Source organism: Eschrichtius robustus, chromosome 10, assembly GCF_028021215.1.
Source record: "Eschrichtius robustus isolate mEscRob2 chromosome 10, mEscRob2.pri, whole genome shotgun sequence".
Classification (NCBI taxonomy): Eukaryota; Metazoa; Chordata; class Mammalia; order Artiodactyla; family Eschrichtiidae; genus Eschrichtius; species Eschrichtius robustus.
Window position 1 is genome coordinate 95922656 of NC_090833.1, and position 72089 is coordinate 95994744.

General features: G+C 38.2%; 1 protein-coding gene across 1 annotated transcript; it reads left to right on the forward strand.

Moving 5' to 3' along the window:
• Positions 1 to 18782: 18782 nt before the first annotated feature.
• Positions 18783 to 48671, forward strand: LPL (lipoprotein lipase). Its single transcript, XM_068552443.1, has 10 exons — positions 18783 to 19074; positions 25729 to 25898; positions 29762 to 29941; positions 31248 to 31359; positions 32131 to 32364; positions 33556 to 33798; positions 35757 to 35877; positions 36611 to 36793; positions 44860 to 44964; positions 47110 to 48671. Coding segments are annotated over exons 1-10 (1437 nt in total). The 5' UTR covers positions 18783 to 18986; the 3' UTR covers positions 47111 to 48671.
• Positions 48672 to 72089: the final 23418 nt, after the last annotated feature.

Below are 72089 nucleotides of genomic sequence, written 5' to 3' on the forward strand. Positions count from 1 at the left end.
AGACTCTGCACTTCCACTGCAGAGGGCGTGGTTCCATCCCTGGTCGGGAAACTAAGATCCCACATGCCGCGTGGCGCAGCCAAAACAAACAAACAAAAAACAGAAAATGGAACACTTCACAATTCATTCTATCGATATAAGAAAAGAGTACCCTGATAGCAAAATCTGAAAAGAACTTTACAAGGAAATAAAATTACAGAACAATACTGGTCATAAATATAACTGCAAAAAACACTTTTAAAAATATTATAGCCCAAATGCAACAACATAAAAGAAATATTACATCATTATTAAGTGAGGTTCATTCCCACAAAGCAAGGTTGCTTCAACATTTGAAAATCAATGTAATTGCTCACATTAAAAGAACAAAGGATAACAGTTTTTTAATTATTTCAGTAAGGTAGAAAAAGCATTTGACAAAATTTAACATCTAGTTTATAAAATATTAACATACTAGGAATAGAAAGGAAGTTTTTCAATGTGATAAAGGCATCTGTGAAAAATCACAGCTAAAATTATACTTAATGGTGAAATATTGAACGCTTTTCTCCAAAGACTGGAAATGCAAAGATGTTAGTTCTGTATTGAACATTTATATTCCACATTTTACTAGACAGCCTAGCCAATGAGATAAGAAAATCAATAGAAATAAAATGTATGCAAATTTAAAAACAAAAAGTACAGTTACCTTTACATAGAAAACCATAGGCAATCTCCAAAAAATTTAGCAAGATTACAAGATACCAGAGTAATATATAAAAGTAAAGAAATAAGTAAATTTATTAGCTTCTACATCGTGAGAAACAATTGGAAAATGAACACTTTAAATACCATTTACAATAGCTTCAGAACATAAAATTCCTAGAAATATATGTTTAAATGTTTAAAATTGCCACATTTATTACACAGACAGAAATTTAAAAAAAATAAAACTAAATGAATACAGATATATCATGTTCATGGATTCAAAGATTTGATATTATTAAGATGTAAGTTTTCCCAAGCTAATGAATATATTCAATGTCATACAAGTAAAAATCCCAATATGTTCTTTTGTAGAAATTGACAAGGTAATTCAAGAATTTATAAGGAAAAGCAAAGGACCTACAGTAACAAAAACAATTTCATAAAAGAAAAACAAAAGGCAACAAAAGCAAAAATAGATAAGTAAGACTACATCAAACTAAAAAGCTTCTGCACAGCAAAGAAATCATCAACAAAATAAAAGGGCAGCCTACCAAATGGGAGAAAATATTTGCAAATTATATATCTGATAAGGGGTTAATATCCAAATATATAAAGAACTCATTCAAATCAATAGCAAAAACAATCTGATTTTAAAAATGGGCAGAGGATATGAATAAACATTTTTTCCAAAGAAGACATACTGATAGCCAACAGGTACATGAAAAGGTGCTCAACATCACTAATCATTCAGGAAATGGAAATCAAAACCACAATGAGAAACCAACTCACACCTGTTAGGATGGCTATTATCAAAAAGACAAGAAATAACAAGTGTTGTTATTTGTGAATGTGGAGTAAAAGAAAGCTTGTACACTGTTGTGAGAGTGTTAATTAGTACAACTATTATGGAAAGCAGTATGAACAAATTAAAAATAGAACTACTGTACATTCCAGCAATTCCACTTCTGGGTGGAAATCAGAACACTAACTCAAAAAGATATATGTACCCATATGTTCATTACAGCATTACTTACAGTAGCTAAGACATGGAAGCAACCTAAATGTCCACCAATGGATGAATATATAAAAAAGATGTGGTATATAAATATACAATGGAATATTACTCAGCCATGAAAAAAATAATGAAATATTGTTATTTGCAGCAACATAGATGGACCTAGAGAATATCATACTAAGTGAGGAGGTAAGTCATACAGAGAAAGACAAATATCATATGATATCACTTATATGTGGACTCTAAAAAGGTGATATAAAGGTACTTATTTACAAAACAAAAATAGACTCATAGACATAGAAAACAAACTTATGGTTACCAAAGTGGAAATTGGGGGAGGGATAAATTGAGTATGGAATTAACAGATACACACCATGATACACACCACGATATACAAAGTAGACAAACAACAGGATTTTCTGTATAGCACAGGGAACTCTATTCAGTATCTTGTACTAATCTATAATGAAAAAGAATCTGAAAAACATATACATATAACTGAATTACTTGGCTGTACACATCAAATTAACACAATATTGTAAATCAACTATACTTTAATAAAAAAAAATTTTTTAAACTCAGTTTATTAGGGAACAAAAGGCAAAAGCTTCTAGTTATAAAATAAATAATCATGGGGATATAATGTACAACATGATGATTATAGTAAATAATAGTTTATAATATTTGAACATTGCTAAGAGAGTAAATCTTAAAAGTTCTTATCACAAGAAAAAAATTTATATGTAGTGATGGATGTTAACTAGAATTATTGTGGTGATCATTTCACAATACATACAAATATTGAATCCTTATACTGTACACCTGAAAGTAAAATAATGGCTTATGTCAATTATATCTCAGTTTAAAAAAATCTTTTAAAAACCAAAAAGTAAAACGAAAAGTGGGGGGGAGTGTGGTTAAAAATGGTCTGACAGAAACAGAATTGAAGAAGGAAAAATACAGATAGAGACAAGATAAAAGGGGATTCTAGGGGAAACATAGAGGTTATGGAGATAAGTTTTAAAATAAGGAGAAAAAAATAAAATAAAACAAAATAAGGAGAAAATAGGAATGAGACATAAGAAAGTGTTGAAGAAGGAAAAAAGACAAAACTGGGTTATAGAAATTGATGAGACAGAGAGAGAGGAACAGAGGGAATACAGATTAAAAGCTTAAATGCAGGGGGGGAAATCAGAAGAATTAAAAGGCTGAAAATACTAAGTATGTTAGGAGATAGAGAAAAATGTTGAAGAAAAAAGATATCTGGAAAAAATGGGGCTTGGAAATAGAAAATTCAGAAATACATTTATTTTTTAAATTAAACATATCATGTCTTGTAAGAAGAGTAAAAAAGACTTTTTGCTGTTATTAAAAAATAATTAGCAAAGCATTGAGGCTTTGAGTCTTAGCTCTGACATGAATAAGTTCTGTGGCTACTGCTTGGTGGCTTGGTTTCCTCATTCATAAAGTGGAAGAGAATATTGGTCTTTTAAGGTCCTTTTAACACCAAAATTCAAAGAAATAAAACAATGAAGCAGAATTTTTAAAAATATGTAAAATTAGTGTTTGGAGTTCATTAAGTTTCTTTTACTGGAATTTAGAGGATGTTTGAAAAACATTTCAAGAATATGCTCACAGATGCCATTTACAGACTACACAGCTAGTGTGGTGATCCATGCAGACACACCCATAGACTTGCACATATAATTAAATTTTCTGGCACTGTTCTCTCATTGTACTGTGTATATTCCAATCTCTAAAGAGTCACATTTTCTCACTGGCTATATGCAGAGGATCAAGAAAAACTTTTGGGTCATTTCTGGGTTTTTTTGTCCATGCCGTGGGGCATGCAAGATCTCAGTTCCCTGACCAGGGATTGAACCCATGTCCCTTGCAGTGGAAGCTCAGAGTCTTAACCACTGGACTGCCAGGGAAGTCCCTTTGCGTCATTTCTAAGTTCAGAGTTGGGAATGGGGAATGTAACATGTAGAAATGCATGGTTTCTTAACTGGAGATAATCGCAAACTGGGGGTAGGTAAAAGATTGATAAAGAGCCAGGAAGAACAAAGAAGAGTCACAAGTTGAAGGAGTCATGGCTGCCCCTGAGTGCATATTTGCAAGTCTTCCAAGAACTTGACCAGCTCCTAAAATAATGGACATCTTTTTCAATTAAAAAAAGTTAGCTTTATCTTTTTCTTTGTTATTATCAATGCCTTTATAGTCAATTGCTCTTGAAATATAGTTTGAGGTAGATTCAGCAGGAAAAGTCAAAAGCATTACCTAAAAACAAAACAAAACAAAAAAACCCAAATCTTAAATGTCATGATTTCAAGGCTTACTGTAAAGTTACAGTAAAGACAATGTAGTCCTGGCTTTTCTAGATAAATACATTTAAGAAATATATGGAGAATCCAGACATATATGGTCAGTTGATTTGCAACAAAGATGCCAAGGTAATCAAATAATGACAGGATACATGATGCTAAACAATGTAATATGCATATGGGAACACTAAAACTTGACCCTTACCTCATAAAATTTAGAGATCATAAACCTTAATAAAAAAGCAAAAACTATAAAACTTCTAGGAGAATACATAGTAGAATATCTTTGTAAACTTCCAACTGGCAAAAGAGTTCCTCAAGAAAAAAATATTACAAAGAAAAAAAAAATAAATTGAACTTCATTGAAATGAAAACATCTGCTCTTCAAAAAAGACCGTTATGAAAATAAAAAGGCACATCACAAAATGAGAAGAAATATTTGTAGTAAGTATATCTGAAAATACATACCCAGAAGTCAACAATAATATCAACAATATGATTTTAAAATAGGCAAAATACGTGAGCAAAAGATATACCTATCATCAATAAGCATGTGAAAAACATGTTCAAAATCATAAATCACCAGAGAATCCTAAAGATGCTACCAGAAAACTACTAGAGCTAATCAATGAATTTGGTAAATTTGCAGGATACAAAATTAATGCACAGAAATCTCTTGCATTCCTATACACTAATGATGAAAAATCTGAAAGAGAAATTAAGGAAACACTCCCATTTACCATTGCAACAAAAAGAATAAAATACCTAGGAATAAACCTACCTAAGGAGACAAAAGACCTGTATGCAGAAAACTACAAGACACTGATGAAAGAAATTAAAGATGATACAAACAGATGGAGAGATATACCATGTTCTTGGATTGGAAGAATCAACATTGTGAAAATGACTATACTACCCAAAGTAATCTACAGGTTCAATGCAATCCCTATCAAACTACCAAAGGCATTTTTCACAGAACTAGAACAAAAAATTTCACAATTTGTATGGAAACACAAAAGACCCCAAATAGCCAAAGCAATCTTGAGAAAGAAAAACGGAGCTGGAGGAATCAGGCTCCCTGACTTCAGACTATACTACAAAGCTACAGTAATCAAGACAGTATGGTACTGGAACAAAAACAGAAATATAGATTAATGGAACAGGATAGAAAGCCCAGAGATAAACCCATGCACATAGGGTCACCTTATCTTTGATAAAGGAGGCAAGAATATACAATGGAGAAAAGACAGCCTCTTCAATAAGTGGTGCTGAGAAAACTGGACAGCTACATGGAAAAGAATGAAATTAGAACACTCCCTAACACCATACACAAAAATAAACTCAAAATGGATTAAACACCTAAATGTAAGGCCAGACACTATAAAACTCTTAGAGGAAAATATAGGCAGAACACTCTATGACATAAATCACAGCAAGATCCTTTTTGACCCACCTCCTAGAGAAATGGAAATAAAAACAAAATTAATTAAATGGGACCTAATGAAACTTCAAAGCTTTTGCACAACAAAGGAAACCATAAACAGGACCAAAAGACAACCCTCAGAATAGGAGAAAATATTTGCAAATGAAGCAACTGACAAAGGATTAATCTCCAAGATTTACAAGCAGCTCATGCAGCTCAATAACAAAAAAACCAACAACCCAATCCAAAAATGGGCAGAAGACCTAAATAGACATTTCTCCAAAGAAGATATACAGATGGCCTACAGACACATGAAAGAATGCTCAACATCATTAATCATTAGAGAAATGCAAATCAAAACTACAATGAGATATCATCTCACACCGGTCAGAATGGCCATCATCAAAAAATCTAGAAACAATAAATGCTGGAGAGGGTGTGGAGGAAAGGGAACACTCTTGCACTGTTGGTGGGAATGTAAATTGATACAGCCACTATGGAGAACAGTATGGAGGTTCCTGAAAAAACTACAAATAGAACTACCATACGACCCAGCAATCCCGCTACTGGGCATATACCCTGAGAAAACCATAGGTCAAAAAGAGTCATGTACCAAAATGTTCATAGCAGCTCTATTTACAATAGCCAGGACATGGAAGCAACCTAAATGTCCATCGACAGATGAATGGATAAAGAAAATGTGGCACATATATACAATGGAATATTACTCAGCCATAAAAAGAAATGAAATGGAGGTATTTGTAATGAGGTGGATGGAGTTAGAGTCTGTCATACAGAGTGAAGTAAGTCAGAAAGAGAAAAACAAATATAGTATGCTAACACATATATACGGAATCTAAGGGAAAAAAAAAAAAAAAGGCCATGAAGAACCTAGTGGCAAGACGGGAATAAAGACACAGACCTATTAGAGAATGGACTTGAGGATATGGGGAGGGGGTGGGGTGAGATGTGACAGGGTAAGAGAGTGTCATGGACATATATACACTACCAAATGTAAAATAGATAACTAGTGGGAAGCAGCCGCATAGCACAGGGAGATCAGCTCGTTGCTTTGTGACCACCTAGAGGGGTGGGATGGGGAGGGTCGGAGGGAGGGAGATGCAAGAGGGAAGAGAAATGGGAACATATTGTATATGTATAACTGATTCACTTTGTTATAAAGCAGAAGCTAACACACTATTGTAAGGCAATTATACTTCAATAAAGATGTTTAAAAAAAAAAAAAAGGCTCTGAAGAACCTAGGGGCAGGACAGGAATAAAGACACAGACGTAGAGAATGGACTTGAGGACACGGGGAGGGGGAAGGGTAAGCTGGGATGAAGTGAGAGAGTGGCATGGACATATATACACTACCAAACGTAAAATAGATAGCTAGTGGGAAGCAGCTGCACAGCACAGGGAGATCAGCTCGGTGCTTTGTGTCCACCTAGAGAGGTGGGATAGGGAGTGTGGGAGGGAGATGCAAGAGGGAGGAGATATGGGGATATATGTACATGTATAGCTGATTCACCTTGTTATATAGCAGAAACTAAGACACCATTGTAAAGCAATTATACTCCAATAAAGATGTTTAAAAAAAAATCATAAATCAGCAAAAAGTACAAAATACTACAACTATGTGGTATCACCATGGACACTTGACCATCTAAAACTGAAAAGACTGACAATATCAAGTGTAGATGAGGATATAGAAGAACTGGAATTCTCATAACTACCTGCTGGGAGTGCAAAATGGTACAACCATATTCAAAACCAGTTTGGCACTTTCTTATAAACATACAACTTCCCTATGATCTAGCTCTTCTACTTCTGGGCATTTACCCAAGAGAAATTAAAATATGCATACACAAAATGACTTATACAAGAATGTTCATAAAAACTTTATGTGTAATAACAAAAAACTGGAAACAATCCAAATGTCTATCAACAGGTGATTAGATAAACAAACTGACTCATATTTATACAATGAAATATTACTCAGCAATAACAAGGAATACATTACTAATATGCAAAACAACATGCATAAATCTCAAAAATATTAGGTTGATTGAAAGAGGCATGAAAGAATGCATACTGTTTGATTTCCTTTATATAAAATTCTACAACAGGCAAAATCGAGCTATAGTGATATAAACGTGAACATTTATTCCCTGGTCTGGGAAGGAGGAATGAGGAAACTTTCTAGTGTGATGGAAATATTCTATGTCTTGATTATGGTGGTCAAAACTCATTGGTGAGGAGTGACATCAGCAAAATGGCAGACTAGGAAGCTCTAAGTCTTTGCTCCCCCATGGAGTCATCAATATATAATTAAAACTTTGCTAAAATAAACTTACAGGGGCCCTGGAAAAAGATAAAAAATCTATAGCAATTAAGGAATATTGCCTCCTGGGGTGGACAGGCCAGATCAAGGAGGTATGAATTTGGATTAGTTGGTCTGCATTATCAAAGGCATGCTCCCAGTGGTGTCCATTGCTGTTTCTAAGAATTGGCTAGCCCAAGGAGGGGCAGTCTTTTCCCAGCCAGAAAGGTTTTTTCAGATGTCAAATAACATAATATATAGAAAATTAAAAATATATATGATACAGACATCTACTGAACATTTCACCCAATGATTATAAGAATATTCATTCTTCTTAAGTGCACATGGACGATACTACAAGGTAGACCATATGCTGGACCATAAAACAAGCCTCAGTAAATTTAAAAGGATTTAAAGTATACAAAATATGTACTCTGACCACAATGGAATGAAATTAGAAATCAATAACATATGGAGATTCAATGGATCCAGAATAACCAATCCAATGTTAAAAGAACTGGAATGTTCCTTTAACTAATGTTAAAAGAACAAAGAGAACCCACATTTCCTGATCTCAAAATTACTACAAAATTATGGTAATCAAGACAATGTGGTACGGGCACAAGGATAGAGATATAATTGGTGGAATAGAGTCAATAATCCAGAAATAAATCTTCACACTTAAGGTCAATTGATTTTTGACAAGGTTGGGGAAAGTCCAGTCTTTTCAACAAATGGTGCTGGGACACTGGATATCCATGGGCAGAAGAATAAACTTGGACCCCTGTGTATCACAGCATACTTAAAAGTAAATTCAAAATGGATTACAGATCTAAATGTAAGCTCTGGGACTTCCCTGGTGGTCCAGTGGTTAAGACTCTGCGCTTCCACTGAGGGGACGTGGTTTTGATCTCTCGTCGAAGAACTAAGATCCTGCATGTCATGCTGCACAGCCAAAATGAAAAAAAAAAAAGAATGTTAAGAAAAAAATTAAAAAAAAAAATGTAAACACAAACTATAAAACTCTTAAAAGGATACAGGGGTAGAACTTCATGACCTTGAAGTAGGCAATGGTGTCTTAGATATGCTACCAAAAGCACACATTATAAAAGAAAATATACATAAATTGGACTTCAACAAAATGTAAAAAAAAAAGCTTTGTGCATCAAAGAACACAATCAAGAATGTGAGGAGACAATCCATAGAACTGGGGGGAAAATGTGTAAAAGAATACAGAAAAAACTTTTACAACTCAATAATAAAAGACAAATAACCCAACTAAAAAATGGACACTAGATCTGAATACACATTTCTCCAAAGAAGATATACAAATGGCCCATACACACACAAAAAAAGATGCTCAATATCATCAGCTATTAGGTGAACGTAAATGGGACGTAAAAGTACAATGGGATATCACTTTGCACCAAATAGGATGCCTATAATCAGAAAGAGAGATAATAAAAAGTGTTTGTGAGTATGTGGAGAAATTGGAATCCTCATACATTATTGATAGGAATATAAAATTGTGCAGCTAGCTTGGAAAACAGCCCGGCAGTTCCTCAAATGATTAGACATAGGGTGACCATAGGACTCAGTTATTCTACTCCTAGGTAAAAACATATATCCACACAAAAATCTGTATCCACGAATGTTCATAGCAGAATTATCCAAAATAGCCCAAAAGTGAGAACAACCCAAATGTCCGTCGACTGATAAATAGATAAATAAAATGTGGCACATCCACACAATGGAATATTATTTGTCATTAAAAGGAATGAAATACTGACATATGATTCAACATGATTACAAAAGGCCACATATTATATAATTCTATTTATATTAAATATTCAGAACAGCAAATCTATACAAACAGAAAGTAAATTAGTGGCTGCCTAGGGCTGGGGAGCTTAGGGGAAATTGGGGTCGACTGGTTACAGGTTTAGGGTTTGTTTGTGAGGTAATGAAAATGTTCTAAAACTGATTGTGGTGATGGTTGCAGAACCCTATGAGTATACTAAAAGCCGATTGCACACTTTAAATGGGCAAATTGTATGACATGTGAATTATATCTCAATAAAGCAGTTTTTTTAAAAGAAGGTAGTTGGATAGGTGGGTAGGGGTTGGTTGAATGTAGCAGAATGTCACTGGAATAGGTAGAAAGAGCAATCATTGGAAGGTGGGTAGTACTCCAATATGAGTAGATAGAGGCAACAACAGTTCAGGTGTCAAGCGCCTGTAACATTAATTTTTAATACATGAGCGTTAGCAATGGTTGTAAGGTGATCATGTGAGCATTTTAATGGGGAAAGAGAGTGCTTATAGGGATATTCTGGTCAGTTCTGCTACTAGAAATCCATTTTAGTCTTAATGAATATTGGCTATCAGGAAGCTTTACTTCCTCAAGGTTTACAACAAGGTTTCTCAACCTCAAAATTATTGACATTTGGGGCTGGATAATTCTCTGTTATGTAGGGTTCTATTAAGATGTTTAGCAGCATCGCCAGCTTCTACCCACTAGATGACAGTAGCAACTCTCCCCTCCTCCCACTTATGACAATCAAAAATGTCTCCAGACATTGCCAAATGTCACCTGTGGGCAAAAATCAATCCCGGGTGAGAACCACTGATTTATATGTAGTTTGTTATAGGGTAGGGATAAATGGTATACTGGTAAATATGTAACAGCCAGCTCTCTTGAGGGAAAAGCCTTAGTTTGTACTGTTTGCCAATTTTCATGCTGTAAATACTCCCTCAGTGGCTTATTTCAAGCTACAAATGTCATCAATCTACCTGCAAGATTCCTAAAGATAATCAGCTTTAGTGAGCTGATATAAGCCAGCTTTAGCACTTTACAGATAAGGATCTATAGTGCTTAAGTGAACAGAGTATTCCATCTCAACATATCTGAAACTGCCGATGTCAATGTGATCCCTGGGGCCAGGGTCCTAGCAACCAGGAATAAGTCCAGAACTCCAACTTTTGTGGTCGCCTCCCCTTTCAGTGTGGATCTTGCCACCTATTCTCAGTCTTTTAATCTTGATTAGGATCAAATTCTAATGAGTTTTACTTTCCTTGGAGAAGCTGCCAGAGATGAAGTTTGAGGTGGAAAAGCCTTCCTTATTCAGGCAAGACTGAACTGATGAGATTGCTTGTTTTTTCCTGGCCAGTCAAGCAGACATTGGTTTCAAGACCTCTAGAGAAAGCTGTTAATAATGTAGACTCAAGGTCTTGGCAGATTTATTACATTACTATTAGGTAATAAGTCAACTGAGTTGAATTTCTATAGCCTGAAATGGTCCAAAGAATGCATCTAGGGTAGGGTATGTGCAGTAGGCTTGAGATGGCTGTGTAGAAATGTACACAAGGCTCAATCAAATTTCTGTGTAGTGATAGGAAATATAGTAATTGATGTGTGAAGTCAGAGAGCAGAGTTTTTAGAAATAGTCCTGAAGATCAGTTTGTGTGCTGGTTTTCCCAGGTGGTTCTTTGAGAATCAGGCTAGATCCAGGCAAATTCTCAATTCTGAGTATAATGCCTTAGCCTTTACAAGTGTGAAGACTGTTCATATGTGACACTTTATACTATTATTAGCCTATTTAAATATCTTGAATGAAAGGTATTGGACAATATACAAATATTTTTTGATAAAATAGTACTCTAACTTTATCATTGATGACAAAATATTCATGAAAATGGCCATTAGTTTTACACTAAAATATCCATTCAAGTAGGAGAAAAAAATCATCTATAAAATTATATGTTTCTATGACATATCTAAGTCATATAATAATAGTAAGAAAGCATGACCATATAATCACAAATGTTTATGACAGTGCAAGCTGAGATCTGGATCCTCTTGATTTGGTTCTGATTTCCTGCATTTACCTTTACTTCATTTGTGAATATCCCACACCACCATATTCAATTCATACATAAACTTCTTTAAGACTTAAGGTTTCAATTGATCCTTTTAGTTCTGGCTCTTTTATTTAACTATTTTGCCAAGGAAAATAGAAAATAAGTTTTGAGATAAATGTAAACACATTGCAGTATATGCCAATTTTCACCTTTTAAACTTTTCCTTTCTTCTCTATTCAATCATTTGTTCACATGAATGTTTGAGTACCTACTCTGGTACCCAGTTCTACCCTTGGTAATAAGGAGATGGAGGGTATGAATAAGATTTCATCCCCAACTATGCAAGACCACAATCTCATGCAATAGACAGACAGTAAATAATATCCTACTATATATATATAAATATATATAATATGTAATAATCAAGAAATGAACACTATTTTGCAACACAAGGAAGTGGCAACAAACCCTCAGAGAGAAATCTGGAAACTCTATGAAGAAAGAGGTACTTAATAGTCTGGCAGTTCCTCAGAGACTTAAACACAGAGTTAGTTACCATATGGCCCAGCAATCCTACACCTCCAGGTATGTCTAAGAGAATTAAAAACATATTGTTCACACAAAAACTTGTACACAAATATTCATAGAAGCAAAAAGTGAGAACAGCCCAAATATACATCAACTGATATATGGATAAATAAACTGGGTTACATTCATACAATGGAATATTATTTGGCAATAAAAAGGAATGAAGTATTGACTCATGCTTCAACATAGCTAAACCTTGAAAACATTATGTTAAGTGAGGAAAGCTGGTCACAAAAACCACATATTATATGATTCCATATACATGAGATGTGTAGAATAGGTAAATCAATGGAGACAGAAAGTAATCTAGGGCTGGCTCTGGGTGAGGGTGGGGAGGGGAGTGACAGTTAATGGGTACAGAGCTTCTTTGAGCATGATTAAAATGTTCTAAAATTGATTATGTTTACACAACTCTGAACATACTAAAACACAATGTAATTGTACAGCTTAAATGGATGTATTGTATGATATGTGACATATCTTAATAAAGCTACCATAATATATTATGTTTGTAATATACAATATTAACTATTACACACAGCAAGTGCTATATGAGAGTTAGCTGATATTATTATTATTTTTTATTTTGGGGCGTGCAGCATGGCTTGTGGGATCTGGGATGGAACCCATGCCCCTTGCAGTGGAAGTGCAATCTTAATCACTGGACTGCCAGGGAATTCCCGATTATTATTTTAAATGACAATTAAAACAAGACACCATTTTCCACTTTGTGGTTGCTAGAGATTAAATAGTTCAATAATACACAGCAATGACCAGAATATCCACAATCACCCAACTCTCCTACACTGTAGGTAGGAATGTAAATTTGTGCAATTTCATTAGAGAACAAATATCTTTACTTATTAAGATAATAAATAGCCATACTTTTTGACTCAATATTTTCAAAGAATTTGTCTTTGTTCATTACAACCTGGTTTATATTACCAAAAGACCTAAATAACTATTAATAGATGTCTGGTTTAATAAATGATGGTACAACTTACACGGCCATAAAAAGAAAGAAAAAAAGGGGGGGCCTTCATCTCTAAGTCACATCATTAGGTGAAAGAATAAATTGTAGAAAAGTGCTTACAGTGTGTTGACATTACTGCAAAAAAGCAAGTTGTGCATGTGTGGATGAATATACACATACATGTACACGCATTTACAAACACATTTATGCAGGCAAATACATAGCCTTTTCTAGAAAGATACACATAAAAGGAAACTAGTTGCTCCTGGAGAGAGAGTAGAGGCTTGGAAGTTTGAGGTCAGAGAAAGACTTTTGTTTGACTGCACACACTTTCGAAGTGCTTGAAATTTTGTCTTTTGTGGTTGTATTTTGATCCAGAGTATATTACATTTTTAACTAAAGAGCTAATTAAAAGGAAGAAGAGCAATATATGAGGCCAGCAAAAAGTTCCAGTCAAATGGAGTTATCCTCCATTTCTCTAACCCAGATAGATTTGGCCTAACTAGATTATAGCAAGGAGGATGTGTGTGGGTGTGCGTGTGTGTGTGTGCACGTGTGCCGTCAAGTTTCCTAATTACTAAATCTAGTGAAAATTTGAAATAAAAAAAATCCTGCTTTCTCCCCTATTTAGCACTAGATAATCTTTTACTCAGTGTTATTAATTCACCCAGCAACTATTGACTAAGAGCTTCCTAACTTCCTTGCACAGTTTGACGCTGTGGGAAGTACCACAGAGGTGAAAAGAGCAATAGTTTCCTGCACCTTACATATAATTTAACAAAAGAAACAAGAAAACCCCAAATAACAATACAAGAGCTTAAAGTTAAGTCAATTCCAAGTCAAACCTCTTAAAATGGCTTTTTTGAAACGTTACAGTATCACCAGGAAGTCAGCAGGGGGCACTTCAAACATGTCTGCGCTAAATCAAGCTCAGCTCATTTCCATCTAGGGATTTGGTGCTTTGTCTGAAGGTCAATGTGAAGCCCTCTGCGTAAAACATTTGTGGTCTTCCATATTCAAATCTCATAGAAAGTCTCCTTTGATTTCCTACATGGACTTAAGTTTTTAAGTTTGGGTTTTTGTTTTTGTTTTTTTTTTCGGAAAAGGGAAAATAAAAACTACTTATAAACAAATATGGATTATAAATCTGTGGGTTATGTATGTGACATTCTTTTTAGTTTTCGTGAGTTGTCTTCTAGGGAAGGCCTATATCCTTCTCTACCCCCGCCCCGACCTGTTGTAGTTCCTCTGTGACAGAATCTGTCTCTCTGGCGTGTTCTGATGTGCCCCCCTCACTGTAAAGCCTTATTCTAGGACATGCCATTGCAATGCATTATCTTTTTCTTTTTCATTTAGTCTCTCTTTTTAAAAAAATTGACGCTGTTGGAAGGACCACAGAGGTGAAAAGAGCAATACCTTCCTTCACCTTACGTACAATCTACGTAATGTTTATTTTCTTTCTTATTTAATCTTTTATTTATCTTATGTATCTTTTATTTCTCTTCTTAACTTTATTTAGACAAAACTTGACAAAACTTATTTTATTTATTTATTTTAAAATAAATTTATATTTATGTATTTATTTTTGGCTGCATTGGGTCTGCATTGCTGCGCATGGGCTTTCTCTAGTTGCAGCGAGCAGGGGCTACTGTTCGTTGTGGTGCGTAGGCTTCTCATTGCAGTGGCTTCTTTTGCTGTGGAGCATGGGCTCTAGGCAATCGGGCTTCAGTAGTTGTAGCACACGGGCTCACTAGTTGTGGCTCATGGGATCTAGAGCACAGGCTCAGTAGTAGTGGCGCACAGGCTTAGTTGCTCTGCAGCATGTGGTATCTTCCTGGACCAGGGCTCGAACCCGTGTCTCCTGCATTGGCAGGCGGATTCTTAACCACTGCGCCACCAGGGAAGTCCCTAGACAAATCTTTTAATGTTGATATTACCACATGATTTTTTTCTTTCTCTTCATTTTTTTGGTTTGTTTTCTTGTGTGTTTGGAAGAGGGGAGGAGATGAATACCTCCAACTCAAGAAAACTAAAATCCTTAAAATGTATCTGGCTTATTTAACACCATACTTTTGTCATCTGAAGCAGTTCTCCCCACACCCCACAATTTCTTTGCCGCCAAAGCAAAGAAAGTAACCTGCTCCCTTTACTTAAACCTGGTGGAGGAAGGAGACAGTAGCAAATTGGCAAAATATAATATTTATTTGTACTTTAACTTTTTTAGAACATAACACCCAACTTTACCAGTGGAGAACTATATTCTGTCTGAGTTTAATCTTCCCTTGAACTGCTACTTGGAATTTCTTCAACATAGCTTTGCTGGGTAATGAGTAAAAGAAGAGGTCTGCAAGACCAACATCTCCACTTATCAACTGCCTCAGTCCCCAGATTCCAGAGCTACAACCTCAACCTCATCCTCACCCTCACTGTCATATCATCTCTGTTCAGATACAGATTGGGCTCCTCCCTCCCTTTTAATGCTGGGATATAGGTGGGTAGCAGCAGAAAAGACTTTTATGGCAATATTTAGTAAACATTTTGGTTTTGCTTTTATTAAGGTCAATAGATTTAAATTTTTTATAATTATGATTTTGTATTTATAAATTTTATTTGTATTAGCCATGCTTTTTTCTACATTAAATATAATTTTTGTGATAGAGACCATATTCACTTCAGTACTGATGCTCTATTAGAGCCCACTTAGACATTTCATCAACTTATTGAGCAAACCAGCCACAAAATAAAATCTGCACTTAACTATGCATGTAGAAAAAATATCTGCTTCCCAGCCTTTTCTGGTTTGCAATTACAGCAACATTAAAATATCACACATCAAATACATTTTTTGTTCTTCCTTTGGATCTCCAAAAAAAACAAACAAACCATACTTCATGATTTGTGGTTACCGTTGTTTAATCTTCCTTGAGTTTCATATTCCCTCATCTGTACAGTGGGAATATCATTAAGTTTTGAAATGATTAAATGCAAAAAGGGATGAAAAGCGCCCAGCATGTGCAAATAGCAGGCCCTCAATTTAAATGACAGAAGATAGACAAGAAAGAAAGGAAGAAAGGAAGGAAGGAAGGAAGGAAGGAAGGAAGAAAGAAAGAAAGAAACTTTCTGACATGTGGAGTTCTGGAGTTTCTGGTCGTTTCTTCAGGTATGCCCATTTAACTTTTTACTTACAGTTTTAAGCTTATAACAGGAGCAAATAAGAGTACTTGTTTGTTAAACGTTTATACAAAGCTTAGTATCTTTTAACCTGAAGCTTTTTAAGTCTGTTACAAGGGAAATGTCAATCATGGAAAAAGTCAAGGCTCACACTATCGGTGATAAATAACCTTGCTGAAGTTTGGGCAAGGAACTTCTCTAACGCACATGCAAGTCTGTACTTGGAGATCATGTGAGCCTCTGCAAAAGAACGCAGGCACCTGATGCTCTGAGAGCAGCCAATCAAGAGAGTGCCTTGCAGCCACTCCCAGCTGCCCACTGCTTGTCCCCGGGATTGGAGCCAATCTGTCTGCATTTCTACCACGCTGAGCTGCTATGAGTGAATTCTTCCTGGAAATCTCTGCAACTCTGATGGATATGCAGTGTAACAGTACAGACCACTCCAAAATCTGTTTCATATTAAAAAGAAAAAATTACTGTAACTCTTGACTGCTCTGATTTTGTGTCTGTTAACCCGGAAAATCATTTTAAACATATATTATAAGCATCACACTTCCCTTTAGCAATTACGGAAAATCTTCTTGCAGTTCTCTGAAAGGCATAGCAGTGCAGATTGGTTTGGTTGTCTTAACAAATGATATTTATGTGTGAAAATAGACTGCTTGTGTATTCTATATAAGGTAGTAGACATTTTTGCACTTTTGTTTATATGTTATTTATACCTTGAGCACAGGCAATGCAAATGTACTCACCTTGTGTCATGTTTTAAAATTAGAATTTACTATAGAATTTTTGGAGGACTGCCACATCATAATTATTCATCTGCTGCTTGGTCTGTTCTGCTACTTCTGAAGCTATTCTGAGGGTTTAATTCTTGGAACATTTCAACATTCCTTTACATGTATTGTAGTATAGACTGCATGTGCACGATGTATTGTTTAATAATTGCAATACAAGACAAATTGTGCTGTGACATTTAACACAGTAGCTTAAAGATAGAACTCTATTCTGTAGAATAACAAACTGAATTATTTGGGCAATATCAGGTATTTTGTTTTTGAGAAAAACTGAAAATATGAGCCTAGTTTAAATTGTATGGCCTTTCATCTTTCTAACATACAAATGTAGATTGTGTGTGTGTCTGTGAGAGAGGAGAGGCAGAGAGAGAGGGAAGGAAGGAAGGATGAGTAGAAGGAAGCATTGAAGGTATTCAGAGAAATAATCCAATATAGACAGTGAATTGGAGGTTTTGGTTTATGAGCCCATTACTCAGATGTAAAGTGGAGAGTATAGAGTTAATTATCCCTCCTGGCTAATTCAAATTCTTTACATTTAAAAAGATATTTGAAAGTATTCTCAGCATTTTGGACAAAAAATGCAATATCCAAAGTGATTTTATTATTCTTATTATTTTACTTGCATACCTCAATACATCTTTTTAATAGCTTTATTAAGATATAATTTACATACCATAAAGTTTGCCCATTTAAAGTGTACAAGTTAATTTTTTTCATTTATCTACCCAGTTGTACAACCATCACCATAATGTAATTTTAGAACATTTTCATCACCATCCCCCCCAAAAAATCTCCATTTTCCTCCCTCCCTTATTCCCCAGCACTAGGCAACCACTAATCTACTTTAAGATTTGCCTACTTGTGGATATTTTAAATGAACGGAATCATAGGATATGTGTCTTTTGTGACTGGCTTCTTTCACTTAGCATAACAATACAGTTTTAGACTATTTGGCCTCAATATTCTGCCTCTGAGGATAAAATGTAATCTTTGCATTCCTTGATGAGTTTGAGGACTGGGTATAATTTTCATGAGGCAAAAATTAGAAACTGGTTAGAGCAAGAGGACTTTCCACAACCACTTGCCATTTTGCCAATGTTAAAATACCAGATTGTGCAAGTTCAAGCTGCGGAACAACGTGTGTTCATGGGTCCTTACATTGACATTGTCCAGGAGAATTTGGGGGGGGGGGGAATAAACAAAAAACAAAACAAACAAACAAAAAACCACTGCAAGTTACAAACGGGATCCATCAAAAGAGGAGTGGGTTTCAGTATTGACCAAATGTAGTTTAACAACTTAACTTCCTTTCCCTGGAAAACTGGTGATTCCAGAGTATTTCACATAAACCTGTGTTTGGTGCTTGTGCCGGGGACCCAGAAGAGCCAGACGCCTTAGGAAAAGCAAATAGGCCTCATAGAGAAAGTAAAATTTCCTTTCTGCCCTTTCCCCCTCTTCTTGCTGGCAGGGTTGATCCTCATTACAACTTGCTCAAATATTTGGAAGTGAATTTAGGACCCTCCCCCCAACTTATGATTTTATAGCCAATAGGTGATGAGGTTTATTTGCATATTTCCAATCACATAAGCAGCCGTGGAGTGGAAACAGTGTCAGACTCAATTTCTCCTCCTCCTCCTCCTCCTCCTCCTCCTCCTCCGAGGAAACCTGCCACTTCTAGCTGCCCTGCCTCCTCTTTAAAGGGTGACTTGCCCTGCGCCAGACCGCTGCTCCAGCCTGCTCCCGCCTCAGGCTCAGCCGGTCCATCCGTCTGTCCCTGCTCCAGCCGGGTGCCCTGTAACTCGCACAGAGGGACGCGCCCCGAGATGGAGAGCAAAGCCCTGCTTCTGGTGGCTCTGAGCGTGTGGCTTCAGAGTCTGACCGTCTCCCGCGGAGGGGTGGCCACCGCCGACAGTAAGTTTTGCGCGCAGACTCCCCTCCACTTGCAGAATCTGCTCAGCGGCCACTTGCGCACGTTGTGAAGATGGGAAGGAGGAAGTAGGAAGGGGTTGCGATGTGTGCCGGGGACTCTCCTAGCCCGAGCGCTTGCCCCAAAAAGGGTCGCCGGGGTGGGATCTGGAAGGGCCACGGAGGGAATTTTTCCTCCGGTCTCTCTGGGGCGGCTCCCACTTCTCCTTTCTCTCTTTCCCGCGTTCCCGCGCTGTCCCCTCCACTCTGGCTGAGGCTGAGTTCCCGGCCGCCTGGGCTCAGCAGGGAAGGGAGCGGGGGGAGAGTGTGAGGGGCGGGACCAGGGGGGCAGGAGGAAGGGCGCAGATGGCGGTGACCCGCAGCAACCTTTTCGCTCGGCGGGGCCCTGGAATGAAAGGCAAGGGAGCCAGGGTGACCCTGGCTTGGCCTTGGCCGCGGCTCAGTCCCCGTCATTGAGAGCGCGGTTAGAAAGTGGCCCCTTCTGGAGAAGCTGGCCCGTGGCCGGGGGTGGGGCGGGGGGGTTGACCGTCACTTAGGAGTACAGGACATTCTTGCTCTGCACGTGGAGGTGGGAGAAGACACGGGACGCGGAGTCCTGGGGACGCAGCGTCCTGCAAGGGTTGGGGCTCCGGGGAAGCTGTTTAGCTTCGACTCTTGTACGCTCGGCTTTTTTTAGCGGCCAGCAAACCTAGCGAAGAGTTGACCCTCCTGAAAAACGTGGCAGAGCGACCAGCAGTCTGTGGCTGCTGACTTGGGGGTTGCCAGGTTTGCACTTGGCTACCCTTACTGTCCTGCGAGCTGAGCTCGGCTCCGGGCGCCCTGCCCCGCGGTGCGGTGGCGAGCACTTGGGGTTTCTTGGGCGCCGCCGGGAGGCCACTGGCTGAACCCCAGTTACCTCTCACCAGGGTTGAGGCATCGAGGCCGGATGTGCATTTCTTTATTGCAGGGAAGATGAGTTCCCAGCCCGAGACCTGCCACAGTAGAGGCAGCCTGTGTAACTTGAACCTTGGTTCAGTTAACACACAGCAGCAACTGAAAAGGCAACTGAAGCAAGTCACGAAAGGAGGCAACATTTTCTTTTCTCTTCCTTGGTGGACTTGCAGTTAGGGCGGTGTCCTTTGGTTGTGCTTTCAGGGGGCGCAGTCTGCAGTGGTTCAAGTAATAGTCTAGTTTGTCTCTGACTTTGGTTGCTGCTAAAGGCTTGTTTTATTTCAGCACTAAGTTGTGAAATAACATTTTTGATAGATTAAAAAAAGAAAGTAGATTCCATCAAAGCTGATAAGAAAAGTATCTTTAATGTCAGATCAGTTTGGGAACAATGGAGGTTCAATTAGAAAGTCTTAAACATGAAGTAGCATGTGCCGCTGGATAGTGTTTTACACGGTCCAAGAAAATGGTTGGAACAAACTCCAAATTCTTATTTCAGAAAGTACACCACAGAATAATGTTACTTAGACTAGAAAACACACACAAATAAGTGTCATCCACAAATTGAGTTTTTTCTAGACTCCCTGAGAGATTCAGGACCCGAAATTCCTGGGCTAGTCAGTGGTCATCTCTCTGGGTTTTGCTTCCTCAACTCTAAAATGAGGAGTTTGGACCAGACTCAAAATTCTCTTAGACCCCTCCAGATGTAGAGAACAAACTTATGGATACCAAGGGGGGAAGGGGGGATGGGATGAATTGGGAGATTGGGATTGACATATATACACTACTATGTATAAAATAGATAACCTATGAGAACCTACTGTAGAGCACAAGGAAGTCTGCTCAATGCTCTGTGGTGACCTAGATGGAAGAGAAATCTAAAAAAGGGGGATATATGTATACATATAACTGATTGTCTTTGCTGTGCAGCAGAGACTAACACAACAGTGTAAAGCAATTATACTCAAAGAAAAAATTCTAAAAAAAGTTCTCTTAGACCCCTCTAATTCTTTACTCTTTGATGTAAATGGATACAAGTGATTAATGAATTAAATTGGATTTTAATCAACACATGTTTTTCATGGCTGTAAATGCTTTGTAAGGGAGGAATCATTTTGAAGTGGACTTGAAATTAATCCTTCTCATCCTTCCCTCCCACTCTCACTCTACTGCCCCACTCCCCCCCCCCCCCCTTTATATTGTGCCTCTCCCAACACAGCAAATTTCTGCCCCCTTTATCCTCCAAATGAATTTAGGTAGGAATGTAAGAAATTCAGAGTAGAAAGGTACCAGTGTGAGGGAATGGCAAGCAGCACCCTCTCTGGGCTCTGACTTTACTTATTCATTCTCGATTTCTAGGAAAAATATGAGGATACAGGCACTGCCCTCAGCTCTTTGCTCTTGGAGGCACCACAGTCTCTGCGTGGCCCCATTAGGAAATTTGAAGAGCTCAGTAGCTGCAGTTCTATTTGACTGGCCATAGTGAATTTCTAGGCTAACATCTGAGTTAAACGTTGGATGATGACAGCAAAGTAGCAGGTACCACCTGCAAAGGGAGCAGAGCTCAGCAAGAGAGTGATTGATTAATAGCTGTATGGAAAGGTGGGAGTCAGGCACTGGGGAAGACTGACAATGGGAAATTTTCACTTTCTTTCAGGCAGTGTATTTTTAGCTCAGTCCTCCTTTTTTGCTTTATTCTGGGAAGAGAAATTGGGCTGCACATTTTACGGCCACTATTTTAGCAAACACTTTTTCTATAAAAATGAAAAGTAAATCGGCTTGTTAGGTAAGTCAAGCATATTGTTTACATTGGAATAGCTGGAAACCTCAATTAATTCAGTCAGATAACAGCACTGATTCCCCCCACCCACGCCCCGCCTATTGTTTTTTTTTTCACTTGTTTTTTGGCATTCTACAGAAGCTGAGCCAATAACTGTGACCATCAGCCTCAGAGAGGAGGTGAATTACTGATGAAGTTCTTTAGGGGTGTGTGTTTGTGTGTGAGAGAGAGAGAGGAAAGAAAAAGAGAGAAAGGAAGTAGAAACTTCTAAGGGAATTGCATTATAATTGAGCTCTTGTATCTCATGTCTTCATATAAATGTTAATCTTGTTTATCTGATAACTGTGAGCTGCCTTTAGAGTCTCTTTCCTGGGATGCTCAGTGTTCCTCCTATAATGTACCCTCTATAAATGTGCCTTTAAAGTGCTTTGACTTCTCAGCCTAATTTCATTCCTGTGAGTTATTATCCATATTAAGATAACTCTTTGTCTTTGTTTATACACATAGATTTTTAGCTATCTGTTTAGGAATTTAGGGATAAAGATTATATAGTCAAGAAATGCATTAACTTGTAACTTTCCTGGTGCCCCAAATTCTCTCCCCTTAGTGTTTGATAAGAACAGGTCTGATGGTGTGATGTTACTGATATGATAAGCCAAATTCAGAATAGGGGCCCTTATAAAGGATTAAACCTTATGCACCTCCCCCCGACACACACTGTTCTAAGGCGGCTTTAATTTCTAAGGGGATCTGGTGAAAGGTCCTTCTCCCCTTAAAGGGCTAAGGGCAGAGTCACTAATATCATTTCCATGTATGAAAAACAATAATTTTTTTAGCAACAGTTGAGTCAAATCAGTTCATCTGCCAGCCAGAAGCAATCCCAGTGTATACATTAGGTCAACTAAACATACTCATAATGACCCATAAATCAGGGTCCATCCTTCTCCCTAACTCTTCCTGGCCTAAGTTTGGAAAGCACACTCATTTTTAGAATGCCAAGACATCCTTGAGGGGTTGGAAACACCAGTAGTGTGGAAATACCTGTCAGAACGCCAAAGAGAGGGAAAGACTGACTAAACACCAGTAACATTTATGATTTCAGATAAAGAACAAACATAGAATTGAAAACATCACGTGGCATATAGAGTGGTATTATTTTCTTGTCAAAGGCTTCATTATGTTTTCTGTAACTTAAAATGAAAAAAAAAAATTCCATGAAAAGTGAAACAAAAGTTTCCAAATACAAATTTGCTTGAGAATGTATGAATTTCCTATCATTTTTCTTCACAAGCGATGTACCCAACAGAAAAGGTTGGTTGTGGGAAACTGGAACTCTCAATGAGCCGTACAGATAAACTGGTACAAGATCTATAGATTGAATAGACTTTTCTTTTTTATAGAAATATACAAATCCTGCCTTAATAATTTCAAAGAATATTCTTAGTCATTTCAAAACCACCAGCAACACGAGAGCCACCATGTTGCACAATTCTAGGAAAAAATAGAATAAAAGTGACTGGTATCCTCTGGAGTTATACAAGGCAATAATCTTAAATATCAGTTTGGCAAATAGGTGGTGGGCAACATCTGTCTGCGAGATTGTTCAGAGTATTTCTGCTTTAAAAAGCTTGCTGATCGAACATGTTAAAATAAGACTGTTATGAGAGGAAACATGAGTTATTTGATATAGAGCAAATATATAGAGGGTAAAGTTAATTTAGTTTTCAATTTTCTAAAGCATTTCTAACAGTAAAAGAACTTCTTGGGCAGAATCTGAAAGTGGAATCAGATTAAAAATCTGTAATTTTTTTTGACCATCAGATTAAATAATTAGGCCACCAGAGTGCTTCCTGGTTAGGAAGGAAAAGGAAGACCCACATCTTCAAATGAGTTGAGAGGCAGAGAATATTCTTGATTGATGAATGGATTTCAAGTGAAATTTTACTATATGGAAATGAAAAAAAGCTTTAAATACCAATAGTCTATCACAGTCTTTTATTTGAATAAATCTTCTTAGATTGTTTAGGTGCTAGGGGTATGTGTGTGTGTGTGTGTGTGTGTGTGTGTGTGTGTGTGTGTGAGAGAGAGAGAGAGAGGGATCAACTTGTTGCATGTAATGAATCACTTGCAAGCAACCACAATATTGTTTAAGGAATTTTGGGAAATAATTAAAAAGGAGAATGCTGGTCAGTCCTCAGAAAATTATATGATAACCTTGATTCAAATGCCTGTACTTTCACTGTACTATATCATTCTTATTTTAATTTTTGGTCTGACTTTTGCAGTATTATTTGAAATTATGGATTTTCAACTTTTGTGAAAAGAAAGAAGGTTTAGATTAAGAAATTAGAAGTATTTCTAAGCAACCTTAGTTATTTATCTTTTTTTTTTAAAAGAGTAAATAGTTGTTGTTGTTTTGTTTTAATTTATTTTATTTTATGGTTGTGTTGGGTCTTCGTTTCTGTGCGAGGGCTTTCTCTAGTTACGGCAAGTGGGGGCCACTCTTCATCGCAGTGCGCGGGCCTCTCATTATCGTGGCCTCTCTTGTTGCGGAGCACAGGCTCCAGACGCGCAGACTCAGTAATTGTGGCTCACGGGCCTAGTTGCTCCGCGGCATGTGGGATCTTCCCAGATCCAGGGCTCGAACCCGTGTCCCCTGCATTGGCAGGCAGATTCTCAACCACTATGCCGCCAGGGAAGCCCCAGTTATTTATCTTTTGAAAGTTTTAAATAGCCAAATCTAAAATCTATAAGTTAGTACCTTCTTGTAGTGAATGGATAGGTTTTTTGACTTCTTTTTTACTTGACCAGAAATTAGATAACTTCCTAATATAACTTCCCTTTGGTGTGCTTGCTTTATAAAAGAGTTTGATTTTATTTGCAATACAATTTACTTAAAGTGTTCACTGTGATATTATTATATGTACTACCTACAAATACCCTGCGAAGATTTATCAACATTTAGAAGTATTGTCCAGAGAGTCAAAAAATAGGCCAAAGTTCTCTTTCTCTCCTGACTCACTTTGGGATTAACTATGAAGAACCAAAGTGGATTCTTTCCAAAACCACCTTTGCTATAGTACTTTAAGCATGGACTTTGTGTGGAAGACTGTAAAGGCAAAATTGAGAAAAGAAATACTGGTGGGAAGAATTAACCATAACTCACACATAGCACAGATATTTCTGAACAACCCACTAAAGGATTTTTAAAAACATTTTAAAGTGATGTATCTTGCCATGCTGGTGGGAATGATTCCATACAAAAACTTCCCCATGCTTCCAACTTTTCTTCTTGCTAAAATTTAAAACAATAATGCTAGTGAAAAGGAAACAACCTTCCTTCAAATAAGCCTTATTGTATCATATTTTGCAGGAAGACAATCTCTTGATGTAATCAGAGATTTAAAGAGGGTGAAATCATATATGAAGTAAGTGGAACTATATAACACAAGTGCCCTGAGCCAGTGTTCTCTACAAGAACTACAACCAAGAGACCTGGGTTCTGGTCCCTACTCTCTCTCCCACTATTGGCAGCATAACCTCGGCTAACTCACTTAAATTCATATTTTGAGAGAAGATTAATTAAGGAATTCCCAAATAGCAGTTCTCTTACTTGAAACTGTATACACCACACACACACACACACACACACACACACACACACACACACACACACACGCCCCTTGACTGAAAAAGAGCTGAAGAAAAGGATAGAAGACACAGAAGAGGTCAATATTACTTAACTCAGTTATTTTAAGGCTGTCTCTGTCAACTTTGAGCACCACTGGAGGATACATTCAGTTTTTTGGTTTTTTTTTTAACTTTAGAAACAAAAATAACATTGGTGGTGTTTGCTTGTGAATCTAAAACATATCAGTCCAGCAAGTAAAACAACCCTCTAATTAACCTCCTATCCAATTTTTCCTTTTCAGGAATTACAGGAGGAAAAGATTTTATAGACATCGAAAGTAAATTTGCTCTCAGGACCCCCGAAGACACCGCTGAGGACACTTGCCACCTCATTCCTGGAGTGACAGAATCTGTGGCTAACTGTCACTTTAACCACAGCAGCAAAACCTTTATGGTGCTCCACGGCTGGACGGTAAGAAAGGCTCCTTAGGAAGGAGCTGAGTGGCATGAACCAAGCATTCTGATTGGCTTGCCCCAGTTGTTGGGAGCCCAGTGATGGGAACCCAGTGATGGCTTTGCTTTAAACTTGAATAAAGACAATTCTGGCTCGGGGTGGGGATTGAGGAATCTAAAGCCAAAGGTTCATGGGTACTTCCTCTGGACAGTGCCAGCCTTCATTTTACCACGGTACCTAGCTGTGACCTCGAACCAGCCATTCTCCTGGGCCTTTGTTCAAGTACAGAGAAGAATATAGGTTACCATTTAGAGGAGACAATGGAAAACTGGCATGATCCTGATTCACCCAGCACATCGCCAAAGTCCCTTCCTAAGGAAGATAACCTGTAAGAGGGGGGAGAGGGCTGGAGTGGAGGGAGAAGGTGCTGTTTCTGGTTCTGCTGTGCCATTCTCCAGCTCTGTGATGTGGATCCAGATACGTCTCATCCCTGGGCCTCAGTTTACTGATCTGTAAAACAATGCGAGTAGACTAGACGTCCCTCCACTTTCAACGTTCTCCAATTGTAAACTTTTGGGAGCTTTACTTGAGAGGAAAGAGGGCTAGCCAGGGAACTGTCAGCGACATGATAAGAATATGAATAAATATGCTAATTAGTCACTTTATATGGCATAGTTCTTACTTAACTACTTTAGCTTGTTTTCAATATTTTCAGTCCTTAGTGAGCAGATTTTACTGTTTATTAAAAAGGACTTATATAAAATTGATGGTTAAAGAGATATTATCTTTCCATTATGTCAGAGCTTGTGAATAAGGTAATAGACACTAAATTCTAATGAGATGAATTAGCTAATGATTGATACTTCCAGTCCTGATTTCTTTTCCTATATAACTTAAGTGCCTTTGTTATTGACAGTGTAGGACAATTGCTATAACTTTTACAGAGATGAAGGCAACTAGTAACAGAATTCACAGGGATGTTTATTTTAATAAAATACATCTATTTACTAGAGTTAACACAGTAAATTACATATCTTATGATAAAATTACATATTCAAATTCCTAACATAGATCTTTTTATATTTTAAGAGGTTTAAATAGGAAAACATAATCTTTGGTGATTTTAGAGACATTTTAGTTGTATGTAGTCTTGGCTGTTAATACTTTTCAAAAATGTTTAAGCTTAATAAACATTTATATGACAGAAATAAATTGAATATCTCAGGCATCTCAATCTTATCCCTGAGAGAATTTTATAATTTAAGAATTTTTGAAAAACATTTCCTTCTCACATTAAGATGACATGACTCACCTAGTATCAGTAGATAGCACCAATTTCTATCATTAGCCCTACTGCCCAATAAGCCCACTTATATTCTTCACATCATATGTCCTGACTTTTTTGAGTGCCTGGGCTCAGAGTCTGGGCCACTGGCTGTGAGACTGAGTTTCATCGTACAGAGCTGGTCGGTCTGTGCAATAACTCATCCAGCCGTGCTGGATAACCGATCTCAGCCATTTCAGTCAACTCCCTGGCTGGTTCAGTGGGACCACCTGGCACAGGTGGCAAGGAGAGCTTCAAGTTCAGCTGTATGCCTGAGAATCAAAGCTTTTAAAAATTGGTACTGATTTAAGGAATCACAGAAGAAAAAATTAGGAAATAATACCTTTTCAGAATTGAGGACGGTGGGTCCTTGTTTTCCACCCCTTTGTTGGGGTTACTTATAGCAGTGTCTTATGTTAAATTAAAAAAAGAAAGAATTAGATTGGTTGTTAGGCAGTTACTAAACGTATCAGTCACTGTAGGAGTAAGTTGGGTTCCTTGCCCTTTGGCAGATTACCTAATTTAGAAACACTGATAGCACAGAAAAACTTGAAATAAGTGCTGAGAGCAAATGAGATTTTCCTGCCTTATCTGAGGTAAGCAGCTCAGCGACTCAAGGGCGTAGGACTAGGGGAAGTGAGGAGGTTTGTTCTGCAGCTTTGACGAACCTGAAAGAATGCTTAGCATGCAGTGTGCACAGGACACATCCCAGAAGGTAGTCAGACGCAGCTGTCCTGGAGCTTGGCCACCTGCTTGTGTTTAAGTCCAGGGTTCTCATTGTGGTGTTGGAGATCCTCACCCCTGGCTGAAAGGAGTGATTAACATTGCATTCTGAAGAAATGACATCATCCTGTCTCAAAAGGCAGCGGCAAAGGGTGGCCAGCCTGCAACCTCTAAGAGAGGAGAAAGGGAGGCAGGACCAATTCCTTAGGGTTTTTTTGCTGGGTGGGCATTCCAGCTGGTTCCTCCAAAGACCCAGGCTTGAAGCAGCCTCACTGAGACATGTTCAAAGAAGACTTAAACATGTTCCTAATGGGCTCACATCACCTACGTGCCTTTTCTTTTTTGTTTTCTCCTCATGCTGGAAATAGATTATAGAGCTGGCATTTTATCACTGCAAGTAGATTGGGAACCAAAATGGTCACAAGAAGAAATTTTGGAGGTGGAGAGTAACTTCCGGATCATCTGATTCTGACCCCTTTGTTTTATAGGTAGCCTAGTAAGGTTAATACAGTGCCTGTGTTCATAGAAGTAATCAGTGGAAGAGCTGGGATTGGAACCAAGATCTCCTGAGTCCCAGGCTTGCTTTTTCCTTGCACAGAGCACAACAATTTGGTGAAAAATCGTGCAGTTAGTGTCAGGAGTGAAGAGAGAGCTCATGTTTTAATGTTTTAGCCTAGAAAATAGACTAAACAAAATGGAAGCATAGATTTAAAAGAACACACCATCTAAGATCAAAATTTTAAATGAAGTCCCTTGGTTTGGGAATTCAAGAGTCTTATTTTTGTCCATTGGCATTACTCTAAGAAGAATATAGGTTTTACAAGCTTCCCCTTAAAAGCTGCCTTAAACATGGATTTCAGAATCTTTCTCTGTTGAGTACATAGTTGAGTAACTTTTACTATGGCTACAGTATGATCTGCTCTCAGGTAACATTAGGAGTGGATAGATTTGCGGATTTAAAGTAGATTGTTGCTGTGTACAGGCTCTTGGCAGGGTGGCATGGAATTTTATCATCTGCAGTTTTTTAATGTGTTTCGATTATTTTAAAGTAAGCATCTTTGCAAAGATGTCCAATGTCTCTTCTTTAATAGCATAAGTCTTTTGACTTTGAATTTGGGGGCCTTTATCAACAAGAAGCAAATAATTACAGTTGGCAGTCTGCTTATCTCCAAAACAGGACCAATCTAATAATTTGTGAAATGCAATTATTAAGCCACATTAATTGCACTGTGATAATCAAGAATTTGAGAGAATTGTGAAAAATCTGAACTGAAACTAATCATTTTCTTATGTATTAAGAGATTGCTAAACAAAGTTACCTTCTGTTGGAATAGATTAGTATGTTTAAAACTATTGTTTTCATTATCACATCAAATGTTGTACATAAATGACCCTTTATAAGAATAAAGGACATTCACATCTCCCAAATTAATTTATTAGCCTAATTGAAAGTATTTAAACTAAATTTCTTTTAAAATCGTCTGTAATTCTGCTGCAAATTTTTAACTTATTCAGATTGATCTTTCCTTTTAATACTATAAATTATTGAAGTTTTACTGAATTTATAAAATATGCTTTTAAAATTGAAAGCTTTGGTAAACCTCAGTCTGCCATTCCTGAGCTCAACACAGTCCTTCTTTGGGGTACACAAATTTGCCTCAGAAGGGTCAGGCAGAAGACTCCGAATACTCTTGTGGTTTAATTTTTGTGTCTGAGCCAATGGGCTTCCTGTGGGTTTGTTTCTTTTTACCATTTAATGTAGGTGTATTGGGCTGACATATCTATAACAAGTTGTAGGTGGATATTTTAAGAATGCTGGTATCATCCTCTTCAGGTGACAGGAATGTATGAGAGTTGGGTGCCAAAACTCGTGGCTGCCTTGTACAAGAGGGAACCGGACTCCAACGTAATCGTGGTAGACTGGCTGTCACGGGCCCAGCAGCATTATCCTGTGTCTGCGGGGTACACCAAGCTGGTGGGACAGGACGTGGCCAAGTTTATCAACTGGATGGCGGTAAGACTGGGGGAAGGAGCCTTGTATGTCCAAAACAGATCTCCTGGCTACAGCTGAATTAACGACTGGTCGTTGCTCTTTTTCACTTAGATATAGATATTTTCTGGGTCAACTCATATCTTCAGAATAAGCCTGGACATTATTTTCCGGCTAAAAACATCACTATGATAAGAATGATAATGCTATAAAGCCCATAAGGCGTAGTCCTGCCCTGCCCTGCCCTGTCCTTTGGTATTTTCATGGTGAATGGATTTGCTGAGACCAAGAACTAAATGGGCAGAACGGACAAAAGTTTGTTATTTCAGGGCAGAGGGAAGATGTCATGTTCAGCCAAATCCTTCCCTACCAGTTGGCTGGCACTTGGAAATTTTATCCAGGGTTTGACCTGTTAGAATACCAATCTCTTTGAGAAAAATATTAATAGTACTTATTCCTTAGTGTGGATTAAGGATCCAGATTTTTGTTGAGGGTTAAGGGAGTGATGGAGATGAACTAGGGAAAAATGGCAGGAAAAGTCTGTAGGATATGAGGTGCTGAGAGTGAGGAGTTTTACTCCCTCTGACTCTCTGAGGCCATTCTCTGAAAATTACCTTTGGAAAGTATCTCAGGGTTGAAAGGAAGCTAATATTCTCACAGGACCAAGTTATTTAAGTCAGATGCTTGGAGGTAAAAAATAAGCTGTTTATTGGCTGCTCATTAAAAGATAAAAGTTCTTTTCTTGACTCTTTTGCTAACCAGGAGAGTGAATTTGGACAAATCAGTTCACCTTCCTGGACCTCAGACTTCTCATCTGTTGAATGAGGAGGGTGGACTCTATGTGTCTGTGGTCCCTTCCCCTGTAATATTTTCTGATTTTAAGTCATTGCTTGGCTAACCTGAAAGAATAAAGTGATGCAGGGTATTTAGAGTAGAGAATAATGAGTTAAATATATATTTGTATATGTATGTATCTCTTCAATATATATACAAATATCTATATATAAATATACACATATACATATATTTTCAGATGTATGGAAATTCATGTTTCCATACATTTCTATTTCAGATGTATGGGAAAACTTTCTAATTTAAATATGTTATTAAGGAAAGAGAAAATCTCAACACTATTGTATATGTTCCTCTCATCTGTAACAGGAAATTAAAATAAGTAGAATTAATTTTCAGTATTGCCTATATTTTCAAAACAATATATTTTATTTATTTGGCGGGAATACTGTTAAACTTTTATTTTATTTCTTTTAGCATTGATATTTTGCCAAGAACTGTAAAATATCAAACACCTTTTTCTTTTCCTCTTCCAAAGGATGAATTTAATTATCCTCTGGACAATGTGCATCTCTTGGGATACAGCCTTGGAGCCCATGTTGCTGGCATTGCAGGAAGTCTGACCAATAAGAAGGTCAACAGAATTACCGGTAAGAAAGCAGTGCCATTTTTCTTATAACAAAAGACTTGAGATGCCTGTCGTTTTCTGAAAGAGAATCAGACTGTTTGTCAAACAACCATATGTGAGTGGTAGTCTTCTGGGTACGCCTGGCCATGTGGTTATCTCATGGGAGGGCTCTTTTTCTGGAGTAAGATAAAATACAGACGCTTGCTCTCATGAGCTTACCGTCTAATGGCAGTAGAAGAGAAATGGTGCAGAGTTAAGCACAGAGAGCCCCGTGGTGTCTCTGAGAAACCCATTTCCCTCCTCCCTCTGCTCTGTGCTTTGATAGTTTATTGCACACACATATGTCGCCTCTCACATCAATACTGGGAAAAATGAAAAAGGACCAACACCAGAGGCCATTTGGAAAAAGGAGTCTTGTCATCTGGGCCAATAGCAATTGGTTGTTTGGCCTGTGTAGAGAGGAAGAAAGAGCCCAGCACTATTTAAAGGCCTTCTAACCAGGCTCAGAAATAATTTATTGATACAAAAGGGAATCAAGTCATCCTGAGTGAAAATTGTTATTTAATGGCTAGTTTGAGAAACTCAAATTTTATTTGAGAAGGAGTTAAGCTGCTTTTATGAATCTCAGTAATTTAAAAATCCAATCACTATAGAATAGGAGGTGCTAATAAGAATCTATGTGGCTGCCATTTACATTCAAATGATGAGCAATGGAATGATAAGGTGATACTGGAGGAGACTAAAACTAATGGGAATTTAAAAATCTCTGAGGACTTTTTGTTTTCCCACTAAGGCCTAGATCCAGCTGGACCTAACTTTGAGTATGCAGAAGCCCCAGGTCGCCTTTCTCCGGATGATGCAGATTTTGTAGACGTCTTACATACGTTCACCAGAGGGTCACCTGGCCGAAGTATTGGAATCCAGAAACCAGTAGGACATGTTGACATTTATCCTAATGGAGGCACTTTCCAACCAGGATGTAACATTGCTGAAGCTATCCGTGTGATTGCAGAGAGAGGCCTTGGAGGTAAATATAATTTAGAAGTTAATTAAATGTAAGTTTTTGCCTTAACTGTTACTGACCAAGTGTCCTACCCATTCTCCACAAGTACGTAGTTTGAATACACACATTTAGCAAAGATATGATTTTGAAGAAGTCTGTCACATTCAGCATGACCACCTCAGAGCCTCAGTACTTCCTGTGGTCAGACAGACATTTCATCTTATATTATATTGCAAACTACACTTACATTGTAAACTACTGCACTTGCAGTAATAAAAGGAAAAAAAAAATGGTGAGATTTAGACAAGAGAACTGCACTGCCTTTGAAAGTGTTATCTGGCCACACGTTAAACTTTGAATACAGTTGCAAAACAAGTAGAGTTATTTTGAATTTTACTAAAAGTAAAGGACATGTTAATTAGTCCAAATTTCTTTTGTCAACCTTTTAAAGAGATGTACAAATCAGAAACAAATCACCATTCCCTAAGAATAAATATTCCAAATTTTTAAGAAGAAAATACAATTTAATATTAGTTTTTAATATTTACTTTAATAATCATGTTAGCTGTGTTAATTTTATGATTTGTTTTAAGGGACCTTTGCATACCTTGTGGACAATGGGGCCTACCTGTAGTCAGTATGCTCAGGTGTTTTGGGCATACATTATAGAATTTACAACATAATGTTACTAATTTCAATTGTTATAAAGCTTATGGTAATAGCTGCACATTTATGACATTGCTCATTATTTCTATAATTCATTTAATGTAAAAATCATTAGCAGTGACACACCCCTCAATTATACATAGTATCAATATCTATGATAAAATACTATTAATTTAACAATTATGCCTGCCCTTTATGATGTGGTTTCTAGAAGCATTTAGAAGTATTATATGCTTTCACTATAAGAGAAAGTTGTGATAAACTGGGGGAAATCAACTTCTATCTTGGATGTCTCTTATTATAGCTTCATAAACATATTCACAAATGGAGACAGCAAAAACATCAAAAGTTCCCTATAAATTTGCAACTTTGGCACTCTTGGGGGTAGGTGAGAAGCTGCTGCCAAGAGTACCTCCTTAAATAGGACCTACAATCAAGGGGGTCATTTTATTCTAACACCACACCTCAACTATTTTAGACATGCAAGACGAAACACTCATTGTGGACTGTCACAGAGTTGAAATGTTCTTTGTGTCTCTTTTTCCCCAGATGTGGACCAGCTAGTGAAGTGCTCCCACGAGCGTTCCATTCATCTCTTCATTGACTCTCTGTTGAACGAAGAAAGTCCAAGTAAGGCCTACCGGTGCAATTCCAGGGAAGCCTTTGAAAAAGGGCTCTGCCTGAGTTGCAGAAAGAACCGTTGCAACAACTTGGGCTATGAGGTCAATAAAGTCAGAGCCAAAAGAAGCAGCAAAATGTACCTGAAGACTCGTTCTCAGATGCCCTACAAAGGTAGGCTGGAGACTGTTGTAAATAGGAAAATTGATTTGATCCTACTTTTCTTATCATGCTTGTTGCATCACATGTACTGATTCTGTCCATTGCAACAGAGATGATAAAATGATGTTGCTGAACTCCGATCCCTCACTTGTGTTTCCGTTGGTAGAGAAGGAGTTGTACTAAATCCATTTTACTGAAGCTCCTAATTCCCATTGCCAGTAAGGCCCAGGGCACAACTGCACTGCCCTATGCAGCAGCCCTGCTTGCCACCATCCTTTGTACTTGTGACCATTAGCATGGGCCACTGCATTAGCACCAGGCTCCAAGTTAACCTGAAACCATTCATCCAGGGTCAGCAAACTATGGCTCATGGGCCAAATCCAGCCCACCACCTGCTTTTGTAAATAAAGTTTTATTAGAATATAGCCACACTAATTCATTTCCGTACTGACTAAGGCTGTTTTCATGCCTCCACAGCAGAGCTGAGTAGTTGGGACAGAGACTATTTGGTCCCACAAAGCCTAAGATATTTACTATCTGGCCCTTTGTAGAAAAGGTTTGCAAACTCCTAAAGTCTGCTTTCAGTGAAGGCAAGAACCACCTGTATTTGAAAATATAACTATTCCTGGAAGGGAAGTCTATACCAAACTTTCTAAGATATTCCCATTTTGCCATGAATTTGTTCACAGTTGAATTTCAAACTTGGCAGCTTCTTCAGAGCAAGACCTGCAGGAATTGAAGGGAGACAGGAAGAGGAGATAATCAGATAAATCTAGCGAGAGGGACTAATATTAGAAAGGCTAGTTTATGTGGAGTCCAGGTGGAAGTATGAGGGAAGAGATGGCATTGAAGAACAGTTTCCCAGGGTAAAATATATCTGATAGAGGCACCCATTTTTAAGGTGGTTTGTTAGAATCTAGAGGTGCATTTGGTGGTCCAGAGGTTTGGAGCATCTATAATTCAAGGAAACCTTTTAAGCAATGAGGGAATCCTTAGTTTCCTTGACTTTTCAGAATGGGGAAGTGTGTGTCAGGTATAGAGGAGACCATAATCTTCTGAAGAACTGGGCAGGGCTCACTCACCCCCAGCATCCTGCCTCAGTGTTCTCCGGGGACACTTCAGCAGTCAGACTTCCCTTGCTCTGGTCTGTGGCGATGCCTGCAAGGGCTCCATTTAACCCAAACTGTTTCTCCTCATCCTTTACAGCTGTGTTGCAAGCCTGCTGCCTTTCCTATCCCTTAACCTCTCCCACGTCCCATCTACTCAGGGTTTTTAGTAGAGATGGGGAGAGTAGGAGGAGGTGTGGAAGTTTAAGTACCTGCTTCTGGAGGCTCTCCCTAATACGGAACACTTTAGGAACTGGCTGTCTTTACAGCCTCACTAGTGATTTAATGAAATAATGTTATTGTGAGCCTATTATTTGCTGACTGTGTGCTAGACAGTGGAATAGAAGGTACACGTGACCCTCTGAACTGAAGGAGCCTACATACAGGGTAGGGAGGTCAGACATACCCAAGAAACATGAAGAAACACGGTCACATACAGTGACAGTAAAAAATACCAAATATGCTTGTTCCAGATGCTAAGGGACAAAACAGCCAAGGAAAGGTGGAGTTCATAGAGAAAGCTTCATGGGAATTTTGGCCTCTTGGTTTGATCTTCCTAGTACCCCATCAAAGCTGACTACTTTCTGGGTCGGCTTTAGCAATTCAGATACACCTGGATTCTTCCTATTCACTGCAACCACACTTTAATGCAAGGGAGTAGAATTCAAATTCTGAATTTTCTAGTAGTGAGCACTGTACAGACATGAAGAAATCTTTCCAAGCCACACATAATTATAGTCATGTATGAGCACTTGCTGTTGATCATTAGTAAGATACTGTCTGTCGTTCAGAATTGCCTGCTTATTTGGGCTGTAGTGTTTCCATAAAGACTGATCAGAGGTTGTTCTGCTTTTCTCTCTACAGTCTTCCATTACCAAGTAAAGATACATTTTTCTGGGACTGAGAGTAATACACACACCAACCAGGCCTTCGAGATCTCTCTGTACGGCACTGTGGCCGAGAGTGAGAACATCCCCTTCACCCTGTGAGTAGCTACGGAACATGACCTCCAGCACGTGGGTTTATCATGGCACTGCTACCTGCTCTAACCATTGGCCTGAGGAACAGAAGAGGCATAGGACACCTAGAAAAACACATATTTAACAGAAAATTTTTAAAACAGCTATACGGCAAAAGATGTTCATTGCAGTGGTACATATAGTAGCATAAATTAGAAGCAAAGCAAGTGTCCAAAACTGAGGCAATGGCTAAGTGAATTGTGGTTTAACAAATCAATAAAATCAATCTAGCCTCTAAGAACTGTAATTATAGAAAACTAGGTAAAACATGGCAAAAAGGGAAAGATAAAACATGAAGTGAACAAAGAAAGAATAGAGAATTGTATTATGTACACTATGACTGTAACAAAGGACACGTTCACATATCAATACAAATTGAAAGGGAATATATGAAAATGAAAATAATATCTCTAAATGGTGGACTTATGAACTTTTTTCTCTTAAGAATTATATTATATAGTTCATATTGTTAGGATAAAAGTTGGAATACATTAAAGGTCCACATTAGTGTAGATATCGTTTAAAATACACTAAATGCCATTAACGTGCATCTTGCGTATTTTGTTGGACATTTTTTCCATTTGAAAAATATTTCCTGAACAGTAAAGCTATTTATATCTTAGGAGGAAGAAAAAGGAAAAAAAAAAAAAACAAACCCTGCTTTCCAGAACTAACCAAATATGTTGATTTTTTATTCAGGCCTGAAGTTTCCACAAATAAAACATACTCCTTTCTAATTTACACTGAGGTGGATATTGGAGAATTGCTAATGTTGAAACTCAAATGGATCAGTGATTCATACTTCAGCTGGTCCAACTGGTGGAGCAGCCCCGGCTTTGCTATTGAGAAGATCAGAGTAAAGGCAGGAGAGACTCAAAAAAAGTAATTAAATTTATTTTTCTCCATTCTTTTTTTTTTTTTTAATGGTCATTTTGCCTTCATCTCTAGCCTACAAAGGTAGCTCACATGTTTTTTTTTCTTTTTTCCTTTAACATCTTTATTGGAGTATAATTGCTTTACAGTGTTGTGTTAGTTTCTTCTGTATAACTAAGTGAATCAGCTATACATATACATATATCCCCATATCCCCTCCCTCTTGTGTCTCCCTCCCACCCTCCTTATCCTACCCCTCTAGGTGGTCGCAAAGCACCGAGCTGATCTCCCTGTGCTATGCGGCTGCTTCCCACTAGCTAACTATTTTACATTTGGTAGTGTATATATGTTAATGTTACTCTCTCACTTCCTTCCAACTTACCCTTCCCCCTCCCCGTGTCCTCAAGTCTATTCTCTACGTCTGTGTCTTTATTCCTGTCCTGCCCCTAGGTTCTTCAGAACCATTTTTTTTTCTTTTTTTTTTTTTAGATTCCATATATATGTGCTAGCATACGGTATTTGTTTTCCTCTTTCTGACTTACTTCACTCTGTATGACAGACTCTAGGTCCATCCACCTCATTACAAATAACTCAATTTCGTTTCTTTTTATGGCTGAGTAATATTCCATTGTATATATGTACCACATCTTTCTCCATTCATCTGTCAATGGACACTTAGGTTGCTTCCATGTCCTGGCTATTGTAAATAGTGCTTCAATGAACATTGTGGTACATGACTGTTTTTGAATTATGGTTTTCTCAGGTTATATGCCCAGTAGTGGGACTGCCGGGTCATATAGTACTTCTAGTTTTAGTTTTTGAAGGAACCTCCATACTGTTCTCCATAGTGGCTATATCAATTTACATTCCCACCAACAGTGCAAGAGGGTTTCCTTTTCTCCACACCCTCTCCAGCATTTACTGTTTGTAGATTTTTTGATGATGGCCATTCTGACCCGTGTGAGGTGAACCTCATTGTAGTTTTCATTTGCGTTTCTCTAATGATTAGTGATATTGAGCATCTTTTCATGTGTCTGTTGGCAATCTGTATATCTTCTTTGGAGAAATGTCTATTTAGGTCTGCTGCTCACTTTTGGATTGGGTTGCTTGTTTTTTTGATATTGAGCTGCATGAGCTGCTTATACATTTGGGAGATTAATCCTTTGTCAGTTGCTTCATTTGCAAATATCTCCCATTTTGAGGGTTGTCTTTTGGTCTTGTTTATGGTTTCCTTTGCTGTGCAAAAGCTTTTAAGTTTCATTAGGTCTCAATTGTTTATTTTTGTTTTTATTTCCATTTCTCTAGGAGGTGGGTCAAAAAGAATCTTGCTGTGATTTATGTCATGGAGTGTTCTGCCTATGTTTTCCTCTAAGAGTTTTATAGTGTCTGGTCTTACATTTAGGTCTCTAATCCATTTTGAGTTTATTTTTGTGTATGGTGTTAGGGAGTGTTCTAATTTCATTCTTTTCCATGTAGCTGTCCAGTTTTCCCAGCACCACTTATTGAAGAGGTAGTCTTTCCTCCATTGTATACTCTTGCCTCCTTTATCAAAGATAAGGTGACCATTTACGCATGGGTTTATCTCTGGGCTTTCTATCCTGTTCCATTGATCTATATTTCTGTTTTTGTGCCAGTACCATACTGTCTTGATTACTATAGCTTTGTAGTACAGTCAGAAGTCTGGGAGCCTGAGTCCTCCAGCTCCGTTTTTCTTTCTCAAGATTGCTTTGGCTATTCGGGGTCTTTTGTGTTTCCATACAAATTGTAAAATTTCTTGTTCTAGCTCTGTGAAAAATGCCATTGGCAGTTTGATAGGCATTGCATTGAATCTGTAGATTGCTTTGGGTAGTATAGTCATTTTCACAATTTTGATTCTTCCAATTCAAGAACATGGTATATCTCTCCATCTGTTTATATCATCTTTAATTTCTTCCATCAGTGTCTTATAGTTTTCTGCAGACAGGTCTTTTGACTCCTTAGGTAGGTTTATTCCTAGGTATTTTATTCTTTTTGTTGCAATGGTAAATGGGAGTGTTTCCTTAATTTCTCTTTCAGATTTTTCATCATTAGTGTATAGGAATGCAAGAGATTTCTGGGCATTAATTTTGTATCCTGCTACTCTACCAAATTCATTGATTAGCTCTAGTAGTCCTCTGGTAGCTCTTTAGAATTCTTTGTGTATAGTATCATGTCATCTGCAACCAGTGACAGTTTCACGTCTTCTTTTCTGATTTAGATTCCTTTTATTTCTTTTTCTTCTCTGATTGCTGTGGCTAAATCTTCCAAAACTATGTTGAATAATAGTGGTGAGAGTGGGCAACCTTGTCTTGTTCCTGATCTTAGAGGAAATGGTTTCAGTTTTTCACCATTGAGAACGATGTTGGCTGTGGGTTTGTCATATATGGCCTTTATTATGTTGAGGTAAGTTCCCTCTATCCCTACTTTCTGGAGGGTTTTTATCATAAATGAGTGTTGAATTTTGTCAAAAGCTTTTTCTGCATCTATTGAGATGTTTATATGGTTTTTATTCTTCAATTTGTTAATATGGTGTATCACATTGATTGATATGCGTATGTTGAAGAATCCTTGCATTCCTGGGAAAAACCCCAGTTGATCATGTTGTATGATCCTTTTAATGTGCTATTGGATTTTGTTTGCTAGTATTTTGTTGAGGATTTTTGCATCTATGTTGATCAGAGATATTGGCCTGTAGTTTTCTTTTTTTGTGACATCTTTGTGTGTTTTTGGTATCAGGGCGATGGTGGCCTCGCAGAATGAGTTTGGGAGTGTTCCTCCCTCTGCTATATTTTGGAAGAATTTGAGAAGGATAGGTGTTAGCTCTTCCCTAAATGTTTGATAGAATTCGCCTGTGAAACCATCTGGTCCTGGGCTTTTGTTTGTTGGCAGATTTTTAATCACAGTTTCAATTTCAGTGCTTGTGATTGGTCTGTTTATATTTTCTATTTCTTCTGGGTTCAGTCTCGGAAGGTTGTGCTTTTCTAAGAATTTGTCCATTTCTTCCAGGTTGTACATTTTATTGGCATAGAGTTGCTTGTAGTAATGTCTCATGATCTTTTGTATTTCTGCAGTGTCAGTTGTTACTTCTCCTTTTTCATTTCTAATTCTATGGATTTGAGTCTTCTCCCTTTTTTTCTTGAGGAGTCTGGCTAATGGGTTATCAATTTTGTTTATCTTCTCAAAGAACCAGCTTTTAGTTTTATTGATCTTTGTTACTGTTTCCTTCATTTCTTTTTCATTTATCTCTGATCTGATTTTTATGATTTCTTTCCTTCTGCTAACTTTGGGGTCTTTTGTTCTTCTTTCTCTAATTGCTTTAGGTGTAAGGTTAGGTTGTTTATTTGAGATGTTTCTTGTTTCTTGAGGTAGGATTGTATTGCTATAAACTTCCCTCTTAGAACTGCTTTTGCTGCATTCCATGGGTTTTGGGTTGTTGTGTTTTCATTGTCATTTGTTTCTAGGTATTTTTTGATTTCCTCTTTGATTTCTTCAGTGATCTCTTGGTTATTTAGTAGCGTATTGTTTAGCCTCCATGTGTTTGTATTTTTTACAGTTTTTTTCCTGTAATTGATATCTAGTCTCATAGCATTGTGGTCGGAAAAGATACTGGATACGATTTCAATTTTCTTAAATTTACCAAGGCTTGATTTTTGACCCAAAATATGGTCTAGCCTGGAGAATGTTCCATGAGCACTTGAGAAGAAAGTGTATTCTGTTGTTTTTGGATGGAATGTCCTATAAATATCAATTAAGTCCATCTTGCTTAATGTGTCATTTAAATCTTGTGTTTCCTTATTTATTTTCATTTTGGATGATCTGTCCATTGGTGAAAGTGGGGTGTTAAAGTCCCCTACTATTATTGTGTTACTATCGATTTCTCCTTTCATGGTTTTTAGCATTTGCCTTATGTATTAAGGTGCTCCTATGTTGGGTGCATAAATATTTATAATTGTTATATCTTCTTCTTGCATTGATCCCTTCATCATTCTTTGTCTCTTGTAATAGTCTTTGTTATAAAGTCTATTTTGTCTGATATGAGCATTGCTACTCCAGCTTTCTTTTGATATTCTTTTGCATGGAATATCTTTTTCCATCTTCTCACTTTCAGTCTGTATGTGTCCCTACATCTGAAGTGGGTGTCTTGTAGACAGCATGTATACAGGTTTTGTTTTTGTATCCATTCAGCCAATCTTTGTCTTTTGGTTGGAGCATTTAATCCATTTACATTTAAGGTAATTATCGATATGTATGTTCCTATTACCATTTTCTTAATTGTTTTGGGTTTGTTTTTGTAGGTCTTTTCCTTCTCTTCTGTTTCCTGCCTAGAGAAGTTCCTTTAGCATTTGTGGTAAAGCTGGTTTTGTGGTGCTGAATTCTCTTAACTTGTGCTTGTCTGTAAAAGTTTTAATTTCTCTGTCGAATCTGGATGAGATCCTTGCTGGGTAGAATAATCTTGGTTGTAGGTTTTTCCCTTTCATCACTTTAAATATGTCCTGCCACTCCCTTCTGGCTTGCAGAGTTTCTGCTGAAAAATCAGCTGTTAACCTTATGGGGATTGCCTTGTATGTTAACACTAACCCTTGCTGCTTTTTTTTTTTTTTAAACTAGGAAGAAATGAATGTTTCATTAATTTTCAGACTTTTTTTAAAAATAAATTTGTTTATTTATATATTTATTTTTAGCTGTGTTGGGTCTTCGTTTCTGTGCGAGGGCTTTCTCTAGTTGCAGTGAGTGGGGGCCACTCTTCATTGCAGTGCGCTGGCCTCTCACTATCACAGCCTCTCTTGTTGCGGAGCACAGGCTCCAGACGCACAGGCGCAGTAGTTGTGGCTCAAGGGCCCAGTTGCTCCGCGGCATGTGGGATCTTCCCAGACCAGAGCTCAAATCCGTGTCCCCTGCATTGGCAGGCAGATTCTCAACCACTGCACCACCAGGGAAACCCAACCCTTGCTGCTTTTAATATTTTTTCTTTGTATTTAATTTTTGATGGTTTCATTAATATGTGTCTCGGTGTGTTTCTCTTTGGGTTTATTCTGTATGGTACTCTCTGTGCTTCCTGGACTTGATTGACTATTTCCTTTCCCATGTTAGGGAAGTTTTCAAGTATAATCTCTTCAAATATTTTCTCAGCCCCTTTCTTTTCCTCTTCTTCTGGGACCCCTATAATTCAAATGTTGGTGCATTTAATGTTGTCCCAGAGGTCTCTGAGACTGTCCTCAATTCTTTTCATTCGTTTTTCTTTTTTCTGCTCTCTGGCAGTTATTTCCACCATTTTATCTTCCAGCTCACTTATCCATTCTTCTGCCTCAGTTATTCTGCTATTGATTCCTTCTAGAGTATTTTTAATTTCAGTAATTGTGTTGTTCATCACTCTTTGCTCTTTAGGTCTTCTAGATCCTTGTTAAATGTTTCTTGTATTTTCTCCATTCTGTTTCCAAGATTTTGGATCATCTTTACTATCATTACTCTGAATTCTTTTTCAGGCAGATTGCCTATTTCATCTTCATTTATTTGTTCTTATAGGTTTTTACCTTGCTCCTTCGTCTGTAACATATTTTTTTGTCATTTCTTTTTTTTTCTCTCTCTCTCTTTTTGATGGGTGGTGCTGTATTCCTGTCTTACTGGTTGTTTGGCCTGAGACGTCCAGCACTGGAGTTTGCAGGCAGTTGGATAGAGCTGGGTCTTGTTGCTGAGATGAGGACCTCTGGGAGGCCTCACTCCAATCAATATTCCCTGGGGTCTGAGGTTCTCTGTTAGTCCAGCGGTTTGGACTTGGAGCTCCCACTACAGGAGCTCGGGCCTGACCTCCAGCCTGGTAACCAAGATCTTACAAGCTTTGTGGTGTGGTTAAAAAAAAAAAAAAGAAATCAGAGAGAAAAAAAGTAGCAGTACCATATCAAAGGATAAAAACAAAATAAAATTAGAAAGATAAAAAATATATTAGGAAAAATAAAACTATAATTGAAACAACTGCAACAAGGTAAAATAAAACCACACAGAAAAAAAAAAAAAAAGCCTTGGCTATGGGGGTGGAATTTAGGCAGGGGGTGGAACTTAGGCAGGAACAAGGTTTTGGGTAGGGCGTTACCTAGGCGGGTGGGGAAGTGACAGTTGAGCGTGGGGCAGGACCTAGGCGGGGTGACGTTCAAGCGTGGGGCAGGGCCTCTGCCTAGGACGTGCGCAGAAGGGGAGAGGCAGCACGTTGGAAGGAGGGCCTCTGCTGAAGTGTAGAGAACTTCAGAGGTAGAGAACACCTCTACCTCTGCGGAGTGTAGAGGTGGGGCCCTGGTTGGGGGTGTAGGGGTGGGGCTTGGGTTCTGCCCGGCAGGAGGGAGGCTCCAAGGGCAGAGGATTAGGCCCCTGAACCCAACAGGCTTCCCAGTGCCTAAGTGGACAGGGAAAGCACTGGCCACGTTCCCTTCCGTTCCTTCACATTCCACGACCACCGTCTCCCCCAGGGTCTCCCCCTTTCCCTGCTGGACCCCTAACCGTGGGTGGGTCCGCTTGGGTAGGAACTCCTCCCTTCCCCCAGCCATCCCTCAGGGGTGCCGGAGGTCCGGCCTTTGCTTTTGCTCCCCCTTCTCACCCTCCCACTCCCTCAGGACCAGCATGGCTGGAGGGGGCCTCAGTGGGTAGAGGATCAGGCCCGGGATCTCAACAGGTTCCTGGGGGTCCAAGTGGGCAGGGGAAACCTGGCCATGCTCCCTTTTGATCATCTGCCCCCCAGTGGTTCCCCAATTTCCCCCTTCCGGCATGGGATCCCTTCCCCTCCCCCAGCCGCCCCTCAGGGGCGCCAGTCCCATCCTGCCTTCTCTTCTCATCCCGCTTCACTCCCCCCATTCTCTGTGTCCTACCTGGTCACTGGGGGTTCCTCCCGTCCCCTCACATGTCCATGGTCCCCCACCGGTGCCTGGTAGGTGCCCTAGTTGTGAGGAGACGTGAATTCCGTGTCCTCCTAGTACGCCATCTTGACTCCGCCCCTCTCAACTCTGCCCCTCTCCATTCATTTTCATTCACTCAAATGTTATTACCTAGAAATAGTATTTATGGAGCCTCCAGTGTTCAGGTGAAACTTTAGTAAGCTTTGTCTTTAAAACTACATTACCTAGATAATTACACCTATCAATCATTTTTTAGGAGTGTTATTTTATTGTCATACTAGGGAAGTAATGGTATTTCTGCATTTCATGGGAAGAAAACCTAAACTCTGAATTGCCGCAGTCATTGAGTGAGAGTTGAGATTAGAAGTCAAGAATCTCAGCTTCTCATTTAGCACTGATTCTTGCAAGCACAAAACAGTTATGCAGAGAACCTCAGAGATGCCACTTGGACATTCAAAGATTAAAACTAACCTCCTCAAGAAGGACAAGATGCCAAGATAATCTCTCATCCTCTCTTCCCAACCCCACTCCACATAGATAAAATGAATTGCATAGAGAGCCCCATAAGATTTTAAAGTTTTATACTAAATGTACAGGGCTTTTGCAAACTGTAGTATACTATTATTGTAAATAAAATGACTCTTTAAATTAGGATTGATAAGGAATTCCCTGGTGGTCCAGTGGTTAGGACTCAGTGCTTTCACTGTGGAGGGCCTGGGTTCAATCTCTGGCTGGGGAACTAAGATCCCCTAAGCCACGAGGCGTGACCAATGAATGAATGAATGAATAAATAAATAAGGGTTGATAATGTATTTCTCTTTTGTCATTTTCTTTTATAACCAAAGGGGGAGAAAAAGAGGTTGTGAATGGAGAGGCTATACAGAGTATTTGTTTCTCCAGCAGGGCCAGTTGAAGGCTAATTTGTGAATTCCCTAATGCAGCCACTAAGAAGTGGTAAAGTTGATCTTTTATCATTTTTTGGTGAAAATCTTGTGATTTTAAGCCTGCTCCAGGCTGTCTGTGTGCCTGTCTGTACTGATGAGCCAGCTTTCCCGCCGGACAGTGGGTTAAGCCCTCAGATAACCCTCTGATTTGGATGTGTTGCTGACCTGAATGGGCTGAATATAAACAGGTATTGTTCCAATATGGTGTGTTCACGTCCATTTTCTTCCACAGGGTGATCTTCTGTTCCAGGGAGAAAATGTCTCATCTGCAGAAAGGAAAGTCACCTGTGATATTTGTGAAATGCCATGACAAGTCTCTGAATAGAAAGTCTGGCTGGTGAGCATCATGGGCTAAGGCTCTCTGGGTATCTTGAACTTGCTCTCTGAGGGATGTTGCTTCATGCATTGTCCTTCACCCCTGAACTAAAGGCTTGGATTGAGTCTTGCGATCAGAGCCTTCGGGTGGCCTTTCTCAGGCCTCCTGCATACACGTTAGACCAGTGCATTTGCTTTTGGCAGTACTTCCTCTATTTTCTTTTTCTTTCTGTTCTTTCTGCCAGCTCTGACCTTCACCCCAGGTGCACTTTTTAGATTCTATTTTACATCTTGAACTACCACAAAATCTTCACTTCTGCTTTTTCCTGTACTGCCCCCTTTACAGACCCTGTGTGCAGGGGATACAACACAAGTTAGTAGCCGTGATTGCGGCTGTGGGTGCAGCTCCTCCCAGGACGTTCCCAGGGGAGCAAAACATCAGCTGCAGCCCGGGTCCTTCTTGATTCTCCAAGTGCCAGCGGATTCCAGGACAGAGAGCCAAAGGGGCAGCCACCAAGCATCCATCTCAAAACCCCCAGAGACGGAAAGCTGGTGGACTTAGAGTTTAGGAGATGGTTCTCTTTTCCATCTCAAAACAACTGCCTGGCTCTTTTCTACCTGACCTTTAAGGCTAATCCACATGGCAGCTGTCAGCTGAATCATTCCAGAGTGTCAGTACCAAGTAGAGACTGAACATGTGACCTTCCCCATCCCCTCCTGAATTCCCAAAGTATGCCACTTTCATTCCTCCACTCATTCCCCTGCCAGAAGCCAAGTGCTGATGGTTTATAGGTATAAAGGGGGAAAGCTTAGATCATATCATAGAAGCCAGTGACACAAGAAACAATGGGAAAGGTTGGTCACAACATCATCTGGAAATAGAAAAGCCAGTTGCTTTCGGTTTGTCCTCTCCCAGTTACATTTATAGACCAAAGTACAGAATAAGAATTTTCTAATCAAAAAGAGCATATTAAAGACCCTATGTGGAATATCTCCATTATTTTTAATTTCCATTTTATAAGATAGTTTATCCACGGAAAATTATGGATTTTGAATAGATTAGAAAGAATAGGCAAAAAGATAATAAAATCATTGTAACTATCACCCAGGGACAACCCCCAACTAACATTTTAATTTATATCCTTTCAGATTTTCTCTATGCACATGTAATATTTCTATTCTTTTATTTTTTTACATAATGGCATTATGACATATGTACTTTGAGTGACAAGGTGAAGACATCTGGATTGAAAACATTAATGTAAGAGCACTCAAGATAAACTTGAAATGGAGAATAGCTACTGGTATTGAGCCAGGGAGAATAACTGAATTTTTATCTAAGTGGAGACTTCTACCAAGAGATTCATTGCTTTGTTTTTCCTCATCACAAATCTGAGGCAGTTTCACACTTGCTTTAACTCTTTGAAAGGGACTCCTATATGAAGTTTTATACATTGCTTTTACGTTACATATAAACATACACAAACACACCTCTGCATACATTCTCTCCAAATCATCCACAACTCTAAATATATAATGTGAACTTAAAAACAAAACTCGAAAAATTAGGAAATAACTCCAGCTGTTTATAAAGTATTTCTGGTCATATTGGTCATATTATTTATATAAGTTATAAGACTTTATCTGAGATAGTTACGATACATTCCTCATCTGCTTATAAGACTACTGGAACAACAGACATTTAGAGAGCTTTTTTTTTTTTTACACCTGATCTTTATCTAGGACGTAATTATGAATCAGACTAATAACCCTCTGCAGTTTGTTGCCTCTGTGACTAAATTAATCAATCAAATAAAAGCTTCTCTTTCTCTCACTTTCTGATATAACTCTTTAGAAGTCTCAAGAAAAGAAAAAAATAGGTATTTTACTTAACAAGTTTTAGAAGTAAGAAATCTTCCTAAATTTTGAAATCATTTGGTTCAGTCTTCTGAAAATGTTACTCCTTATCAGGAAATGGCTAAGTAGATATTAGAGTGTCTTTTATTCCTATGAGCCTGCCACTTCCTCTGATTCAGTTTATTCTCACAACCTTTGTTCTGAACTTCCAGGTGACTACTTTTTCACCGTGAAAGTAGTGGGGGGGGGGGGAGAGTTATAAAACACTAAGCAGGTAATAAATTGCCGTTCTTCCTCTGTTTTCTCTCAGAAACTGGGCAAATCTACAGAAGAAAGAACAGCCTATGAATTCTATGAAGAATGAAGTAACTTTTACAAAAGACGCCCGGTGCTTTGGGTGGTTAAAGATGGACTTTCCTGAGTATTAATCCCAGCTCTATAGCCTTGTTAGTTATTTTAGGAAACAGTCTCAAATACTGAAAAGTGACTAATTCAATCTGAGGAGTAGAGTGGCCAAATAGCACATCCTTCAACATTAAAAAATAGCAGATATGAAAAGCACTGCCTTCTGTCCTTTGAGAAAGAAATAATTGTTTGGGCTCATGGTAAAATAACCAGACCTCTTCATGTAATAAGTTTAGCCATAGCCTAAAATTGATTAGAACCTCACATTTTAATTGGAATTCTGCATTTTCTAGACTGACAACCTTTTCAAAGTTTTCTCCAAGTCTAAATATAGAAAGTGATTTTTTGTGGCATGAGTTGGACCCATTTACTCATCAGTCAAAATACCTACTTTCTTGGAATGATTCTCCTCTTGCCATTGGGATGTAGCCCAGGAGTTAACCAGGAACTAGTGACTTGGAGAGAGGAATGGAGAATAGAGTTGATAAAGCACTAATGCTTTAAATACTCCCTGCGGTTGGTTGCATCATAAATGAGTTACAAATTAAAGGCCATATAATATTGAGATCAATTAAATCTTAATAGGCTTTACTGTTTATTGCTTAGTCTTTCCCCTTCCTTTTCTTGCTTTGTCTCAAGATTATATTTTAACAAATTTCCCTGGATAGGCGTTTAAAATGAGCCTGTTATCATCAGCTGACACATAATTTTAACTACAGAGAAAGAAAATGAAACCATAATTTTATTATCAGATTTTCAAAATTATATTCATTGATTTGAAGTCCTTTAATATACGATGGTTACTATTTAATTTTAGGCTTATTTCAGCCATGCTTCAGTCAGACTTTGGGCATGTCTCTTTCTTCCCTAATTTTGATAAGAAAATATGTGTTCAAGGTCAAATTTTGCATCATGCAAACTCTTACAAATTTTAGACAAAGATTGTTTTTACTAAGTAAAGAAATAGAAGAGTTACAGGATATATTCATAGGCAGTGCTTAAAACCATTGTGGGCAGTTAAAAGGATCCTCCATTGTTATAATCACATGGAACATCATGAGCGTTGTTGTTGTTTTTAACAACTAGTCAAGAGTGAGTGAACAATTATTTATAAACTAGATCTCATATTTTCAGAGTGCTTTTCTATATATTATTATAAAATGATAAAGAAGTCAAATATCTCAGAGGCTATTGCTGGGAATCCAAACTGTGAATGTGTGTGGGTGTCTGAACACATATTCACGTATGAAGCCCCACATGTATGATTATTCCTCAGCGTGGCTTGGAAGGTAAATGATCAAGAGATGTATTGGAACATATTGGAGTAGAAATTGTTCCAGTGGTGCCAGAACTTAAGCCCTTCATCTGAGAAATATGGTTTTGCCTGTACAAAATAGGACGAATGTTGTGATTGACATCAGCCAGCTTGGAATGAATTCTCTCTAAAAATAAAATGTTGTGCGACAAGTTGTTGGCATCCCCCTTTATTGTTAATTCATTAATTCTCTGGATTTGGGTTTTGCGCAAGGGTGCATCAACTTAAGAAAATATGAATCAAATCAGTGTATGGCCCTGGGAACTCTGGCTTCTACAGATTTCACTATATATATCAGCAATGCTTTGGCTTTAAATGTTATTTATTAGCTGTAAATATGTGTGTGTATGTGTAAAGGGAGTTTGTACATATTGGAAAGGTCATTGTGGCTATCTGCATTTATAGCTGTTTGGTGCTAACTTTGTACATGTCTTTATCAGTGACAGTCTCACTGAGCCAACTTACTCTTATGAAGTAATACAATAAAATGGGCTTTAAAAAAACACAAAACTTACTTAACTATGTGAAGAAATGGAATCTGCTTTTAATAAAATTGATGAAATTTTATTACAATACTAAGTCATTATTTTGTATCATTTAAACCCCTCCAAAAAGAAATTTATTCTTAGGGCAGATTCATTGAGCAAATTTTTACTGAGTAATCCTATGTTTAGTAAAAAATATAGCTTCTAAAAATTACAGTGCATATTATATATTTTTTATATTTACATGTGTACAAACCCTTAGAGATCCTTTAAATTATAGAGAAAAATGATACAGAATTTTTCCTAAAAAATACACAGGACTTTCCTTGCCTGCCAGATACTTTTTCACAAGTAAAATGTTAGATTAATATAAAAATATCTTTCACCATTTTCTGGAATAGTGTTTCTATTTCTGAGGTCTGATCATTAGCTACAAAGTCAGTGGCATGTGTGCAATAAAATGAATTATTTGGGATGAGAGGGTGCATTTTTAGACCTTTTCTTTGAATTGTCTTGATAATGAGAAAGAACAACATACAGGGTCTTCCCTGGTAGTCCAGTGGTTAAGACTTCACCTTCCAATGCAGGGAATGTGGGTTTGATCCCTGGTCAGGGAGCTAAGATCCCACATGCCTCGCGGCCAAAAAACCAAAACATAAAACAGAAGCAATATTGTAACAAAATTCAGTAAAGACTTAAAAAAAAAAGGGACTTCCCTGGTAGCTCAGTGCTTAAGAATCTGCCTGCCAATGCAGGGGACATTGGTTCGAACCCTGGTCTGGGAAGATCCCACATGCCGCGCAGCAACTAAGCCCATGCACCACAACTACTGAGCCTGCGCTCTAGAGCCCACAAGCCACAACTACTGAGCCCGTGTGCCTAGAGCCCTTGCTCTTCAACAAGAGAAGCCACCGCAGTGAGAAGCCCGCGCACTGCAAAAAAGAGTAGCCCCCTCTCGCTGCAACTGGAGAAGGACCGTGTGCAGCAATGAAGACCCAACACAGCCAAAAATAAATAATTAACTAATTAATTAATTTTTTTAAAAAAGAACAACGTACAGCCCATCCATGTAACTAAGTAAGGATTGGTTCTTAGAACAATCAGTACTTCTTAGTACTCCTGCGTCAATTTCTAGAGCAGGGATTGCCCTTCTGGGACTCAGAATAGCTTGCGATTAGTTTGACTTCTTGGCCCACACGTTCTTTATTTAAAGTGTTATGGATTATACATTTTGTTTTTCTAGTTAACTTAAACTAAAATAAGTATGGTTTTATAAAATCTGTAATGACCTCTTAAGAAATTTAGACAGTTAGTTACTAATGTTCTAGACACAGCCTCTGTTTTGTTCATTAGGGAAAGTCTTTTGGAACACAGAATTATTATATCTGAATGACACCATCCAATAAGGTATGCTTGTCAGCTACTTCTGGGATAACCCAAGCCTCTAACCTACCTTATTAGCATTCAAACTGTGCCCACTTAACTTCAGAAATGCAGTATCTGTACCTGATTGTTCTCATTTCCACTCTTTGAGTGTCAAATGATTAAGGAATACAATCAATAATATTGTAGTAACTTTGTATGAGAACAGATGATTACTAGACTTATCATAGTAATCATTTCATAATGAACTCGAGTTCAGCTGACGGTCCCCCTTGAGTCTTTGGCTGAGTACTGATCACTGTATATATATGTGGGGGGGGGGGGTGGAGATAATGAACTACCAAAGGTTCAGGAAAGAACCATCCAAAAGGAATAGAGAAAATAGTACCTATATAGCTCACACAGAAATAAGATAGTGCCTGTCTCCAATTTGCAGACTAGAAAAACCTCATAATTAGTGAGTTATCAAGTAGAATACACAAAAGGGCTTTGCCTTGGTAGTTCAACAAAAATAGCTCTAAAATAAACACTTCACTGGTCCTGTCAACACGCTTAAAAGCAAGACCCAAAAGCTAAAATTGTTTCTAAGAACGTGCATCCCAGAACAAGGCTAAAGAATATTTATAAGAATTTTAAGCATCCACCAAGGCAAAATTCACAAATGTACCTGATCACAAATGATCAAGAATGCAAAAGGCAGAAAAACATGACCCGTAACTAAAAAGAAAAAAAAAAATCAACTAATCAAAACCAACCCAGATGATAGAATCAGTAATTTAGGACATTAAAACAGTTATAATGACTACATTTTATGTGTTCAAAGAGCTACAGGTAAGATTGAGTATGTTAAGTATAGAAACATGGAAGCTTTTTTAAAATAATCAAACATCTAGGGATGAAAACTATAATGTTTGAGATGAAAAATAAACTGGATGGAATTAATGACAGCCTAAGCATTGCAGAAGAAAAAATTAAGGGATGGGAAGACACTGTACAAAATGAAAAAGAGAGTAAAAAGTACCAAAAATTAAACAAAGCATCAGTGAGTTGTGGGATAACTTGAAGTGTCCTATTACATATGTAATTGGTGACTTTGAATGAAAGCAGGGGTTCTTAAGGAACATAAAAAATACAAAATGAAAAAATGGTAGAACATTTTCAAATCTGATGAAAACTATAGATCCATAGATCCAAGAAATTTAATGAAACCCAGAAACAAGAAAACTACACCAAAGTACATTGTAGTTAAGTTTCTCGAAACAAGTGAGAAAGAAAAATTTTAAAGCAGCTAGAGAAAGAAGGTTATATATGCACAGAGGGAGAAACATAAAGATGGAAGAATATTTCTTGTTGAAAAAAATGCATGAGAATACAAGTGAACAACATCTTTAAGTACTCAAAGAAAAAAACCTGTTACTTAGAATTCTATACCCAGTAAAAATGTCTTTCAAAAACAAAAGTGGAGAAAAAAGAGTTTTTCAGACATACAAAAGTTAAAATAATTCATTAACAGCAGGTGCACACTACAAGAAACGTTAAAGAAACGTTAAATATTCCTTAGATGGAAAGAAAATAGTACCAAATGGAAATAAGGATCTACACAACATAATGAAGACCACTAGAAATTGTAACTGGGTAAATAAATAAGATTTTTTTTCCTGTTATTTAAATTTATTTAAACAATCATCTTGTTAAATCAAAAGTAACAATAAAGAATTGTGGGTTTATCACATATGTAGAAATAAATAGATGACAATAGTCCAGAGGCTGGGAGGGGAGAAATGAAAATATTCAATTGTAAGGCTATAATGCTATAAGTGAAGTTGTATCATATAACATCATTAGAACAAAAACTGTCATAAGTTAAAGGTTTACACCATGAAGAGTAAAGCAAGGAATAAAGTTACAAAACAGCTAATAAACCAGAAAAGGGAGATAAAATGTTGTAATAAACTTAATGAAAAAGAAGAAAAGGGATACAAATAACATAAGGGACAAAGAGAAAACAATTAGCAAGAGAATACACTTAAAACTAACTATGTCAATAATAACATTAACTGTGAATGTCATAAACACACCCCCCAGTAAAAAGCAGACATCATCAGAGAGAATAGTAACAATACTGAGCAACTAGAACACTCATACTTTACTAGTGGGAATGTAAATAGTATACTCACCTTGGAAAACAGTTTGGCAGATTCTTAAAATGTTAAACAAACATCTACCATATGATTCAGCCTATACATTCCTAGGTATTGACCAAAAATAAATGAGAGCATATGTCCATACAGACTTGTACATGAATGTTCATAGCAGATATATTCATAATCACTATAATCTGGAAACCACCCACATAACTATCAACGTGTGAATATATAAACGAATTGTGGACTACTGATACACCTAACAACACGGATGAATCTCAAAATAATTATGCTGTGTGAAAGGACACACAAAATAAGAGTGCATACTGTATTATTTCATTTACATAAAATTCTTGTAATTTAAAATTAATCTATAATGGCAGAAAGCAGATTAGTGATTGCCCGAAGAATGAAGGGAGGGAGGACCGGAGAGAGAGATTATAAAGGGACCTGAGTAAATATTTGGGGTTGTGGATATGTTCATTATCTTGACTTTGGTGATGGTCACACTATCACAACCCTTATTAAATTGTACACTTTAGAACTGTAGTTTATTAACGTCAATTATACTTCAATACTCTGTCAAAAACAAAACAAAAGAGAAAAGAAGCTATATAATATTTACCCATGGACATATTAAAAGTCATTTTATTTCTTATAGAGATCCCCATACTCCTGGGGCCAAAGTGGTCTTTAACTGAAGAAGGGTCTCACAATGCTCTCTTTGTTCCAAGGATACCGTCCCCAATTCTTGCAACTTTAATGTAACAACTTGTCTTAGAGAGACCATCATGCTCAGTAACTTTGTTTTCCTTGCTCACCAATGAATCTCAAGATTCCTAGGTTATTTATCATCTCCTGACTCTCATTCCCTTGTGACTCTGTATACTCCCTAACCTAACTCTGTCTCCCACCCTTCTCCAACCCCACACACCCTTCCACAATTTCCAGTTCCCTGACCAAGGATCGAACCTGTGCAGTGGAAGCATGGAATCCTAACCACTGGACCTCCAGGGAATTCCTCATCTTCTGGAATTCTTAATTCGTCATCAGCAAAATCCATTGTATATGCAGCTTCTTGTCTGAACATAATCTTTACCTTCTTTCTCTGAGATTGGCTGTCCCTTGAGAATACCTCTTTTCTGTAGCCTTCTCTAAGGGTAGATAGTCCTTTCCTCTTTTATCACTTGACCTGAGAGTGAGGTAGATATCCTTCTTGTTCCTCCTTGCCATTTTTATACCATTATCCCTTCCTTTTTCCTCAAACCCCAAGTTTGCTAAAGCTCATACCAACAAACGATTATCTTCTATTTCTCCTTGTTGCAGATATCTACAACAAAATAGCTTTTTGTTCTTCCTAATCAGCATTTTAACACCTGGCTCACTCTCTCTCCCTCCAACACTAGTCCTATTATTATTATTATTGATTTCAGTATCCACGCTATGGCAAATTTTATTTTCCAAAGATGGCCACAGCAATATCTTCCATTCCACATGTTCTTCTGCAATGTTACCTTGCCACCCCTTTCAAGAGTTAGAATCTATTCCCCACACCCCCTTGAATCTGTGTGGGCCCTGAGATTGCGTCTACTAACACAATATGGTAGAAATAACACTGTGCCAGTTTGGGTGTAACCCTTCACTGGCTTTGTAGTTTCTGCTTCCTGCCTCTTGGGACACTCACTCTTGGGACACTTGCCTTTGGAACACAACACATGTGATGTAAGAAGTCCAAGTTACATGGAGAGACCATATGTTGGCACTCTGGTCAACAGCCTAGCTGAGCTCCTGGCAAGCAGCCAGCATCAACTGTCAGCCATGTGAATGAGCCATCTTGGATTGCCACCCAGTTGAGTGTTTAGAAGACTGTAATCCCAGCTATTACCTAGAACTAACCACAGTACTGTGAGAGATAATAATACATTGTTGGGACTTCCCTGCTGGCACAGTGGTTAAGAATCTGCCTGCCGATGCAGGGGACCGGGGTTCGAGCCCTGGTCCGGGAAGATCCCACATGCCGAGGAGCTACTAGCCCGTGCGCCACAACTACTGAGCCCGCATGCCACAACTACTGAAGCTGGCGTGCCTAGAGCCCCTGCTCCACAATAAAAGCCACCGCAGATGAGAAGTCCACGCACTGCAGCAAAGAGTAGCCCCCACTTGCTGCAACTAGAGAAAACCCATGCTTAGCAATGAAGACCCAACACAGCCAAAATAAAAAATAATAATAATAATACATTGTTTTATCTAAGTTTTGAGGGGATGTGTTATACAAAAATAGATAGCTGGGGCATATACAGATGATGTTTCCAATATTATGGCCTCATAATTTCTTCACGTCTTCTCCCCCCATAATCTTGTCTTTCAATCTACTTTTACATAGACTTCCTGAGTTATATACTACATTATGTCATTACAAATAACTCAGGAACTTCATTTCAATTTCTCTCATCTTTGACCACTACTACTACCACTACTACCTGTTAATTAATTTAATCCAACAATTCCTCAAATGCCCTAGAACCTCCAATTCATTGATTTATCCATCTCTTGCTTCCTTACATATCCTCACTTTGATCCTTACTCAGCTTAGATTTCAAAGCCCGAGGTCATTATTACTCTACTGCCAAAACTCCCAAGGCCCTTGCTCCTCTCTCCCTGAATTGAACTTTCCAGGGCAAAACACAAACCTTGAACAAATCCAAATCATCACTTTCTCAATGACTGCATCTGAACAACAGAATGTGACTGGAAACACACCAATGCGTACACATGCACACACACATCCTGCTGACTGTCTCACTTTAAATCTGTCAGTACCTCATTCAGATGGTACCTTAGAACTGCCCAGCAATCCTCCTACATTTATAAACACTCTTTTAGTCTCCCAGATGATTATTTCACCTACAACTTCCGATACCTCCTTATCACTCCTCAGTCTCAGAGGATGGCTTAGCTTCTGATTTTACTGAGAATGTAGAGGCAATCATAAAGAGAATGTCTATGTGCTCCACTCCTAATGGTACCAATTTCCCTGCTCCATATGCTATGCTTTCCCTTCAGATAAAAAAATGTTTTCCCTGTTCCTATCTAAGGCCAATTCCTGCACAGATTGATTGTACAGGAGAAGAAATTCTTTCTTTCCTACTCAGACATTGTTCTAAAGTTGTCCCTGTTCCCTCCTGCCTCTCAATTTTTACTTCTGTTGTGGGCCAGGGTAGGCCACCCCAAAATGTGCCTCAGTAGCATACTGATTATTTTGAATTAAGTTACTTAAGAAATGGTCAATGGAAGAGTGACACTCTGACACTCCTTTCTGTCTCCTCAAAAGCAGGAAATAAGTCACTCATGCAAAAGGCATTCTCCTTGCATCTGGAGGTATTAGGACACCCTTCTCACCAGAGGTAGGAAATTCAGGCCAAGAAGCCTGTATAAACTTTTTACTTCTTAAATTTACTACCCTAAGCCTAAATTCTGTTTAGATACTTCACTAACTGAGTACTCCAAACGTAAGTTTCTTTGTCCTGTCAATTTTTCACCAGTTTATTGTTTCTTTGTCTAAAAAGTATAAAAGCTGTCTGCTCTGGCCACTTCTTAGGTCCTGTTTCTATGAGACCTCCATGTGGATGAATTAATATTTGGTTCTTTTTCTCCTGCTAATCTGTCTTGTGTCAATTTTATAATTAGTCCTGCCACAAGAATTCAGGAGAGGTAGAGGGGGAAATTTCCCACTCCCCAACACTTCCCTACTGAATCACTCTATCAGGATGCAAGCATGCTGTAATAGTTTCTACTTAAAAACAAAGCAAAAGCCCCTTGATCCCACATTCATTTCCAACTACCATTCCATTTATATGTTCTTCACAGCAAAATTGCCTTATGTGTCTCTACTCACTGTTTCTACTTTCACTCTCCAATCTCAAAGTCTAATGAAGCTGTCACTTTCACTCTACCAAACTTACTTTTGTTAAGGTTATTAGCAACGACCATGATGCTAAACCCAATAGTCAATTCTCCTTTCTCCTCTTACTTGACTTCCTGGCATAATTTGATCCAGCTGGTTGCTCTTTCTTCATAACACTTTCATTGATCTCCAAAACTCCATCATTTGCTGTCCTTCCCTCTGATTAGCTATTCCTTCTCAATTTCCTTTGTTAGTTCCTATTCATCTTCTTGACCTGTAAAAGTTTAATTGCCTCAGTGCTTAGTCTTTGACCCTGTCTTCAAGGTGATTCTATTTAGTTCCATGGCTTTAAACCCCATTTACCTGATAATCAATCAAAAATTTACATCTTCAGTCTGAACCTCTCTTCTAAATTCCAGACTTGTATATATCTAATTGCCTATTAAACAACTTCATGCAGAAATTTTCACTTATAAAAAGAAGTTCCAGAGACCTTCAAGATGGCAGAGGAGTAAGACATGGAGATCACCTTCCTCCCCACAAATACATCAGAAATACATCTACATGTGGAACAACTCCTACAGAACACCTACTGAATGCTGGCAGAAGACCTCAGACTTCCTAAAAGGCAAGAATCTCCCCACGTACCTGGGTAGGGCAAAAGAAAAAAGAAAAAACAGAGACAAAAGAATAGGGACAGGACCTGCACCTCTGGGAGGGAGCTGTGAAGGAGGAAAAGTTTCCACACACTAGGAAGCCCCTTCACTGGTGGGGATGGGGTGTGGAGGGGGGAAGCTTCAGAGCCACGGAGGAGAGCACAGCAATAGGGGTGCAGAGGGCAAAGTGGACAGATTCCCACACAGCGGATCGGTGCCAACCAGCTCTCACCAGCCTGAGAGGCTTGTCTGCTCACCCGCTGGGGCAGGTGGGGGCTGGGAGCTGAGGCTCAGGTTTCGGAGGTCAGATCCCAGGGAAAGGACTGGGGTTGGCTACATGAACACAGCCTGAAGGGGGCTAGTGCGCCACAGCACTAGGGAGGGAGACGGGGAAAAAGTCTGCAACTGCCTAAGAGGCAAGGGACAATTGTTTCAGGGTGTGTGAGGAGAGGAGATTCAGAGCACCACCTAAACAAGCTCCAGAGATGGGCGTGAGCCATGGCTATTAGCACAGACCCCAGAGAAGGGCGTGAGACGCTAAGGCTGCTGCTGCAGCCGCTAAGAAGCCTGTGTGCGAGCACAGGTGACCATCCACACATCCCCTCCTGGGAACCTGTGTAGCCCGCCACTGCCAGGGTCCCGGGATCCAGGGACAACTTCCCCAGGAGAACACACTTCGTGCCTCAGGCTGTTGCAACGTCACGCCAGCCTCTGCCACCACAGGATCGTCCCGCAGTCTGTACCCCTCCCTACCCCTGGCCTCAGTGAGCCAGAGCCCCCTAATCAGCTGTTACTTTAACCCCATCCTGTCTGAGCGAAGAAAAGACGCCCTCAGGCGACCTACACCCAGAGGCGGGGCTGAATCCAAAGCTGAACCCCAGGAGCTGTGCGAACAAAGAAGAGAAAGGGAAATTTCTTCCAGCAGCCTGAGGAGCAGCAGATTAAACCCCCACAATCAACTTGAGGTACCCTGCATCTCTGGAATACCTGAATAGACAATGAATCATCCCCAAATTGGGAGCAACTGTACACTTGGGGTTTGCTTTCTGCATCTAATTTGTTTCTGGTTTTATGTTTATCTTAGTTTAGTATTTAGAGTTTATAATAATTGGTAGATTTGTTTATTGATTTGGTGGCTCTCTTCCTTTTTTTTTATATATAGATATATATTTTTTTTTCCTTTTTCTCTTTTTGTAAGTTTGTATGTGTATGCTTCTTTGTGTGATTTTGTCTGTATAGCTTTGTTTTTACCATTTGTCCTAGGGCTCTGTCTGTCCGTTTTCTTGTTTGTTTTTTGATTTTCTTTTTAGTATAGTTTTTAGTGCTTGTTGTCATTGGTGGATTTAGTTTTTGGTTTGGCTGCTCTCTTCTTTCCTTCTTTAGTTTTTCTTAATTACTTTTAAATTTTTAATAATTCTTTTATTTTTTATTTTAATAACTTTCATTTCTTTTTTTCTTTCTCTCTCTCTCTCTCTCTTTCTTTCTTTTGCTTTCTTTCTTTTGCTTTCTTTCTTTCTTTCTTTCTTTCTTTCTTTCTTTCTTTCTTTCTTTCTTTCTTTCTTTCTTTCTTTTTTTCTCCCTTTTCTTCTGAGCTGTGTGGCGGACACTGTCTTCGTGCTCCAACTGGGTGTCAGGCCTTTACCTCTGAAGGGAGAGAGACAAGTTCAGGACATTGGTCCACCAGAGTCCTCCCTATTCCATGTAATATCAAACAGCAAAAGCTCTCCCAGAGATCTCCATCTCAACCCTAAGACCCAGCTCCACTCAACGACCAGCAAGCTACAGTGCTGGACACCCTATGCCAAACAACTAGCAAGACAGGAACACAATGCCACCCATTAGCAGAGAGGCTGCCTAAAATCATAATAAGGTCACAGACACCCCAAAACACACCACCAGACGTGGTCCTGCCCACCAGAGAGACAAGATCCAGCCTCATCCACCAGAACACAGGCACCAGTGCCCTCCACCAGGAAGCCTACACAACCCACTGAACCAACCTTAGCCACTGTGGGCAGACACCAAAAACAATGGGAACTACGAACCCGCAGCCTGAGAAAAGGAGGCCCCAAACACAGTAAGTTAAGCAACATGAGAAGAGAGAGAAACACACAGCAGATGAAGGAGCAAGGCAAAATCCCACCAGACCAAACAAATGAAGAGGAAATAGGCAGCCGACCTGAAAAAGAATTCAGAGTGATGATAATAAAGATGATCCAAAATTTTGGAAATAAATGGAGAAAACACAAGAAATGTTTAACAAGGACGTAGAAGAACTAAAGAGCAAACAAACAATGATGAACAACAGAATAAATGAAATTTAAAATTCTCTAGAAGGAATCAATAGCTGAATAAGAGAGGCAGAAGAAGGGATAAGTGAGCTGGAAGATAAAATAGTGGAAATAACTTCCACAGAGCAGAATAAAGAAAAAAGAATGAAAAGAATTGAGGACAGTCTCAGAGACCTCTGGGACAACATTAAACACACCAACATTTGAATTACAGGGGTCCCAGAGAAGAAGAGAAAAAGAAAGGGACTGAGAAAATATTTGAAGACAATATAGTTGAAAACTTCCCTAATATGGGAAAGGAAATAGTCAATCAAGTCCAGGAAACACAGAGAGTCCCATACAGGATAAAACCAAGGAGAAACACATCAAGACACATGCTAACTGAACTATCAAAAATTAAATACAAAGAAAAAATATCAAAAGCAGCAAGGGAAAAGCAACAAATAACACACAAGGGAATCCCCGAAAGGTTAAGAGCTGATCTTTCAGCAGAAACTCTGCAAGCCAGAAGGGAGTGGCAGGACATATTTAAAGTGATGAAAGGGAAAATCCTACAACCAAGATTACTCTACCCAGCAAGGATCTCATTCAGATTTGATGGAGAAATTAAAAGCTTTACAAACAAGCAAAAGCTAAGAGAATTCAGCACCACCAAACCAGCTTTACCACAAATGCTAAAGGAACTTCTCTAGGCAGGAAACACAAGAGAAGGAAAAGACCTACAATAACAAACCCAAAACAATTGGGAAAATGGTAATAGGAACATACATATCAATAACTACCTTAAATGTAAATGGATTAAATGCTCCAACCAAAAGACATAGACTGGCGGAATGCATGCAAAAACAAGACCTGTATATATGCTATCCACAAGACACCTACTTCAGACCTAGGGACACATACAGACTGAAAGTGAGAGGATGGAAAAAGATATTCCATGCAAATGGAAATCAAAAGAAAGCTGGAGTAGCAATTTTCATATCAGACAAATAGACTTTAAAATAAAGACTATTACAAGAGACAAAGAAGGACACTACATAATGATCAAGGGATCAATCCAAGAAGAAGATACAACAATTGAAAATATTTATGCACCCAACATAGGAGCACCTCAATATATAAGGCAAATGCTAACAACCATAAAGGGGAAATCAACAGTAACAGAATCATAGTAGGGGACTTTAGCACCCCACTTTTACCAATGGACAGATCATCCAAAATGAAAATAAATGAGGAAACACAAGCTTTAAATGATACATTAAACAAGATGGACTTAACTGATATTTATAGGACATTCCATTCAGAAAAAACAGAATACAATTTCTTCTCAAGTGCTCATAAAACATTCTCCAGGATAGATCACATCCTGGGTTACAAATCAAGCCTTGGTAAATTTAAGAAAATTGAAATCATATCAACTATCTTTTCCGACCACAATGCTATGAGACTAGATATCAATTACAGGAAAAAATCGGTAAAAAACACAAATACATGGAGGCCAAACAATACACAACTTAATAACCAAGAGGTCACTGAAATCAAGGAGGAAATCAAAAAATACCTAGAAACAAATGACAATGAAAACACGATGACCAAAAACCAGCAAAAGCAGTTCTAAGAGGGAAGTTTATAGCAATACAATTCTACCTCAAGAAACAAGAAACATCTCAAATAAACAACCTAAACTTACACCTAAAGCAATTAGAGAAAGGAGAACAAAAAAACCCCAAAGTTAGCAGAAGGAAAGAAAGCATAAAGATCGATCAGAAATAAATGGAAAAGAAATGAAGGAAACAATAGCAAAGATCAATAAAACTAAAAGCAGGTTCTTTGAGAAGATAAACAAAATTGATAAACCATTAGCCAGACTCCTCGAGTAAAACAGGGAGAAAACTCAAATTCATAGAATTAGAATTGAAATAGGAGAAGTAACAACTGACACTGCAGAAATACAAAGGATCATGAGAGATTACTACAAGCAACTATATGCCAATAAAATGGACAACCTGGAAGAAATGGACAAATTCTTAGAAAAGCACAATGTTCCAAGGCTGAACCAGGAAGAAATAGAAAACATAAACAGAACAATCACAAGCACTGAAATTGAGACTGTTTAAAAATCTTCCAACAAAGAAAATCCCAAGACCAGATGGCTTCACAGGTGAATTCTATCAAACATTTAGAGAAGAGCTAACACCTATCCTTCTCAAACTCTTACAAAGTATAGCAGAGGGAAGAACGTTCCCAAAATCATTCTACGAGGCCACCATCACCCTGATACCAAAACCACACAAAGATGTGACAAAGAAAGAAAACTACAGGCTAATATCACTGATCAACGTTGATGTAAAAATCCTCAACAAAATACTGGCAAACAGAATCCAACAGCACATTAAAAGGATCATACACCATGATCAAGTGGGGTTTATCCCAGGAATGCAAGGATTCTTCAATATATGCAAACCAATCAATGTGATACACCATATTAACAAATTGAAGGAGAAAAACCATATGACCATGTCAATAGATGCAGAAAAAGCTTTCAACAAAATTCAACATCCATTTATGATAAAAATCCTCCAGAAAGTAGGCATAGAGGGAACTTACCTCAACATAATAAAGGCGATATATGACAAACCCATAGCCAACATCGTTCTCAATGGTGAAAAACTGAAACCATTTCCTCTAAGATCAGGAATAAGACAAGGTTGCCCACTTTCACTATTATTCAACCTAGTTTTGGAAGCTTTAGTCACAGCAATCAGAGAGGAAAAAGAAATAAAAGGAATCTAAATCAGAAAAGAAGACGTGAAACTGTCACTGTTTGCACATGACATGATAGTATACATAGAGAATCCTAAAGATGCTACCAGAAAACTACTAGAGCTAATGAATGAATCTGGTAAAGTAGCAGGATACAGAATTAATGCACAGAAATCTCTTGCATCCCTATACACTAATGATGAAAAATCTGAAAGAGATATTAAGGAAACAGTCCCATTTACCAACAAAAAGAATGAAATACCTAGGAATATACCTACCTAAGGAGTCAAAAGACCTGTATGCAGAAAACTATAAGACACTGATGAAAGAAATTAAACATGATACAAACAGATGGAGAGATATACCATGTTCTTGCACTGGAAGAATCAACATTGTGAAAATGACTATACTACCCAAAGTAATCTACAGAGTCAATGCAATCCCTATCAAACTACCACTTGCATTTTTCACAGAACTAGAACAAACAATTTCACAATTTGTATGGAAACACAAAAGACCCTGAATACCCAAAGCAATCCTGAGAGAGAAAAACGGAGCTGGAGGAATCAGGCTCCCAGACTTCACACTATACTACAAAGCTACAGTAATCAAGATAGTATGGTACTGGCACAAAAACAGAAATATAGATCAATGGAACAGGATAGAAAGCCCAGAGATAAACCCACGCACCTATGGTCACCTTATTTTGGATAAAGGAGGCAAGAATATACAATGGAGAAAAGACAGCCTCTTCAATAAATGGTGCTGGGAAAACTGGACAGCTACATGTAAAAGATGAAATTAGAACACTCCTTAACACCATATACAAAAATAAACTCAAAATGGATTAAAGACCTAAATGCAAGGGCAGACACTATAAAACTCTTAGAGGAAAACATAGGCAGAACACTGTATGACATAACTCACAGCAAGATCCTTTTTGACCCACCTCCTGGAGAAATGGAAACAAAAGCAAAAATTAGCAAATGGGACCTAATGAAACTTAAAAGCTTTTTCACAGCAAAGGAAACCATAAACAAGACAAAAAGACAACCCTCAGAATGGGAAAAAATATTTGCAAATGAAGCAACTGACAAAGGATTAATCTAAAAAAATTACAATCAGCTCATGCAGCTCAAAAACAAAAAAACACACAACCCAATCCAAAAATGGTCCGAAGACCTAAATAGAGATTTCTCCAAAGAAGATATACAGATGGCCAGCAAACACATGAAAGGATGCTCAACATCACTAATCATTAGAGAAATGCAAACCAAAACTACAATGAGATATCACCTCACACCATTCAGAATGGCCATCATCAAAAAATCTACAAACAATAAATGCTGGGGAGGGTGTGGAGAAAAGGGAACCCTCTTCTACTGTTGGTGGGAATGTAAATTGATACAGCCACTATGAAGAACAGTATGGAGGTTCCTTAAAAAACTAAAAATAGAACTACCATACGACCCAGCAATCCCACTACTGGACATATACATTGAGAAAACCATAAATCAAAAACAGTCATGTACCACAATGTTCATTGCAGCTCTATTTAATAGCCAGGATATGGAAGCAACCTAAGTGTCCATTGATAGTTGAATGGATAAAGAAGATGTGGCACATATATGCAATGGAATATTACTCAGCCATAAAAAGAAATGAAATTGAGTTATTTTTAGTGAGGCGGATGGACCTGGAGTCTGCCATACAGAGTGAAGTAAGTCAGAAAGAGAAAAACAAATACCGTATGTTAACACATATATATGGAATCTAAAAACAAAAGAGAAAAATGGTTCTGAAGAACCTAGGGGCAGGACAGGAATAACAACGCAGACCTAGAGAATGGACTTGAGGACACGGGGAGTGGGAAGGGTAAGCTGGGATGAAGTGAGAGAGTGGCATGGTCATATATACACTACCAATTGTAAAATAGGTAACTAGTGGGAAGCAGCTGAATAGCAGAAGGAGTTCAGCTCGGTGCTTTGTGACCACCTAGAGGGGTGGGATAGGGAGAATGGGAGGGAGATGCAATAGGGAAGAGATATGGGGATATATGTATATGTATAGCTGATTCACTTTGTTATAAAGCAGAAACTAACACACCATTGTTAAGCAATTATACTCCAATAAAGATGTTTAAAAAAAAGAAGTTCTAGGGAATTCCCTGGTGGTCCAGTGGTTAAGACTCGGCTCTTTCACCTCTGGGGCCCGTGCTCGATCCCTTATCAGGGAACTAGATCCCGCAAGCCGCCTGGTGTGCCCTCCCACAAAAAAAAAAACGTTCTAAAGATCTAATATACAACATGTTGACCATAGTTAATAACATGGTATTTTATACTTGAAAGTTGCTGAGAGTAGATCTTAGGCAGTCTCAAAACATGCACACACATGCACACACACACACTAGTTAACTATGTTGCCTGTGTGTGGTGATGGATGTGTTAATTATCTTGATCTTGGTAATCATTCTACAATGTATATGTATATCAAATCATCATATTGTACACTTTAAATACATACAATTATATTTGTCAATTATTTCTCAATAAAGTTAAAAAATAAATAAATATCTCCACTTGGCTTTCTAATAGGCATTTAGAATCTAACATGTAAAAAACAACTATTGATCTTAAAACCTACTAATTCCCCAATTTTCTCCACCCAGTTGATGTCAACTTTTTCCATTTTCTCTGGAATTTATCTTTCAATCCTTTCTTTCTTCCACCAGGCATAGTCAATCAATCAAGAAATCCTAAAAGCTCTGCTTCAAAATATATGCAGAATCTGACCACTTTTTTACTCTCTTTGATGCTACCATCATCAGGTCTTACATGGATTATTACAATAATCTTCCCTTCCTCTCTCTATTTCCCTTTTTACCCATTAGTCTATTAATAATATAACAGCCAGGTAAAATTTCTAAAATACAACATAACATCCCATTCCTCTACTCAAAACTTGATCTCTCTTAATCTCTCTGGCTAACAACAAAACTGTAAGTTACTATTTTCATATGTAAGCTTGTGTGTGGGGGTATATGCGTGCATGTGCAGGTGTGTATATGAACGTGTATGCACACTGTTTTCATCCACTCTGTCTTGCATTTAGTGCATTTCTAGTTAATTTTTATATATAGTGCAAGCTAGGGATAGAGCTGTTTTTTCATGTTGATATGGTGGTGGTGGTTGTGGTGATAATAATTGTTTACTTCTTTTTACCATAGTCAAATTGTTCCAGCACTATTTGTTAAAAAGACTATCCCTTTTCTGGGACTTCCCTGGTGGTCCATTGGTTAAGACTCTGCACATCCACTGCAGGGGGCACGGGTCCCTGGTCAGGGATCTATCCCACAATGACCGGCGGCACGGCCACACACACACACACACACAAAAACTATCGTTTTTCCATTGAATCACATTGGCAACTCTATTCTCTGATCCTCATAGATCAGTTACTCATAATGATTGATTTTTCAGCAAATTTGGGCTCTGAACAGACTCAGAAAGCGTGCTCTAAAGTTCTAGTAAGGGGAACTCCCTATTTTATCCTGGCTCAAATCCTTTACCTTCTCATCCAGGCTTCCAGACCTAAATGGAAATATACTTGAGAAATGAGATTAAGGAAATACTTAGACTAAGTTACTGCTCTGACTCCCTCATTCCTCTGACAGGGTCCCAACATGTCTAGAGTGTTTTTCAGTCTTAGAAATCTCTCAATTGCTAAGCTGAGACAATTCCTCTTTATCCAATGGTGAAACACAAAGATTTCACAATCCAAATGAAACTCACTCTTAGGACACAACAGGAGAAATTTCTAAAGGGGAAAGATCAATAATAAGATCTGCAAAATTTGGCCACATAAGCCAAAGATGGTGAAACTTTCCTTACAGTCTTTGTGTTCCCAGAAGGGACGACTATGGCAGCAGAGATTATGTCATGGATGAGTCACTGAGGGTTGACACCTGAGATTGAGGCTGTGGTTCCAGGCTCTCACATGCATCTTCTTTTCTAATCCTTGTAGTAATTCTATGAGTTTGGCATCATTGCTTCATTATAGATAAACAAAAGTTATGTGCAAAGTCCAGACTCATATCACCAGAATGTGGCTGCCTGGAGATGCAATCCCAAGACCATCTCCTGTGTCAGACTGAGCTAAATCAAAACTGAGAGTCCTTTAAGCCCATTAATGGTCATCTAGTGATCCAAATTGCAAGTCAATGGGAGTGGGATAAGTAGAGCAACAATAAATCATCATACTCCCTATACTTCTCCAATTCAACAATTTATTCTTCATTCATCTAAAATGGAAGCTCTGCCCCAGACAGCATGGCCTCTACTCTTTCCCCAAATAAAGATTTTTACTCTGACCTCTACGTTTTTGCTCATGTGGTCTTCCCTTCCTAGAATAACCACCCTATCTTCTCTATACCTTTAATGACTATATTCACTGTTCTGAACTCCCTTCCTCAACCCCTCTTCTTTCATTGTTGTATGACCAGTAGGATACGTCAGCACAATAGTAGTATGTATTTGCTCAGATGTTGCTTTAATAAATAATAGCTGTCATTTTCTCTGCATCAACTCTGTGCCAGGCACTGTGTTAGGCATTTGTTTATATTTACATTTGCTATATTCTCCCCACAGCCCACTAAGAAAGGTATTTTTATCTTCTCTTTATTGATGAACGAATTGAGGTGCAAAGAAATTAAGTAGCTTGGAAATTAAAGACTCATAGCTAGTAAGTAGAAGAGTGGGCATTCAAACCCATCTCTAACTTCAAAGTCGTTGTTTTTCCTCTAAGTTTTAAGCCTGTTTGAACATATCAGGAGCACTTGTGGATGGATCACCAGAAATTTGTTGGCAGGAAAATATTCTTCTAAATCTTCTTCTAAGTACAAAAGAACAATCCACGTACAAGGGGCCAGGATGGAGAAGAGAGACAATTTTGAGTTCTGTCCTGTGCCTGTTTCTCTTATTGTCACAGCTTCTATGGAGAAATGCCTGAGACTTAGGGAGAAGGCACCAATCTGTGGATGGCTAGATTTAACATCCATGGCCTGGGGTCTGGTGGCAGCTTTGATCCAACATTCTCCCAGCAATGTATTAATGCTTTGGGTCTCTTGTGGTTTTTGTAAGCTGCTCTGGCTTCACTGGGGACTCAGTCAGTCAGAAAACCTTGACATCTCTGGCACTTAATGCATTGGCAGTGGGTTGTGACAAGTAATATTATTAACAGCTGGAGGGACAGAGGAAGAAAAGTATAGGGTCAATTCAAATCAACAAGTTTTATTAGGCATCTACTACATGCAGGCATTTTGTAATATGCTAGGGTCAAGGTACTTATGGCCCGTTTGAGCAGGCATATGGGAGTAGATAGGAAAATCTATGCATGACATGGATCTTTATATGTTTTACGTACTCAGAAGTGAATGCCTTTTTGTAATTTATTTACCAAAGTGGGCATCTTTGGGTAATTCATGCAAAGACACTATACATGCAAACACTGACTTTACTTACTGCCCTGCTCCTCACTAAAATTAGTTAGAAAAGGTTTAAAGATGCTGTAAGTACCTAAATATGAAGTAGGGAGCTGGAAAAATACTGCTATGGTACATTGTGCTTTGGCTCTGTATTGCCTCCACCATTCTATTTTTCCAGAAATTGATTTACATTTTATTGTTTGTCTTGCCTTCTCAGATGTACACCAGTTTTCTTTGATGATAAAGATTATATCAACCATCTACTTTTTCAAAAACTCAGAGTATGAAAATAATTTTGCATGCATTTATTTTAACAATTCTTTGTTAAATAGAAACATCAATAAATGAATGATGACTATCATGATTAAGTACTTTGAAAACTTTGACAAAAAGCATAAATGAATAAAATTCTTCACTTCACTGTCCATATCTCCACCTCTGTAGATTTCCTCAAGCAGCGGGTGTAATTGAAATTGACCAGTATACTCATTCTTCCTAGGATGTTCTAAAAATATATTTTTTGATGTATTAAAATAAATTTCTCAATAGTGTAACAAACATGAACATAATTAGCTCTAGGACGAGATTTTCCTAGAGAAGAAGAAAAAAGGAACTGAGACACTGATCCAAAAAAAGCTAAGGAAAAAGTTGATGAGTTGAGGTTAAAAAAAGCAATAGAAAAGGGAAGTTAGAAAGAAGGAAGATATTCATGTCATAACACTATATCTTTAATATTAATTTTAAAAGAAAAAATAACTTTTGTTTCCATTGTATGTGCCAGCATCATATGAGATAGTGTCATACACTGAAGGCAATGACAGTACAAGTTAAATAAAGTGTTGGTTGAGTTTATCACTGTGAACTCAGCACTTTGATAGCCAAGTAAGGGCTAAAATATTAGGCTCTCAGAAATCCCCAAGTTGGAGAGTCTGGGCTGTAAAATGAGGCCCTGGGACTCTCCTACTACCACATGTGATTTGGGCTAAGATACCAATGATGAGTATACCCTCAGAAGTATGGAACATTCTATTTGAAACCAAGCCACTAATCATTTCAAGGTGACCATGAGTCCAAGGGGACATCATAACTCCATATGCATCAAATAGTGTCACTCTGTTTCTTCACCTTTACTGCTCCTCTAATACTAAAGGTATGATGTGAGTGAGTGAGGATTGTACCTTCTATCCACACCAATGAAAGAAGAAACAAGTTATATTGAGTACTTTCTGTGAAAAAAAAAATTAGCAGGAATCAGCACACTATTATTGTAAGATATACTACTGTGGACATCTTTCCACAAGATGATTTGTCAAAAGAATTGATAAAATTACAGTGTTTCCCAGATTTTCTCATAAGGCCCATTTCTAAAGGCTCATCAGAAAAAAATAATGGAAATAATGTGACTCACTTAAGCTAAAATATAGCCTTTACACACATACCAAAAGCAAAGTCAAAAGATAATAAATTGGCTAAAAAACATTGATACGTAATAAACAATTTCCTAAAAATCAATAAGAAAATCATACACAAACACACACACACACACACACACAGAGTAAAAAAAAAAAAAGGGCAAAAGATGGGAAAAGTGAATATAAAAAGGCCCTTAAATAGAAGATAGTTACTGTCGCTCATAAGAAGGGATGCAATTTATAAATTTACTGAAAAGCCACTTTTTACCAATTTAGACTGGGAAAATCCTAAAGTTTAAAATTACCCTCTGTTGGGACTTCCCTGGTGGTCCAGTGGTAAAGAATCTGCCTTACAATGCAGGGGATGTGGGTTCAATCCCTGGTCAGGGAACTAAGATCCCACATGCGGCAGGGCAACTGAGCCTGTGTGCCACAGCTACTGAACTCACACACCTCAACTAGAGCCCGCATGCTGCAAACTACAGAGCCCATGCGCTCTGAAACCCGTGTGCCACAACTACAGAGCCCATGTGCCCTTGAGCCTGTGCGCCACAACTAGAGAAGAGAAAACCCGCACACCACAACTGGAGAGAAGCCGTGCACCACAATGAAGAGCCCGTGCACCACAACAAAAGATACCGCGTGCCTCAATGAAGATCCTGCGTGCCGCAACTACGACCTGACGCAGCCAAAAATAAATAAAATAAATAAGTAAATCTTAAAAAATAAATAAATAAAAAACAAAATTACCCTCCATTAAAGCCACCGCAATGAGAAGCCCGCACACCACAACGTAGAGTAGCCCCCACTCGCGGCAACTAGAGAAAGCCCGCAAGCAGCAACGAAGACCCAGTGCAGCCAAAAATGAAATATAATAAAATAAATAAAAATAAAATAAAATTACCCTCTGTTAGCAACCCTGAAAGGAAATGAGAAATCTTTTACATTGGTGGAGGGAATGTACATTTGTACAATCCCTATGAAGGGCAATTGTTTATACTTACCAAAATTATAAATAAACACCCTTTCCAATATTCCTGCTCCTGGAAATTTATCTTAAAGATATTAATATGGTGCTACTTATCACAATTTTGTTTGTAACAGCAAATTTGTGAACAACGTATATGGCCATTAATTAGGATTATTTTGTAACCATAAAACACTGAGGAAGAAAAAACATTTGTCAAAATTTGAAATCCATTCATGACAAAAACAGCTCTCAGAAAATTAGGAGTATAAGGGTACATCCTCAATTTGATGAAGGGCATTGGCTTAATCAGAGTTCTCTGAGAGAAGAAGAACCAATAGGATACAGATAGATAGATTAGATATAGATATAGATAGGTATAAGAAGAGATTTATTCATAGGAATTGGCTCAAACAATTATGGAGGTTAAGAAGCTCCACAGTCTGCTGTCTGCAAGCTAATGAACCCAGAAAATGGTGTAATTCTTTCCAAGTTCAAAGTCCTGAAAATTGGGAGCCAATGGTGTAAATAAGTTCTGGTCTGAATCCAAAAGCCCACAAACCAGGAGTGACAATCTATGAGGGCAGAAGATGCGTGTCTCAGGTCAAGTAAACAGGCCGCCTTTTTGTTCTATTCACACACTCAACAGATTGGATAATGCCCACCAGCATTGGTGAGGATGATCTTCTTTTCTCAGTCTCCTAATCCAAATGGTAATCTCTTCTAGAGATACTCTTACATACATACCCAGAAATAATGTTTACCAGCTATCTGTACATCCCTTAGCATAGTCAAGTTGACACATGAAATTAACCATCACAGACATCTACAAAAAAATTACATATAATATCATTTAGTGGTGAAATATTAAAGTTTTTCCCTAAGATCAGGGACAAAGCAAGAATGGTCACCTCATCACTCCTACTCAACATTGTACTGAAGGTCCCATTCGGTGCAATAATGCAAGAAAAAAGAAAGTAAAAGGCATCCAGATAGGAAAGGAAGAGGTAAAACTGACAATGTTTAGTAATAACCAAGAATAAGTTCAATTATAAAATGTTATAGAAATATAGGTATAAATTCAGAAAACTTTGATTTTTGCAGGGAGATAGATAGGAGAGGGGTTTTTTACATGATGCAAAATAATTGACTTTACCAAAAATTTCATCTTTTCAGTAAAGTTTGTCAGCTGTGCTGTTGGAATAAGAGTGTTTGTATTGCCTACAAACCCTGCCTTTGGAGTGTGCACAGAAATATATAATATAACATATAATAGTATAAACATATAATATCTCACATCTACTTATTCTTTACTGTCTGCAAGTACTCTGCTACGTCTTTAATGCACATTGACTGATTTAATCTTTACAAGAAACATATGGATTAAGTACCCTTACTATCTGTATTTGATGAATGAGGAAATCAAGACAAAGAGAAATTAAATAATTAGGCTGAGGTGACATGTTTAGTAAATTGTGAGTTGGGATTCTGTAAAACAATAATCAATATCAAAGCTACAAAGAACAAAGAGTTTTATGTGGGGTATTAGGAATTGTAATTTGGGAGACACAGATTTGGGTAAAACCAAAAGAGTATTCAGGGAAGAAATAGAGTCAGGGGCTTATAAAGGCAAAAGCTATACAGCTGTTAAAGTTACAAGAACTATGACTGACTTTGATACAAAAAGGACATATTTTATCTTTAAGGGATAGGCTGTCACAAGTTATTTAGGGTAAGGGTCCAATAAATATCTTGAGTTCCTGGAACATTGGGCAGATGTTCTGGATGTCTATGTTGAGACAGTAAGTGGGGAAAGTTCAGATTCCTTCTGGGCTGAGACATGCATAAACTGCACTTCCTCATTGGCCTCTCAGCTCCGTTTTAGAGAGCTCTCTTAGCAATACCCACTCCACTTTGATTTTCCTTCACGATCCCAGGCTCACTCTTGTGCCCTCCACACAGGTGAAACCCATGGATGAAGGCAATAGGGTCATTACTGAAGGTGTGGGTGGGACTCTAACATGGAAGGAAGAGAGAGATGGGCTGGGAAAGGTGTCAGCAGCTGAAGGAACTTAGAGAATTC

Bases quoted from the DNA above. Each gene is read 5' to 3' on its own strand.
- LPL (XM_068552443.1), top strand. From the start codon at position 18,987: ATGGAGAGCAAAGCCCTGCTTCTGGTGGCTCTGAGCGTGTGGCTTCAG. The intron at 33,799-35,756 runs GTAGGCTGGAGA...TTCTCTCTACAG, and splicing joins TTCTCAGATGCCCTACAAAG to TCTTCCATTACCAAGTAAAG. The intron at 35,878-36,610 runs GTGAGTAGCTAC...TTTTTTATTCAG, and splicing joins GAGAACATCCCCTTCACCCT to GCCTGAAGTTTCCACAAATA.